At 34.5% G+C, this 71,808-nt stretch overlaps 7 protein-coding genes and 1 long non-coding RNA gene across 25 annotated transcripts; 3 read left to right on the top strand and 5 right to left on the bottom strand.

Annotated features, from left to right (window-relative positions):
* Positions 1-23,459: 23,459 nt before the first annotated feature.
* Positions 23,460-26,910, bottom strand: LOC141678994 (uncharacterized). Its single transcript, XM_074485466.1, has 4 exons — positions 25,602-26,910; positions 25,301-25,519; positions 24,791-24,882; positions 23,460-24,277 (listed from the first exon to the last, which is right to left on the bottom strand). Exons 1-4 carry the CDS (start codon positions 26,697-26,699, stop codon positions 23,614-23,616), a joined length of 2,073 nt encoding a protein of 690 aa, XP_074341567.1. The 5' UTR covers positions 26,700-26,910; the 3' UTR covers positions 23,460-23,613.
* Positions 26,911-33,032: 6,122 nt separating this feature from the next.
* On the top strand, positions 33,033-34,324 carry LOC141677329 (leucine-rich repeat extensin-like protein 1). Its single transcript, XM_074483210.1, has one exon. The coding sequence runs from the start codon at positions 33,308-33,310 to the stop codon at positions 34,166-34,168; it is 861 nt and encodes a 286-aa protein (XP_074339311.1). The 5' UTR covers positions 33,033-33,307; the 3' UTR covers positions 34,169-34,324.
* A 2,931-nt stretch (positions 34,325-37,255) lies between these two features.
* LOC141679162 (leucine-rich repeat extensin-like protein 1) lies at positions 37,256-38,116 on the top strand. The gene has a single exon (XM_074485671.1). It carries the CDS (start codon positions 37,256-37,258, stop codon positions 38,114-38,116), a length of 861 nt encoding a protein of 286 aa, XP_074341772.1.
* Positions 37,377-40,934, bottom strand: LOC141677328 (uncharacterized). The gene is made up of 4 exons (XM_074483209.1): positions 39,743-40,934; positions 39,442-39,660; positions 38,932-39,023; positions 37,377-38,418 (listed from the first exon to the last, which is right to left on the bottom strand). The coding sequence occupies exons 1-4, from the start codon at positions 40,838-40,840 to the stop codon at positions 38,127-38,129; spliced, it is 1,701 nt and encodes a 566-aa protein (XP_074339310.1). The 5' UTR covers positions 40,841-40,934; the 3' UTR covers positions 37,377-38,126.
* A 1,954-nt stretch (positions 40,935-42,888) lies between these two features.
* LOC141678338 (syntaxin-32) lies at positions 42,889-47,965 on the bottom strand. Its single transcript, XM_074484627.1, has 5 exons — positions 47,477-47,965; positions 45,687-45,937; positions 45,375-45,544; positions 44,168-44,368; positions 42,889-43,560 (listed from the first exon to the last, which is right to left on the bottom strand). Exons 1-5 carry the CDS (start codon positions 47,715-47,717, stop codon positions 43,401-43,403), a joined length of 1,023 nt encoding a protein of 340 aa, XP_074340728.1. The 5' UTR covers positions 47,718-47,965; the 3' UTR covers positions 42,889-43,400.
* A 543-nt stretch (positions 47,966-48,508) lies between these two features.
* Positions 48,509-50,518, bottom strand: LOC141676726 (glucan endo-1,3-beta-glucosidase 8-like). Its single transcript, XM_074482430.1, has 2 exons — positions 50,095-50,518; positions 48,509-49,625 (listed from the first exon to the last, which is right to left on the bottom strand). Exons 1-2 carry the CDS (start codon positions 50,424-50,426, stop codon positions 48,509-48,511), a joined length of 1,449 nt encoding a protein of 482 aa, XP_074338531.1. The 5' UTR covers positions 50,427-50,518.
* Positions 50,519-52,512: 1,994 nt separating this feature from the next.
* On the top strand, positions 52,513-65,157 carry LOC141680071 (uncharacterized). Of its 18 annotated transcripts, none has more exons than XR_012558243.1 (10): positions 57,209-58,416; positions 58,508-58,619; positions 58,716-58,838; positions 62,828-63,085; positions 63,191-63,440; positions 63,705-63,747; positions 63,859-63,918; positions 64,097-64,189; positions 64,296-64,810; positions 64,909-65,157. It is a non-coding gene; the product is annotated as an uncharacterized LOC141680071 (long non-coding RNA). The 18 variants fall into 18 exon arrangements; XR_012558239.1 differs by having other exon boundaries at positions 58,505-58,619; XR_012558241.1 differs by having other exon boundaries at positions 58,505-58,619; positions 58,697-58,838.
* LOC141680069 (uncharacterized) lies at positions 53,837-57,414 on the bottom strand. The gene is made up of 3 exons (XM_074486395.1): positions 56,997-57,414; positions 55,551-56,098; positions 53,837-54,688 (listed from the first exon to the last, which is right to left on the bottom strand). The coding sequence occupies exons 1-3, from the start codon at positions 57,412-57,414 to the stop codon at positions 54,503-54,505; spliced, it is 1,152 nt and encodes a 383-aa protein (XP_074342496.1). The 3' UTR covers positions 53,837-54,502.
* Positions 65,158-71,808: the final 6,651 nt, after the last annotated feature.

Genomic DNA, 71,808 nt, shown 5'->3' with positions numbered 1-71,808 from the left:
TGGGCTAGGTGATAGTTCTAGAACTATGCTCGATGTGACATCAGGAGAAGCCTTGTGGGCTAAAAGCTATGAGGAAGCTTATGACTTGATTGAGCTTATGGCTGCTAATGAATACCAGAATCCTAATCAGCGATTAACTCAGGGAAAGGTAGCAGGAATTCTGGAGCTTGATACAGCTACTGCTATAGTTGCGCAACTGAAAGCTTTAACTATGAAGGTGGATTCTTTGGCAAATTTGGGAGTTAATCAAATCACTAGTGTTTGTGAGCTTTGTGCAGGTGCACATGAGAATGAGCAATGTGCTATTTCTAGTGATTCAGCTCAGTATGTGAGTAACTTTTAGAGGTCTAAACAGCCAGTGCCAGCCACTTATCATCCTAACAACCACAATCATCCTAATTTTAGTTGGAGCAACACTCAGAACGCTGTTCAACAGCTATATCAGCAACAGATTGCAGCAAGGCCTGACAACCCTCCTGGGTTCCAGCAACCCCAATATGCACCAAGGCAGCCACTCCAGCTTCAGCAACTACCAGATAAAGCTAATGAAAAATCTGAATTGGAGGAGCTGAGACTTATGTGCAAGAGCCAAGCTGTTTCAATCAAGACCTTGGAGAATCAAATCGGTCAAATTGCCAATGCATTGCTGAATCGTCAACCTGGAACAATTCCAAGTGAAACTGAAGTTCCAGGCAAGAAGGAAGCTAAAGAGCAAGTAAAGGCGGTAACATTGAGGTCTGGAAAGGTTGCAGATACTGAGAAAGCTAAGATGACAGAGTGTGAAGAAGAAACTGAGGAAGAAAACTCTAAGGAAGCTGAGGTGGAACAAAGGAAGAAAGCTGTTGTCATCACTCCTCTTGAGGGTAATACAAGGGAAAAATAGTTCGATCCTCCACCACCCTTTCGGAAAAGATTGCAGAAGGAGAAGCTGGATAAGCAATTCATTAAGTTCTTGAAGTTTTCAAGAAATTTCATATCAATATACCTTTCGCAGAAGCTCTTGAGCAATGCCCAGTTATGCTAAATTCATGAAAGGTATTCTCTCTTGGAAGTTGAAGCTTGATGATTTAGAGACCGTTGCTCTAACGGATGAATGTAGTGTCGTGCTTCAGCAAAAGTTGCCTCCAAAGCTTAAGGATCCAGGAAGCTTCATGATTTCGTGTACCATTGGGAACTTGTCGTTCGACAAGTGTTTGTGTGATTTAGGAGCTAGCATCAATTTGATGCCTCTATCTATCTTCAAGAAGTTGAACTTGCCTGACCCAAAACCTACTTGTATGACCTTGCAGCTAGATGATCGCTCTATCACATACCCAAGAGGTATTGTGGAAGATGTATTGGTCATGGTTGATAAACTCATCTTCCCTGCTGATTTTGTTATTCAGGATTTCGAGGAAGACAAGAAGATTCCCATTATCTTGGGAAGGCCTTTCTTGGCCACTGGTTGCACCTTGATAGATGTGCGGAAGGGTGAACTTACTATGCAGGTGCAAGATCAGAATGTCACGTTCAACATGTTCAATGCTATGAAATTCCCAACTGACGACGACAAATGCTTTAAAGTGGAATTGGTTGATTCTGTGGTTACTTCAGAACTTGATCAGTTGCTAAGGTCTGATGCCTTAGAAAAAGCCTTGTTGGGGGAGTTAGATAATGAAGATGACGAGGGTGAAGAGCAATTGCAGTATTTGAATGCTACTCCTTAGAAGAGAAAGATAGATATGCCATTTGAATCTCTTGGGCTAGAGGAATTAAAGAGTGGTCTGAAGCGCCTCAAACCTTCGATTGAGGAGGCTCCTACTTTGGAACTCAAGCCTCTCCCTGAGCACTTAAGGTATGCATTTTTAGGCGATTCTTCTACATTACCTGTTATTATCTCATCTGACCTTTTAGGGAGCGATAAAGATAAGCTTTTAAGGATCTTGAGAGAGTTCAAATCGACAATTGGTTGGACTATAGCAGACATTAAGGGAATCATCCCTTCATATTGTATGCACAAAATTCTGTTAGAAGAAGGTAGCAAGCCAACGGTGGAACAACAGAGAAGGCTTAATCCCATCATGAAAGAAGTGGTGAAGAAAGAAATTCTGAAATGGCTGGATGCAGGTATCATTTATCCTATCTCTGACAGTTCTTGGGTGAGTCCAGTTCAGTGTGTGCCAAAGAAGGGAGGCATAACTGTGGTGGCTAATGAGAAGAATGAGCTCATCCCTACAAGGACAGTTACTGGATGGAGGGTATGCATGGACTATAGGAAATTGAACAAGGCCACAAGGAAAGATCACTTCCCACTTCCGTTCATTGATCAGATGCTTGATAGATTGGCTGGTCATGAGTACTACTGTCTCCTGGATGGCTATTTAGGGTACAATCAGATTTGCATTGCTCCCGAAGATCAGGAAAAGACTACCTTCACGTGTCCATTTGGCACATTTGCCTTCAGGAGAGTTTCATTTGGCCTATATGGTGCACCCGCTACCTTTCAAAGGTGCATGATGGCTATTTTCTCTGACATGATTGGTCAAAATATGGAGGTCTTTATGGATGATTTCTCTGTATTCGGTGATTCTTTTGATGAGTGCTTACAAAATCTTGGAGATGTTCTCAAAAGGTGTGTTGAGACCAATTTGGTTCTCAACTGGGAGAAATGTCACTTCATGGTGCATCAAGGCATCATTCTCGGGCATAAGGTCTATAGTAAAGGTCTTGAGGTGGATAAATCCAAGATGGGGGTCATTGAGAATCTGCCACCACCAATTTCTGTTAAAGGAGTCCACGTCTTTCTTGGACATACAGGCTTCTATCCGCGATTCATCAAGGATTTCTAAAAAAATTCTAAACCTTTATGCAGTTTGCTCGAGAAAGATGTGCCTTTTAAGTTTGATGAGGAGTGTCTAACTACTTTTGAAATTCTGAAGAAGAGTTTAATCACGGCACCAATCATAACTGCACCTGATTGGGAAAATCCTTTTGAGATGATGTGCGATGTAAGCGACTATGCAGTTGGTGCAGTTCTTGGGCAAAGGAAGAATAATGTGTTTTATGTAGTCTACTATGCTAGTAATACTCTTAATGGTGCTCAGCTGAACTACACTACGACTGAGAATGAACTTTTGGCGATAGTCTATGGGTTCGAGAAGTTCAGATCTTATTTACTTGGGACTAAGGTGACAGTTTTCACTGATCACGTAGTTATACGCTATCTAATCTCGAAGAAGGATGCGAAGTCTAGACTAATCTGTTGGGTTCTTCTATTGCAAGAGTTTGAGTTGGAGATAAAAGACATAAAGGGGACATAAAATCAAGTAGCTGACCATCTTTCTCGCTTGGAAGATCCTGGTGCAGCTTCACAAGATAAAACATTGATAAATGAGTACTTTCCTGATGAGCAGTTATTTGGGGTGCAAAAAGAAGAACCATGGTTTGCTGACATACTGAATTATATTGTGAGTAATGTCATGCCACCTGATCAAACTGCTGCTCAAAGGAAGAAATTTTTACATGAAGTGAAGTGGTACATGTGGGATGAGCCGTTTTTATTTCGACAAGGAGCAGATCAAATTATCAGGAGATATATTCCATACAGCGAGACGGAGGGGATTATGTGAGACTGTCATTCTACTGTCTATGGAGGACACTACGGTTGAGAGAAGACTGCAACTCGTATCCTCCAAGCAGGGTTTTTCTGGCCTACTCTGTTTAAGGATGCGCATCGTTATGTGTCGAAGTGTGATCGTTGTCAAAGAGTTGTCAATATATCCAAAAGAAATGGGATGCATCTTAATGTTTTACTTGAAGTTGAAGTCTTCGATGTTTGGGGAATCGACTTCATGGGGCCATTTGCCTCATCTTGCAACAATCAGTATATCTTATTTGCAGTCGACTACGTGTCAAAGTGGGTGGAAGTGAAGGCTTTGCCGACAAATGATACCAGGGTTGTGCTGAATTTTCTACACAAGCAGATATTCACTAGATTTGGAACTCCCTGAGTTATTATCAGTGATGAGGGATCGCACTTTTGCAATCGCAAGTTCACTGAGATGATGAAAAGGTATAACGTGAATCATCGTGTGGCTAATGCATACCATCCTCAAACTAATGGTCAAGCTGAAGTGTCGAATAGAGAAATCAAGCGCATATTAGAAAAGGTTGTTTGTCCGTCAAGAAAGGATTGGTCTCTGAAGTTAGATGAAGTTGTTTGGGCGTATAGAACCGCATTCAAGACTCCATTGGTAATGTCTCCTTTTTAGTTGGTTTATGGGAAGGGATGTCACTTACCTGCGGAGTTAGAGCATAAAGCATATTGGGCTTTGAAGAAGCTGAATCTTGATTTGACGGCAGCTGAAGATGCTTCAATTAAATGAACTCGATGAGTTTCGACTTCAGGCTTATGAGAACAACAAATTGTACAAGGAGAAAGTCAAGAGACGGCACGATAGGAGTCTAGTGCTCAAATCATTTGTGCCGGGACAACAAGTACTGTTATTCAACTCTCGTCTCCATCTTTTTCCGAAAAAATTGAAGTCGAGATGCTCAGGGCCGTTCGTTGTCAAAACTGTGTTTCCACACGGAGCGGTGGAAATTGTTGAGAATGATTCAGGTCAAACATTTAAAGTTAATGGACAAAGGTTGAAGCATTACTATGGAGACACGGCAACCCGTGAGGTGGCTAGTGCCATTTTGTTGACTATTTGATTCCGCAAGTTCTACGTCAAGCTAAGGACATAAAACAAGCGCTTCTTGGGAGGCAACCCAAGTATGTTGTACAGTAGTAAGTAGTGGAAGAATAAAATAAGAAGAAAAACACAAAAAAAATCGGATAAGAAAAAAATATGGGAGCTTGCTACAGTAGCACGGCGCGCCCGCGCTTCAGCAGCGCGCGCCCGCGCTACATCTACAGGAACACGGCGCGCCCGCGCTACTTTTACATAATTATGGCGCACCCGCGCTACCCCGCTGTTCCAGAAAATTTTAAAAAGTGCAATTTCGGGACTGTATCTTCACAATCAATTCCCAACCGAAATTTACTCTCCCATTTGCCTAAAATCCCTCTCCAAATCAGTTTCAATCACCCCATTAAAACCACTATTCCCATAATCAATCCCCACTCTCCCATTCCTTTTCTAAATCCAATTCTCTCATCTCTCACCTATATATACATATACATGCATAACTCCATCTTCACAAAGCTCACAACTTTTAAACATTATTCTCTTTAAACACTTATATTCTCTAGTTCTCTTTTCCTTCATCAATGGCACCACCAAAGAGACAAAGAACTCAAGGAAGCAGCAACACCAATCCCGCTACTACGGATTCGTCAAGTGTGGGTGGTATTCGACCTAGGTTCTCTACTCTGGTGGCCGAAGCCGAGTATACATGGTTGTTGACTAAGCCGATCGTGAAGGAGCGTGGATTCTTGCCATCAAGGAAAGATGGACGGTTGTTGGAGATGATTCTGGAGATGGGTTGGGTACCTTTTTGTGAGGCCCCAGAAGCGGTGCCTATGAGCGTGGTTCACGAGTTTTACGCGAACGCTAAAACGGACAAAAATGGGTTTACTGTTGTTCGAGGGATGACGGTTGATTACACTACCGCTGCCATTCGTAGGGTGATTGCTCAACCTGAGAGGAAGGAGGGTCAGGATAATTGGAATACTAAGACTCCTGTAGAGTTTGATTTGGACCTCATTGTTGCAACGATGTGTGTGCCGCGTACAGAGTGGAAGTATAAGAGGGGAACTAATGATTATTCCACTTTTCCAGCGTCATGCATGAACAGGTACGCTCGTGCTTGGAATTCTTTCATATGCGCCAATATCATGCCTTCTTCTCATGTGCATGAGGTGACGGTGGAGCGTGCACGCTTGTTGTGGGGTATTTTGAACGGAGGCTATGTGGATTTGGGTATGGTAATTTATCAGGGGATTTTGCGATTTTTGAGAGGGAGTACTACATGGGCGATTCCTTATCCCTCGATTATTCTGAAGCTATTCCATGATGTGGGTGTTCATTGGCCAGAGTTTGAGCAGGTAAAGATACCGGGTGCACCTATTGACACTACTACGCTTGCGAGCATGCAAGAGTGGTATGGTGGGAAACCGGATGAGAAGGGCCTTGGTTACACATATGATCACTTGCCTGATGGTCACCCAGCTGATGCGACTTATGCTGGAGGTTCCACGCATGCTAGGAGGGCAGGTTCTAGGAGGCAAACAGAAGAGTGGCAAGCTTCTCGGCCACAGTCAGAACAACCAGAGGAGGTTGATATGGGCACGTCGATGAGGCGTTTGATGTCCAGAGCAGGTTTGCACAGGATCTCATCCTTGCACTTGGGACTGCTTTTAGAGCTACAGGAGTTGATATCCAGTGGCCAGTCTATGGGGAAGATGTTGCTTACCCTTCGCCTGACACTCCACCTGTAGATGGTGGCGATGACTCTGAGTAGGTGTGCCTGATTTCCTTGCTATCACTTTTACCGAGGACAGTGAAAATTTTAAGTTTGGGGGTGGTAGTTAAGGAATATTATGTTGTGTGAGTCCATATAGGTGCATATTCATGTTAGTATATTTCATATAGTTGCATATATTTGCCATGTTTAGTTATTTTGTTTGATTAGTATGTTCATTTAGCGCATGCATTTTTCTTGATCTCTTGTGATAATTTGTCGATTGATGAGTAATATTGATGCGAGTGTGGTGATGTCGTGTAGAAGGATGTTGAGTTCTATCGATTTGACTTGCATGTTAGAAGCAATGTAATTTCACTAAGTCTTATAGTGTACTCAAATGCTAGATCATAATTATAAGTTGTTGAGTTATTGGGGTTATTTGCATATTTATATTTAGAATGCCTGATAGGTTCTTAATGACAATATGACATTGAGATTTAAAAAAATTGGAGAAAAGCTTAGGGATTTCGTTGCTATGTGGCTAGGCGTCAATTGGCTAGTAGCCGACTCATATTTATATGAGTAGTCTAGGGTTGAATGAGATGGAGCGAAACACACTCATTCAGAAATCATTGAAAAAAAAGAAAAAAAAGAAAAAGAAAAAAAAGAGAAATAAGCTTATTAGTGCATAATTGACCACAAGTGAGCTCTTTGGTATTCGAGTTATTAAGTTCGAGGGGACTTTGTGCCTAGCGACCTAAGGTTTCTATAGTCTGGGATCTGCTAACCTAAAGCTCGTTACATGGATGTCATTGTATAAGTCTTTTGTGGACCTCATTCATTGCACGGTCAAATAAGCATGATGAGTTTTGATAGTTAATAAAAGCATGAATCCTTGTATACTCCGGTTTAATTGAAGTGTTGTCAGTCATTTTGTGCTTAACATTTATTCTGTTTATAAACATGTGAATTCCTCAATGATAGACAATTATGGTTAGTGATCTAGTTACAAGAGTATAGCTTTAAAGTAGTTGCACACACGCACATTTCTGGGTTGTGAGTTGAGTAGGGGCTTGATTGAGGTCTGTACGAATAACTGCATGGGTTGATGTGTTGCTTGGAAATTGATTAAGTGGTCAAGGGGGATCGTTGCATTCATATAGCTGCATTCATGCATGTTTATTTTTCGTTCTTTGACTCTGTTATGCTTGAGGACAAGCATTGATTCAAGTTTGGGGGTGTGTTAAGTGGCATTTATACCATTTATATCACTCTATAAAAGCTCTGAATTGGTGTTTTGGACTCAAGTTAATTGTGTATTTGATGTGTTTTGTAGTGTTTTTGTATTTCAGGCTTAAAGAAAGGGGTTAAGTGGAATTAGCATGGTTTTGATGCTAATTGGGTGTCTAGGAGCAACTTTGGTGCATTAAATAAAGATCGTCTTGGAAATTCATGCAGAAAAGATCATTTTAGGAGTTTTTCCAGAAACACAGCGCGCCCGTGCTGGTCAAGCGCGCGGCGGCGCCGTTGGAGCAGAAATACAGCGCGCCTGCGCTGGGTCCGAGTGCCAGATTCCTGATTTGAGTACGATTCTAATTGTGAAGGCCCATAATCATCTCAGATCGTTCCAGGGGGTATAAAAAGGCAAAATAAAACGTTTTTAAGTACGGAGAGACAAATACGAGAACAAGGAGAAGCAAGGAGAAGACCTAAGAGCACAATACGACGAAGGATAAGAAGAGCTTATTTTTACTTGTGATTCTTTAATCGAGTTGTAATCTTGGATGCTAGTTTCCTTCTTTGCTGAACCTAATACTTTGTATTACGTACTTGGTTATATTTGTTAAGTAAAAAGACTACGTTTATTATACCATGCTTTCATTGGAACCCACATTGGCAATGAGTTCAATTATGGGCTAATCGTTATCGTGGGGTTCTAGCGGATTTATTTATGGATTTCTTTAGTTAATTTGTTTCGATACCTTAGTATGTGGTGGTTGTATAATAACCTAGTTATGGTTGTGCTTATTCGTCTTATGAGCGTCGCGAACTTATAAGATCGTATATTAATCTTTATTGAAGTGAAAGTGAATATAAGGGTTTAGAACTTGCCATGCTAGCATAAGTTTATGTGTTATTTTTATGCATGATTCGTGGGTAATTTTACCCATCTTACTTGCCCTATGTAATCATGATAGATAACTTGCGCATTAAACTATTATGTTGTCAAATTCTATAGACATATAGGGTCTCATCATAATTGGTGTCTATTCAGCTTCTATCTCTTTTGTAGATGTCTGGTAGTATGTTATCCGTGCAACGACAGTTGACGGGTCATCACCATTGCATGCTAAGGTTAAGAACCAGAAGGCTATTGAATGAAGTATTTAATGAAGTTAGAATCTCATGTCCATCTCATATAGTAAATTAATCCATTCTCATATCATAGTTTAATAAGTAGTTAATTTTTAGAATAATCAATCTTATTAGTTAATTATCTTAGCATTGAAGTATAGAAATATCAGTAGTGCATAAGTATTACTTTATCAATTAATCGAGAAATCTCTGTGGGTATGAACTAGAAGATATTCTATATTACTTGCGAACGCATATACTTGCGTGTATTATTAGCGCGTGTTTTCACCCTAACATGTGCAGAGATATGCTAATCAAAAAATGGAAGGTTCACTTTTCTATTTATAGAATGATAAGTGACAGTTTAGAAAAAGGCAAAAACAGTTTCTATTGCATGCTGTGTAAACCAGTAGTTAACTGTCTTATAAAGTGAACCCTGGTCCTTTGTTAGTTTGTAACAATTTAGATCAAGATCTTGTATCCTCTCAAGAAAGAAGCTAAGCTCTTAATCACAAAAGAACCTAGGAATTTTGTAGCAAGATTTTCTTAATTTTAATATAAAATTAAGTGACTTTTGAAAGATCCATGTTAACTGCTTTATATTGTTTAATTTTGCATTAACATAGTTCACTACAAAATTATCTACTTTGTTCACCACCATAAACTGATCAAGAAAAGCCTAGAAACACGAAAACAAATTTACCCCCCTCTGTGAGTAATTCATTACCTAACAAGTGGTATCAGAGTAAAATTTGAAAGAAAACAGATTAAAGATCTTGGAAGAATGAATGCACAAAAGATCAGTAGCATTAAGATCCCAGCCTTTGACAAAACTAACTACACTCTTTGGAAAAAGAAGATGTTGCTGTTTTTAAGAATGACCAATCCTATGTATGTTCAAATTCTACAAAATGGTCCCTTCATTCCTATGAAGATAGTGGAAGAAACTACAGATGGCGATATGCTTATTCCAGCACATTATGATGCAAAAGAGCCTTCAAAATACACAGAGAGTGAGAAAGAGAAAGTTGCCCTTGATAGTGGTCTGCAGTTAATTCTTATAGAGTCACTGGATAATGTCATGTTTATCAACATTGTTAATTGTGACGCTGCTAAGCAGATCTGGGAAAAGATAGAAATTTTATGTGAAGGAACTAAGGAAGTTAGATCAAACCAAAGGAGGATATTGGTTTCACAATATGAGGGTTTTATGGCAAAGCCTAAAGAGGGAATCACTGATGTGTTTGAAAGATTCAATAAGCTGATAAATGACTTGCAACTCCATGAAAACTATTATGAAGCTGAAGAAGTGAATCTGAAGTTCTTGCTCTCTCTCCCTGATCATGTGGAACAGAAGATCTCAGCAATCAGAGAAGGGAGAGACTTGAGTAGAACGACTCTGGAAGTTTTGTATGGAATTTTAAAAACAGATGAACTGGAAATGATCCAAAGGAAATCATTAAGGTCTGGTTAAGGGCATGTGATTGATGGCTCAAGTGCTCTAATTGTCAATTAAAGCCAGACATTTGATGAGGAGCCAAAATTCCAAACTCCAGGAGTCTCAACCAGTGAGCAAAGAAGAAAAGATTCACAAGAACAAGTCATTATGGAATTAGAAGAAGATGAGTTCTACACTCTTGATGAACTAGATGGGCTTGATCAATTAATGGCCTATATGGAAAGAAAGTTCTTTAATATTAGAGTCAAGAAGCCAAGGTTCTTCAAGGGAAAAGGACAATCTTTCAACAAAGATAGCGGCTGGAAGGAAAAAGGGAAGTACACTTCAAATGGCAAAAATGGCTATAGAACTGGGTCTATTGACAGATCAAAGATAAGGTGTTATAATTGTGATAAATTAGGTCATTTTGCTACAGAATGTAGGAAACCCAAGGAAGACAGAGCTTATCTTGAATTGGAAGCAAAGTATGAAGCTCTTCTGAAGAAACAACAAAGCAAAGCTTATATTGCTGAGGGAAAAAGTTGGGATGATTGTGATAGTGATGAAGATGAAGAAGTTGGAAATTATTCACTCATGGCCTTGGAGAAAGGAGAATCATCCTCATCTAAATCACAAGTACCAACACTTACCACCATTGATTTAAATGTGAGTCAATATAAGGAAACTGTTGAAAGAATGAGCACAGATATGTTTCATATCCACACAAATATGGTTACCGCTAATGAAGAGGTTAGCATATTGACAAAGTTAAATGAGAAACTTGAGAATGAGAAGCAATAAACTGAATTGTTGATGGTGGAGCTTGAAGCTTCGAAACAAGAGAATGCCTATCTAAAGAACAAGCTCAAGTGTGCAACTGAGGTTGAAGTTGTGTTGAGGGAGAAGTTAGAAAAGAATGAAGTGAAATTGAAGTCCTTCAAGAATGCATCTGAGTTAGTTGGACAATACCATGAGAAGAACAAGGCATGTGCTAACATAACTATTATCTTGATTATGATGCCTTGAACATTAACAAGAAAGTTGCAAGTGACAAAGGGAAATGTTTAGAAAGTAAGAATGTCCCAGCCATGCTGAGAAAAGTTGAGTCACCAATGTTCAAGGCATGTGAAGTCAATTTCAGTGAAGATGAGCTGATCATCAAGCAAAAGATTGCTGATAAAGATTAGGAAAAGAAGAACGCAGAGGCAACTCCATCTTCCAAAACTGAGAAGAAGCTCATGGTAGAGCAAGATTCCAAAACTCCTGTTAAGCAAGTAAAGATTGAAGATGCAAGAAATAAGAAGAAGAATAGAAATGGGAAAATTGGGATAAACAAAAGCAACAAATTGGCTTATGTTGTAGATGCTCCAAGAAAGAAATGTGAAAAGTGTGGCTCTGTGAATCACCTAACTCACCTTTGCAAAAGGGTGATTAGTAAGCCAGTTGAAGGAGCCTGCAAGTACAATGAAGCCAAGGAAAATGATCCATATTCATTCTGTGACAAGTTTAACTGCATTCCCTGCAATCTCAAAGTAATGAAGAGTTGCCACAAGCCGAGGATAGATCTCAAGGAAGTCGGTATTGGATCTACAGCTATTTGGGACAATGCGCAAACCTCTATGAATGTTATCCTTTATGAGAATTCTAATTCCACTTCTACTAAATCAGTAAATAAGAAGCAATTACCGAACAGTGCTTGGGTTGCTAAACACACCTAAAACTCATTGTGTGCAGGGCAAAATGAAGAAGGTCATATGGATCATAGACAGTGAATGCTCCAGATATATGACATGTGATAAAGCCCTGCTATCACAGTTTGAGGAGGAAGCTGGCCCTTTATTGACCTTTGGAGACAACAACAAAGGATTCACATTGGGATATGACAAGATTATATCTGAAAATTTTGTCATTGATGATGTAGCATTGGTAGTTGGACTCAAAGTAAATCTTCTCAGTGTCAGCCAGTTTGCAGATAAAGGATTTAAAGTTCAATTCGACAAAGAAGAATGTACTTTCATCAGCAAGAAAACCAATGAAGTTATTCTGAAAGGGACGAAAAAAGGAAGCTTGTTTGTGTAGACTTGGACTCAAAAAATGAGAATGGAATTTGTTGCTTCTACACCAAGGCATCTATAGAGCAAAACAAATTGTGGCACAAAAAACTCTCACATCTGAACTACAAGGCAATCAACACTCTAGTCAAGAAAGAGTTAGTGAGAGATATGCCAAAGCTGTAGTTTGCTCAAGAGGAAGTTTGTGATGCTTCTCAAAGAGGGAAAATTAAAAGATCAAGTCACAAAAGCAAGACTGTGAATTCCATAAGTGCACCTCTGTAACTTATTCACGTGGATCTGTTTGGACCAGTAAATGTCTTGTCCATTTCAAGGAACAAATATGCATTTGTGATGGTGGATGATTTTTCAAGGTACACTTGGTTACTATTTATGCATTCTAAGGATGAAACTCCACACATCATAATTGAGCACATAAGGAAGATAGAGAAGCAGGCTGAAGATCAGTATTGTGTAAAAAGATTAAGGAGGAACGGAATTTAGAAATGCCATACTAAGTGAATTCTGCAAAACCAAAGACATTGTTCAAGAGTTCTTATCTGCTAGAACACCTCAGCAAAATGGGGTAGTTGAGAGAAAGAATAGAACACCAATAGAGGCTGCTAGGACAATGCTGCAAGATGCAAATTTGCCAACAAGTTTTTTGGAAAACACTCTACACAATCTTATCTAAGAGAAAGCCTAATGTGAAGCATCTTCATGTGTTTGGAAGCAAGTGCTACATTTTAAAATACAACTCTGAGTATGTGGGAAAACTTGACTCAAAAGTTTTTGAAGCAATTTTTTCTGGGATACTCATTGGAAAGAACTGCATATAAGGTCTATGTCATTGGTCAAAAGAAGATTATGGAAAACATAGATGTAACTTTTGATGAGGAAAGTGTCCAGGCTTGGAATGCCTTAATGAAAATGAAGCTGAAACCCTGGTATTTGAAAATCTACACATTGACAGTGATTCTGATGGTGAGATTGAAGTGGTTGTACAACAGACAGAAAATGGAGAGGGGATTGAACAAGGAAATCATGAAAATGGAAGCTCGTCTCAAACACCTGAATTTGACAACACAAACTCAGGGGGAGAAAGAGATGATGGTTCTACAAGTGATGCCAATAACGAAGGGAATGAAGAAGAAACTAGTCAACAAACTCATACCAGAAAGTGGGATAGAAGTCACACAAGAGATGCTATTATTGGTGATCCTACAAGTGGTGTAAGGACTAGAAGTGCAACTGCAAATGAATGTCTTCATGCTTGCTTTCTGTCAAAAATGGAGCCTAAGAAAGCTGAAGAAGCTCTCATGGATCCTAATTGGATATCTGCCATGCAGGAAGAGCAAAATCAGTTTGAAAGAAATAAAGTCTGGAAATTGGTTCATGCACCAAAGAACATAAGCATAATTGGAACTAAGTGGGTTTTCATGAACAAGATGGATGAGAATGGTGACACCAGAAACAAGGCAAGGCTGGTTGCTAAGGACACTCACAGGAAGAAGAGATTAACTATGATTAAACCTTTGCTCCAATTGTAAGACTTGAAGCAATAAGGATTTTTCTAGAATTTACTGCACATTCAAATTTTAAAGTATATCAAATGGATGTCAAGAGTTCCTTCCTAAATGGTGAGCAAGAAGAAGAAGTTTATGTGCAACATCCACCTAGCTTTGAAGATCCAGAATTTCCAGTTTTTTTGTACAAATTACTCAAGGCTCTATATGGACTAAAGCAGGCACCTAGAGCTTGGTATGATACATTGTCAGAATTTCTACTTAAGCATGGTTTCACCAGAGGTACCATAGACAAGACTCTCTTCTGCAAGAAAAATAGTGATGATATGATCCTAGTTCAGATTTATGTGGATGATATCATTTTTGGTTCTACTAATGAGAAGCTGTGCCAAAGATTCTCTAAGCTTATGCAGAGTGAATATGAAATGAGCATGATGGGAGAACTAAGTTACTTCCTTGGACTTCAAGTTAGCCAAAAAAGTGACGGAATCTTCATCAGCCAAACCAAGTATGTTAATGATCTTTTGAAAAAGTTTGGTATGGTTGATTGTTCACCTGCATCTACACATATGTCTACAGCTACAAAGTTGGATGGAGATAAGAAAGACAAAAGTGTAGACATCTCAATCTATAGAGGAATGATTGGATCACTGCTATACTTGACCGCTAGTAAACCAGGCATTATGTTTGCAACATGTTTGTGTGCAAGATTTCAAGCCAACCCAAAGGAATCATATTTGATGGTTGTGACAAGGATTTTCAAATACTTGAAGGGGACTCCTAACTTGGGATTATGGTATCCTAAAGGAAATGGATTTGAAGCTATTGGATACACACATGTATATTTTGCTGGATGCAGGATTGATAGGAAAAGCACTAGTGGAAGCTGTCAGTTCTTAGGGCAAAGACTTGTTTTTTTGGTATAGCAAGAAGCAACAGTCTGTATCAACATCTACTGCAGAAGCTGAATACGTAGTTGCATGAAGTTGTTGTGATCAAATGCTTTAGATTAAAAATCAGCTAATGGATTATAGCCTAGTGTTACAAAAAATTCCAATTATGTGTGACAATATTAGTGCTATTTCTATTGTGGCTAATTCAGTTAATCATTCTAGAACAAAGCATATTGATGTGAGGTACCATTTTAATAGAGAACATGTTACAAATGGTACCATTGAGCTCATTTTTATTCCAACAAAAAAATAGTTAGCTGACATTTTTACTAAACCTTTAGATGAAGCAACTTTCACTAGATTGGTAGGTTAAATTGGAATGCTTAATTCTTCATCTTAAGGCAAGAACTCAGCCAAACTTTTTTGCAGTAGAGTAATTTCTAATAAATCAAATTAATTGATTTTATTGGAAATTAACTGGAATATGAATTATAAATATTTTAGAATTAACTGCATATTTATTTTTCAAAATTCAAATTTTAACTTGAAAATTTTCAAAATTCTAAGTAAACTGATATTTGTTAATTCACATTCCAAGTATTGTGCAATTAATGAATAACAGACCTCACATGAAGCAAAAGTATAGAGAACTGAGCTCTCGATAAGTATAATTGACTTCTCGATAAGCCATTTTGTAACTTTTTGATTGATTTCGCGATAAGTCAATTCTTGAACTTCTTGAATGAACTCCTTGAGTAGTTGTCTTGACATCTCAAATGAGTTATCGATAAGTCTTTTCTAGACTTCTCGAAGACTTCTCGAGTAAGTCATCATGAATTCTCAAATGAGTTCTCGAGTAAGCCAATAATAAACTTCTCGATGTTCTCCTCGAACAGTTAAATTATGACTTTTCGATAAGTCATTATAGAGTTATCGAATGAGTAATTTGAGTTCTCTATAAGTATAATCTATAGTTATCTATTGATCTGGAATAATTTAATCCATAAATTATTTTCAGCAAGATACTTTTGACATAAAATCTATTCTAATTTTATATTGATTTTATCAATTAAAATTCAGAATTTTTCAGTCCAACATGGACAAACTGAGTATTTATGAGACATATCGATAAGTCTATTTTATTTCTCTTATCAAGAAATTAAAATGACTTCTCGAATATGCTTATATTGTTTAAAATGACCTCTCGAATAAATCCCAAATGTTTATCTCAGATTTTTCGATTAATCATTAGCCTTTTCTATAAATACTCAGATACCCTGACACATTTACGTGCTTATGTGTATATTTTTGTTTAAATGTGGAATATGTTAGTTTAATGTAAATAGACTAACACATTACATGTGCTGTTGTGAGAATACTGTTAATAGTTGAATTTATTTGACTATGTGCTAATTATGTGTTTTGAATTTATTCAAAATAAATCTTTCTCAATATTTGATTTAATCAGTAAGCTAGTGGAATATCTTTTGCTGATAGGAAGGGTTACCTTGTGTGCAAGTGTACTTGAGTACTTGCATGGGGAATAGTTAATCTACAAAGTTAAGTCACTTTTAATTGCCTAGATACGCGTAAAGAGCGTTTGCATGATAAATGTATCGGGCAACTCAATAGTCTTTCGGGTTTCTACTCTCTATATATAATGCCAAACCCCTCCACTTCTAATATCATCACTACCTTCTCTCGCAACAAACTTCATAACACCAAACCCTCCTTGTATTTATATTTCTAATGGTTGCTCCTGAATTTTTCCAAATGAGGAATGGTGCCTGCCAACCAGTCACTCACTTGACTAATGACGAGGTCTTCTATGACCTCGTTGGACTTCAAGTCTGCATCAAAGGGACAGTCTATAGTCCCTCTGATGTTCCCCTGGAAATTTTCAAAGAACTTTCATGGGAAGATCAGATAGACTACATCCATCTTGAGAGTGAAGTAGCCCTCGAACTGGAGAGGCGTAGCTTGGAGGCCGAGCGAGCACGACTTGCTGCCTTGGAACTGTAGGAGAGAATCATCTCTCTTGCACGCTCCATGTTCGAAGCTTATCAGCAGAGGGAAAAAAGGATTGAAGCTGCAAAGAAGAAGGACCTAGAATAAATAGGATTCTAGGCTTTAATTGATAAAAATCAAAAATCATGATGTACTTTATTTCTCAATCAATGAAATAATAATCTTCTTTGTTCCTTCATGTTTTGTAGCTATGTTCTGTTTTCTTTGGTTAATTATGTGCTTAAATGTTTAATTACTTTCAAGTCTTGAATGAACTGCATAATTGAAAATCTTATAATGCATATGATTAACAAATGTTAAGCTCATGTATTCACTGCAGTAAAGATTAAGCTCTAATTTTCCAAGAAAACCACAGAAAACTCAAGTTCAATTCATCGAAGTAGGGATAACACTCTTGGTTACTTGTAACTAACTAACCCTGAAATATTTTTGATGACTCTCTGATATTAGTCAATGTTATTATTGGTTAAATGTCTCAAGTTGATGAATTCTTTGATTAATTTAAAGAATCTATTTTTAATAAGTGTGTTATCAAAAATACAGTGTGTGTGTAAATGGGAAATTGTGCAGATTTCAAAGGATGCATGAAATGTATCAACAGAAAGGTAAAGAAGAGTGGTAAACAAAATCCTCTTGACATTGAGAATTAATCTCTTCACTTTTGTTTTTTTTCATCCTTGAAAATTAAAATTTTGCAAAAATTCTCTAAGATTGCCTGTGAATACAAGAAACTTGTTAAATAACAAGATTTCTGAGATCTATGGATCACTCAACAGGCATGTGTGCTAAGCTGCAGAACAATTCATCTTTCATAATCAAACTGCAGCTCACCCAAGCACTAAAACACAAACACAAACTCAAACACAAACCAACTCAGGTAACTCTCAAAAGGAACCTGTTTTACAAAAGGACAGATACATCACTACATGTTCTTGTTCTTGTTTGAGTAATGATAGATGTAGCAAGCCAAGATCCTCAATCTTATTCTAAACCTTCAGAATTTATAAAAGAGGACACTTGTGCTTACCAAAATCAGATATGATCTGATTTATCTCCAAAGAGAGTACCACAACCTCTGCTAGTGTAGGTACTCAAAGAAACTCATCAAACATACTGTGTTGATCATGAAGAAAGATTGCTAAGGAGTCACAAGCTGAAACCATAAACTTGTCAGCAGCTCATACACCAGCAAAGCCAAGAGAGAGTGAAGGAGATTAATCTTCAACATGTAGATGAGACCATCAAGAGATTTCCAATCCCTGGATCATGCACACAAGAACCTATGTCTTAATGGGGCATAGCAGCACCATCATTTCCTGATCCATGTTCCACAAGCCCTATACTTCACATAATATAGCAGACAATGAGATCTCTTGTTAAACATGTAGCAACTATAAAGCCAACAGTGTTCAAAGAATCTCATAATTCATTCACTTGGAGAAGAGTACACAAGAATCTGAATGTCAATGTCATTCAGCAACTCTTAAATCTCTAGCCACACAAGAACCATTACCTCAACATGGTAATGAAGGCAGACTTCTTCAGAGCACAGTGAGTCACAATTGAAATTGGAAAGAATTACTGATGAACCTTAATGCTAATCCAATCAGCTAATTCTTTAAAAAACCACAAGGTATGAAACACTCACTCACTCTTCTGATAAAATGAGTATGATTAGACCTATATGGATCACCTCTAATCATATGATCACAGACAACCTCTCTCTCAGTCACCTCTTATTTCTGTAGGTCAAACAACATTTGTTCCTTTCATGTGAGAGTGAGAGAAAAGATTTAGAGAAAAAAAGAAAATAAGAGAGGTAGGATCCTTCCTGGAAAAAGTAGAGGTAGATGAGTGGACCGATTTAGTAATCCCTGTGAGGACACTCTGACTCTTAAAAGTCATGAGATGAGTGGAATGAGAAGTAGTGAGACTACTAAAAAGAACAGATAGATTAGGATTTTGGTTACTAAAGTCTTTTCTGCAGGTCTGAGTAACAAACACTTGCATGTCTCCTATTCTATCTGTTGAACTCTCCAATATAGATATTGAATTGAAGCTGGAATACTTATTGTCTCTGCTCAAATGGAAGACAATAATGATGACCAAGCTTGAACAATTTGCACTCAACTGAACCTCTCCACCTTGAGATAATGTCAAAAAGGGGTAGAATAACTTTAAATGCAAAGGCAGCTGATGGATGTTGCAAGAAAATATTACCCTCTTCTTGATAGGGGAGAAAAGAGAGTAAATCTAAATGCAACATGGGTACAAACTTTACAAGGGGAGAATAGAGTAAAAGCAATGTTAATGCAGACAATATTGAAGACACTTCCAGAATCAAAGTTTGTTGAACTCATAGAGGAAGAAATCTTTGAAGCTGAAAAAGTGGGGAGATTAAACTTCTGTATTTAGTTAGAGTTTTGACACCATCAATCAGAACTTGTACATAATTTCATAATGAACAAGTTGGGGGAGACTGTAAGATATAATTGATGATGTTAAGGATTACTGAAGATGACAACATTGGTGCTCCTGATCAAAGTATAAAATAAAGCTAAATGGATATCTGATCTAAGGAGAATAATGAACTATGTACTTCATAATCTGTTAAACTTGGGGTTGGTCCTAATAGCAAGCATAATGCAAGATATGCTTATATTATAAAGGGACTAAGTCAAATTGACAACCCTAAGTAAGTTGAATGGTAATCTTAGTTTGCATTTTGTATTTGTAACATTTAAAGTCTGTAAAAATGTCAAGAGCAGACTGGAACCTTTTTATGTAAACAGTATCAAGCCTAAGAATTTTATCTGGAAGAAGATCAAGAAGATCATGCCTTAGAAGAATTATGAAGAAACTTGGAGTTGAATAAATCTGTTTTGGGAAAAATGTTCTAAGTCAAGATCTCTACAAGTCACAGATTTAGTGTTATAGAGAAGTCATTCAAGAACTCCAAAATGACTCATAGAGAACTCATGAAAGCTACTAGAGAACTCAGAGATATCGACAAGCCAAACTGAAGACATGAAGATTGGAGATATCAACAAGTCATTTCTTCACTAGAGAATTCTGAGTTATCGACGAGTCAAATTGTACTAGAGAACTCAGAGATATCGACAAATCAAATCTCACTAGAAAACTTTAAGTTATCGACAAGCCAAATCTAACTAGAGAACTCAGAGATGTCGATAAGTCAAAGTGAAGGAATGAAGATAGGAGATCTCGGCAAGCCAAACTCTCTTACAGAGAATCCAGAGACCTCTACAAGTCAAACTCATTACGGAGAATGAGAGATCTCAATAAGCCATTATATTTATCGAGATGTCAAGCTCTCTATATCCCAAGCTGGAGATCTCGAGGTACAAATATGAAAGTACAAATCGTAGACCAGTTCAAGATTCAAGATTATTAATCAACAAACAAATCCAATCACCTGGATTGACAAGTCTACAAAAAGCAGCTTGAAGCGTGCAAGATCAACAATGAAGATTAACTGACAAAAGGAGATCAAGATTAACACAGTGTGCAAAGATATGCTAATCCACAAATGGAAGGTTCACTTTTCTATTTATAAATGATAAGTGACAGTTTAGAAAAAGGCAAAAGCAGTTTCTATTGTACGCTGTGTAAACCAGGAGTTAACTGTCATATAAAGTTAACTCTGGTCCTTTGTTAGTTTGTAACAGTTTAGATCAAGATCTTGTATCCTCTCAAGAAAGAAGCTAAGCTCTTAATCACAAAAGAGCCTAGGAATTTTGTAGCAAGATTTTTTAATTTTAATATAAAATTAAGTGAGTTTTGAAAGATCCGTGTTAACTGCTTTACATTATTTATTCTGCATTAACATAGTTCACTACAAAATTATCTACTTTCTTCACCACCATAAACTGATCAAGAAAAGCCTGGAAACACGAAAACACATTCACCCCCCCTCTGTGTGTGATTCATTACCTAAGAGTTTTTGTGTATCAGCTGTATATCATGAAATTGCAATTCAGGATCGATTAAACGCTCCATTACAACAACGAACGAGCACCAATTGTTTGATAAATTTTTGCTTTTACTCAAGTTTTCGTCGATGTTGGTGATGGATTGGATTTCCACATGATTCACTTCTTTGATTTTATGTAGTAGTCAAGAACATGTATCTTTATGTTTTATGCATGTTTTATATATTTAATAGTTGATTGTCATATGTATAGTTGCTTAGTTATTTTCATATGCTATTACATATTGTTTTCTGATGATGCACTCACAAATAAGACAAATTCTAAACACCAAGGAGGAGAAAGTATATGCATGATTAAGAAGGTTAATCTAAAACTCTATTTGTAACGCTACATTGGACACTAATCAATGCACCTTTAAGATTAACTTTCAACCATATAAAAATATATTTGTTTTATTTGATTTACAATTATATGTTGATTTTTTACAGAGAAAAAGAGAAATAATTTCACAAGACTTTATTATCAAGAGTGCATATCTATCTCGCCTATTCTAATGTTTAAGCGTGTTTTTTTACAATTTTTGTATGATCCGTCGATTACATATGGATATTAATTTTTTGTTAAATTGATTATATATGTGTTTATAGATTACACATCTATTTTGATGTGATTTGTGTGTTTAATTTTACGGATTTATAAATTAGGTGATGGTCAATTCATCCGCAAGTCCTAAACTTCTTAATAATGTTTAATACAAATGAGGTTGTTGTTGCTCTTTGTTTGGACTTTTACGGTGTTGATCGTCTTCAAGAATCAATACCATATAATTTTTCTCAAACTATTATATACACATATGTATATACCCTTTTCCTAATTTTTATATGTTTGATTTTTTTAGCAGGTTGTATGAAGATGGTTTTTAATATTTCAGTTGTATACCGTTATGTTTTCTCTTATCACTCTTATATATCTCTTTAAGTTAGATTTTAATATTTTAGTTGTACAACTTTAAATGTTTGAATTAATAGTGTTTAATTTTTTTTTTTGGAATCATGCTGGAAATAAGGTTTATGCATATAATTTATGACGAATGTATATAAGGTGTCTGATTTATATTATCAGTAATTCATTGATTTTAGGATAGTTGAGATATGACCAAAACATGTATTAATCTCCAAAATGATTAGCTTTATAGCCCGTGCGAGGCACGAGTATTTTCTAAACTCACATATTAATTAACAATGTACATATTATATAAATGAAATATAAATTATGTTATAAAATACATTTTTTCTATTTTATATCAGATAATTAATATATAATATTTGTAAAAGTTGTACTTATTTTATATTTTGAACACTATTGCTGAATTGTCGTCATTGAGCACTTGAAAAGATCAAGTTCACCGATTGTTTTATAACTCGTGCAATGCACCGGCATACTCTAGATTGCGCATTTTTAATTGCAGTTGTTTCGTGTTGTTTCTAGGTGAATTGATGAAATTAACCTATTTATATGAGTAGTTTTTGATTTTTTGGGGTGTGGTTATATCGATGCAAAACAAGTTTTTCGACATTTAATATTAAGGTGAAACAATAGAGAAATGTAGTGGTGTTCTATACCCGAAATATGAATAAATAATTTTTTTAAATACCTAATGTATTTGAATGCTAAAAGTGCGATAAATGAGGTTCGTGATTGGGGATCTTGACCGGAAGTATGTGTTGTTAGACTAATGATCCCATCAACTCAAAGTATATGTAATATTAATGATCCTCGAGTTTTTTTAACCATTTTTCTTATATGCATGAAAGTTCAATATTTGTTATATATTAATATGGTTAAAAAAATTATGCATTATATCGTCTATACCTTCAAAATTTCAATATAATCATTGTTTTTGTATAGTTTTAACCATTTTATGAAAATTATGTTTTTTTATAATACTTCCGACATTGTTAGAATAAAAATTAATTTCTAATATTTGTGCTTCGATCCTCGTACACTAATATTATTTTTCTCCTTAAAAATGTATTTAATTTATTCATGTGGTTATAAATTGTTATTATTAAATAATCAAGTAGTAATAAATATACGTAATAATGAGACATAATACTTAATACATACATATAAATTAGTGGTAATTAATGCATGCATATTAAATTAAAATAATTATTAACATACAATTATGAGGGGCAATTCAGTAATTTTAATATGATTAAATTGTCTCATCCAACCCCCTATTTGCTCTATTATATATATAATAGATTAGACTAATATACACACATATACAATTTCAAATGCACGCATAATTAATTAGTTTTATTCTCTCAAATTTCAAAACTCCCGATCTCATTTTTCTCTCCTTCTTTGTGCATGTTACATGCGATTTTTAATCAGGTTTCATTTGTTACATATTCCATGTATTTAGCTTACTAAAAGATTTATATGATTGGTAGAATCATCACAAATCTTCGTGAATATTTGTAATAAATCAATCAATATCTTTTGAAATTTTAGTAAGAAAAAATCTAGGTTAACAATTTTTTTTTATTTACATGCTTTCTTGAAAACATGTGTTTATTTCTAAAGTTAAACTGAATTTCCGGATAGGCAGATTCTAAGCGTAATCCCATTGTCGAAACGACGCTCATATAGTTCTTGTTTGTTAAATGTGAAGACTAATAAATCAAGATGTAATCTTTACATTCTTCTGAAGTATTCTGATTGTTAAGAAAATATAAGAATCTTTTAAAAAAAAGAAAAAAAGAAAATGAGAATATTTGTTCACTATAGTAGGGTATAAATCACACAAGACCTGAAAATAAAACAATTGAACTGAAGCAATCTTTCCATTGTGAGAGAACAGAACATACTGAAATTCAAAGGACATTGATTAAGTTTTACAATTGCAGACATTATAGGATAAAGACTGTCCAGGTTCTTTTCATTCAATGTAAATAATCAAGACATTTGAGATCAAGATGAGGCGATTTGCATGTCAGCGGTTGTTCCAACATGTTGGATCACAAAGCCATAGATCTTCCGCTTAAGTCGCTCAATCTTCTGCGTTAGCAAGTCATCCCTTTTCAACACTACACGATCTAACCATTCATTAACTCGCTTCAGCTGCGATAAGATTGCTGCTATGGGGCTGCCATTGAGACCTCCAGTAGTGTTACCAGACTTTCCAAATACCTGGAAACCAGCATCTATGGACTCCTCAACAAAACGTATGAACCACATCTGCATATCTTTCTGTAATTTTGTTCCAAGTTCTGCAGTTTCTTTCATCCCATATCCCCTTATCCATGCATCAGCAGTTGTTGGAGATTGGTTCTTGTTAGGTGCATTAAGAGATTGGTTCTTTGAGGAACTTCTCTGCAATGTTGTTGGAGCCTCGATATTCTGGTTAGTTAGGAGGGAAACAACCTCAAGATCAGTGGCTAGTGCAGCTTCTACCCAAAGGGAGAATTTTGATTGGCTTGATGAGATGTTAGCAGTTGAGCTCGACTTGTGGCTTGTAAACACAGATTCAGCAACTCCTGCAGATTTTGCAACATCACTGTATATAGACATGAATCCGTCGATTGTGGGTAAAGGATTTCCAGCTTTAGATGTTGAACAAAGATGTGAAAACATGCTGCATAACATCATCCAAAATCAGTCAACATCAGAAGCTTCACATTGAAGTCAAAATTAGACATTGCATTTCCACAATTATCAATAAACCAGATCAGCTGAAATCCATTAATTGCATTTCAACACTCATTTCATATCGCTCGCAGAAATTATTAACTTTAATCTATATAACTGCAGAATATTAATCAACAACATAGCATCATCTGAACACTAATAACAATAACTATCGAATACAACTACTCGAGAACACTTGTAGAAGTATTACTTTCAATTTTCACAACTACATAAATTCAATCAACATCATTTTTTGGTTGCACTATCAAGAATTACTGTTGAATACAATTATCTAAGATCACTTGCAAAAATTACTATCTTCGGTATTCATGATTACAAGTTACAACAATAAATCGTCATCATCATCGCACGAATAAGAATTACCATTGAATATCTAGCTCATAGATTGTAAACACAGAATCCCACTTTTCATTCTACTCAAGAATGGGCATATTGTTACCTTAAACTCCTCAGAATAGACTCCGTAGCAACAGCTTCCTGCAAAGCTTCAGCTGCAGCTGTTGTAGCGACAATCTTCCTTTGCATAGCTTCCTGCAAGTGGTAAGTATTTCAATTCCAATTCCAGGCTTAAAGCGATAGGTCTAGCTTATAAATACTCATATCATTATAATGTACTGATCAATCAGTTTAAACCATGGAGGGTTAAAAATCCAGAACTAACTACATAAAGGAAATATCTTTCTAGTTTTCACAAGTTTGGATCTTGGTTTAACTGTATACTCACATAACAAGATGTATAATTGTTGTACCAACATTTAATATGCAAATTCTATATATGCATTATCATACGCTTATGTTTATTATCTTCTTACTAGAGATAGGAAGAGCAGATACATTTTGTATATCTCAAAAAAATGCACAATTACTAAAGAACTACACAATTCAACTATAGGTATATATTTCGTTTAATCAAGCTCTCATTACTTAAATGTTCACAAATCTACCATACCTTCCCAAGCTTTGCTAGCTCTGACGAGATTGAATCCAGCGGAACACTGCCATCAGTCCATTTCTTTTCATGAACCACAATTACAGGAGCTACATTGCTTGATTTCTCGGTCACAAACGAACCCTCTCCCAGGTTAGGGTTTGAATTTTGTAACCCGGATGACTCATCTTGATTGTGTTGTGTAATACTTACATCACTTAAGCGCCTAGAAATAGCCTCCTGAAACATTATCAAATGCACAAGATTACAACGTAATCCATATCACAAAAGGCCTAAACACAACATTAAACAAACACACTACCTGAGTTCGCAAAATAGCTTGGAAATCCGGCTTACTTCTAAAACCCCCCTTTTCTTTCTGCTCTCCTGAACCCGTCCCTGCTCCTGGAGACTCATCCCAATTCTTCCTATTCCCCTTCGAAGACCCAACAAGCGCCTCAGACACCTTCGAAATCCCCGCAGCAATATTCGCCAATTTCTTCTTCCCACTCGAATCACCCTTAACTCCATTCGACAACCTCCTCCCAGGCGACAACGACATTCTCCTAGTACTCGGAGACGCCTGTTTCCTCCCATTAGGCGAAGGCTGTCTATACCTCGAAGGCACAATTATCGCAGGCTCCTTAGCCGTCTTCCTATTATCATCCTTCGCAGCCACTAAACTCGGAACCACACATTTCGATGGCACAGGCGAAGACGGCCTCTTCATTTTCCCCGCAGGAGAAGGATCTCGCTTCAATTTCCCCGCAGGAGAAGGATCTCGTACCGGTTCAATCACCGCTCCAATACTCTTCTTCCGAGCAGCAGGAGACGAAAACCTCTGAGGCTGTGGCACCTTATTCACAACCTTCACATTACCCCCCTCAGAATCTTCGCTATCTTTCTTAACTTGTCGATTTCTCAATTCCCTAACATTCTCATCCTTCTTAACAATTTCAGGCCTTTTCGATACCAAACCAGTACTAATCGGATCATGACCTAAATCCGTATCCGAAACAGGCTGAATTACAAATTCTCGAGAATTTATCGACAATTTCACCCTAAGTTGTTCAGGACTTCCGACAAACGGGTGGCGTCCAGCAATAGGCCGGACGCCAGTTGCCCGAGGGACCGGGGAATCGAACTCGAGTCTATCGATATAAACAAACTGACCGATTTGTAAGCGATTAGTGAGGATCAAATCGGTGTCTTTTTCCGATAACGAGACGTAAGTGGAGTTAATTGAGTCGGAGAGAGATAGGAAAAAGCCGTGATTAGGCCAGAGATCGGTCGAGCCAGCGAGTGCTGGCACGATGCCGATGAGTTGGAGGATCGGGGAGCGGTGGTCACCGGTGACTCGAGTAGTTGAGTTCATTGTTTGGAGGAGTTTTAGGAGGATGCCTGGTGTTAGAGTTGCCATTGAGAGAGAGAGGGAGAGAGAGAGAGAGAGAGAGAGAGAGAGAGAGAGAGAGAGAGAGAGAGAGGGAGTGAGAGAGAGAGAGTACTTTGTTGAAGGTAATTTGAGAGAGGGAGAGTGAGAGAGATATGAGAGAGAGAGAGAGATTTGAACGAGAGAGACGAGGCCGTTACAAGTTACATCAAATGAAATTTGTTGTGATCTAGGGGGAATTTGAAATGGACGGTGAAGATGAGATCTAGGTGAGTATTTGAATTTGAAGATGTAACGGCAGGCAGCTCTCATATGATTGACTAATTTTTGCGAGATTTTTTTTGGGGAACTCGGTAAATAGAAGGACACGTGCCTACTAGATTTATGGGCTTTTTTTCTTTCGGGTTTTCTAATGGGTGCCGAGGGCACACAATAACCATGAGTTTGGTGCATTTTAATTGGTTCTCTAGTCATAAATATTGATAAAGCCCATGAAAATGTACCAAACTCATAAAATTTATTGCTCATTAAAAAGACCGTCTTTCTTTTATGTCCGATTTTAAAAACGCATTAATAGAAATATCCCATTTTAACATTATTTATAAATATGTCCCAAATATAAATTTTCTTAGTAATTTTACATTAACTATAATTAATTTTACTATTTCACTTTTTTTATTGACAAATTCAACTTTTTTTTTTGAAAAAACAAATTCAACATTTTGAATCACACCAATTCTTACGCTTAACTTGTTAAGTACTATTAATATACATAAACAATTTCATAAAAAAATTGATATTAACCACACAAAATTTTACTCAAGAATATACAATATTTTCCTAATATAATTGTAAATACATGAACTATCTCCTAATATTTTCCTAATATAATTGACAATCTCCTGAACTAGCATGACAATCGGTATGACTATCTCCTTAACTAGCATGACAATCAGTATGACTATCTCCTGAACTAGCATGACAATCCCATAGCTAGTAGAACTTTCGGTATGACAAACAATTTGAATTAGCATGACTTTCGGTATGACAATCTGATTGTCATACCAGTTCAATTGATTGTCATGCTGAATTAATATTGAATATAAATTCAAAATCAATTCTGAAAATTCATAATATTAATTCAGAATTAATTAATCAATTAATTCAATTAATAAATAAATTAATCTTTGCAGATATAATTTATTTTCTTAATTAAACTATACGACTTAATTAATTAATAGAGAATTAATACTACTCTATCAACCACTCTTTTGAATATCTTCTGAAAATCACTGAAAATTATGAATCAATTCCACCACTTCAATGTTGACACTCGATGTATTGTCTGGTTCATGAGTGACTAACTTCCGTGATGTTTCTTCATATCTTGACTATGATAACTTGATTTTCTTCAGATTAAATCCCTATAACTATTTGATACCCTGACAAAATCTCTGTTACTTGATTAAATCCACAATCTTGATTTATATCACTGAGGCTTGATCAATTTCTTGAACTTCTTCCAGTGAAGTAATTCCTCAAGACTGTAGATGAACCTTGTTTTTGAATCCTTTGACAGATGTTACTTTGATAGATCTCTTTGACGATAGAACCACAATTTACTTGTTACATTGTTATTTGAGTTGAGTTAAATCCTCGAATAAACAAATAGGTTATGACATATGCCTTTCAAATACTTGTATTGAAGGCGTGTTACGTCGCGACTGCCCTATCTGCTTTGAGGTACATATAGTTGTTTTGTCTTTTCATAAAATTCAAATTTGTATACAGTCATTGCTTTCGATATTGTTGGATAAATTAAATTTGAACCTAAATTTTGCAGCATCTATATGAGACACCAGGACATTTTTCAGGTCTGCCGTGTGGCCATATCATTCACCATCTTTGTTTTTAGAAGCTGAAACAGTAAGTTCATATCCTGTACCTTTAAATGTACATCTATAGTGTGACTTGGAACTGGTATCCTGGTACTAATTTGGACTATATACCAGAAATACTTGCCCTATTTGCTACAAGACATTTGCTGACATGTCTGGGATAAATACAACTTGGAGATTGCAGCTACACCGATTTCTCGGCATCTTCAAAACAAATTGGTAATTCCATTATCCCTTTGTAGCTTTGCATTCCCGGATGGTAATTTCACATATGTAATAGATGTATTAGAAAATTTTATAGCAATCATTTATCATAAGACTGTTACAGGGTTTAGATCTTTATCAATCAATAGTGAGTTTAAACAACTATGTGGTAGACTGATTCTTAAATTTCCAAAAACAAATTTTTTATGGCTTCTGTGTCAAGATGGATGATTTACATGTTCCTGAGAACAGTGTCTCTCCGCGACTAGCTCCATATATCACACGCACACGCATATATATATACATATACACATATATATATATATATATATGTCATAATTATAAATAAGTTGCAGGTTTATACTATAGGCATAATACAAACTGTGACTTAAGCTCTTTATAGATAAGCAGCTACTTTTCGTCTTTTTTGGCTGGAAATTGAAGATAACTTATTTTTGCAGATTGAGATCATTTGCAATGATTGGAGCTCCATCTCAGTAGTTAAGTTCCATGCAGCTGGTCATTATTGTCCCCATTGCCACTCTTACAAACCTTTCACAGAACACTTGTGAGGAGAAGTCCATTCTTTTCGTCGGATTATCAAAAAAATTATTATGACAACTGTGGACGAATTGCTCTATGTTGTTGTATCTGAAAGTGATATTGTTACTACCCAACACAGCGTAAGTGGGGCAATAATCTCTTTAAGAATAGTCTAGACTTCTCGAAGTTTAGGCGCCTCATTTGTTCATAGTTTTTCAGATTTGTTAAAATTTCTGCTAGAGCTAATTATTCTATCCACTGTTTGTCAATTCAGTTACCGATTTATCTTATTATTTGCCTTCGTGTTTTGTTTCGTTATTTGATTATTTGTCTGTTTTTGTTAATCCTGATTATATAAATGTCTTATTATTGCGCGTAGTGTTAAATAGTTACCCAACACGTACTTGGAGATGGGTATTCACCTTTTTTAAAATATAATAAAGGATACACATTTAATTAATGTGTATTGACTTTTATCTTTTAGTACTGTTTGAAAAGGAGCAGGTATAAAATGCGTATATTTTATTTTTTTGAATTGAAGACACATGTCTGAAATATGTATTCATTGTGTATTTTGGGCGGAATGTACGGTTAATTAACATTTTGGGCAGTTAAAATTGTAAAGTTGTGTATTTGAGTATTTTTTCGAAAAACTCGTACCATTAAGCAAAATAAATTTCCATAAAACTGAAATGTGAAATGCCAAATATGGAACCACTTTGAAATCGTGAGAATGACGGGCAAGAAATTTTAAGTATTGCCTAGTACTACTGCGTGATTTTCATGAGAGATTTAACGGTCAAATACTCATTTGACCGGATTTTTCATGAAAATATCTTGTACCATCAACGTATATTTTTACATTAAATATATTTCACAATTTTAGACTCCGTTCATTTGCCGAAAAATAATTTAACTTTGAAAAATATTTTTTCAAGAATATTTTTTCAGAAGAAACTGCGCACAACTCTTTTCTTCACATTTCAGATGTGCGACCGACTATTTAAAATCAAAATTCGTCCATCAGAAAAATGTAATGTAATTCGAGGTCTGTATTCCTGATGGTGCTCTGTAAAAATTTTGGGCCAATGTTTTTTAAACTGTTTTGGGCCTTTGGACCAATTTTGTACTCATACTATGGGCCTGAAACTTCTAGTTATTCTATGACCTATGTTTCAAACTTTCAGTAATGCTATTTGTCTTTCCTTTTCAAGAATAAAAGAAGCCCTGTCACATAGTGTGCAATAATTATTAAAATTGGATAGCTTGTTTACGTGATTATCCTGTATCGATGTTACAATTTTATGTATCAGAACATGGTGTGCTGACAGCATAATTTGGGGGCCCCGCATGAATTTAGAAGCAAAATTTTTAATTCAATCGTATCGATTCTTTTTGAAATTTCGAAAGGAGGCAGTACATATACAACCTATTATAAATATAGGTCGTTTTTTCAAAAAAAATATTGTTAAATCGATTAAAAATATTTGATAGTTTTGTTAAATCTTTGATAAATTGTTTTTTTTATCAAAAATCGTTCAATAAATTATTAATTAATACCTTAATCAAATAATTTTGATTTCTGAATTATGTAACCATATCAAGTACATAGGTAAGAATCGAAAGTAAAAATGTTTAAACTTTTTGTATTCCCTATTTTTTTCTTTTCAGCATGTCTACTAAATTTGTATGCAAGAGGGGGGAGGGGGAGGGGGGGGGGGGTTCATCCTATCTGTAAACGAGTTGCTTAGAATTGAATTGAGCTGTACACACAATGTGCTGTTATAAATATCTGAGTTTTTTTATTATGTATTATGTATCTGTGGCTCTGTGCATTGAACAATATCAGATGGTGTTATTTAGCTTGTCCGGGTGCCATACGTGTATGACAAAATAGAATAAACCAATAATAACTACTTCCTTCGTCTCTCTCAATTGTCAATTCTTATCATTTTTACGAAAATATTTGACACGCATATTAAGATGAATAGAAAATATACTTTAATAATTTAAAAAAAAAATCTTTTTCTGAATAAAAATTTAAACATTCTATTTTTTATTTAGAAAAAGAAATTTTTAGAAAAAAATTATAGAATTATATTTTATATTCATCTTAAAATGTGTGTTGGACACTTTCCAATAACGATAATAATTAGTTGATAATGGATGAAACTTCTTCTATATAGAGGTGTGAAGTGTGAAGTGTGAAGTGTGAAGGTGTAACTACATAAACAGAAGCCATCATAATAGTAGCAAAATTACAGAGGCAAACAGAGGATGGTATGTGTACGTATTTGTACCAAAAAGGTAGTAGTAGAAAACAAGGAAAGTTAAGTGGACACGACCACGCCTTGTAACAATTACGCGTCTCCATACTCTTACCTTTTTTCTCCAACCTCATCTTTCAATAATCTTTTTACTTAATAAACTTAAACAAACAGAGCTGTGCGCAGCTAAGTACCTAACGACCAGTACTTTCATTTTAGGTCACTATTAAGTATTACTAACTTTCTCTGAGACCCGGAGAACAATAAAACAGCCAACGGAAGAAGATACTAAAGCATGACAAGCATATGATATTTGCAGCAAGAATAATGATGCAAATAAATAGCAAGTATGTAACACAAGTGCAATTTGTTATATTTTTCTCTCACTTTAGTTGGAGTGGGCTAGATAGATAGACAATACTTGCAAGAAGAATAGATTCTTGAATAGAAAAGGTCTTCATGTATCGTGCAGACAGTATAATTGTGGGACACTTAGTTTATTTATGTGGGAAGCATGCAGCCTAAACTACAAAAACATCTTACCCCTCCATCCCATGTCTTTTTATCAATTTCACATTTCCCCTTTCTCACTTGCAACTACTAACCACAAAGATCTACTCCCCCCTCTCATCATTTTTTGGTCCTTCAATAATGTCATCTCATGACCTACCTGGAAATTACACTATTATAATAATTATAATAATAATAATAATATCTCCGTTTTCGGTTCAACTCTTAGCGGGTGCATGTATAATTAATTAACAAAAAATCACCGTTTTCAATACTTTCATAATATACGGAAGTTTTGTGTACTGATACCTAATTACACGACGATTTTGGACCGGGTATACAGATAAGAATACTACTACTAAGCACTAGTGTTATGCTATGCATGTTGTTCTTTACAAGATAATAGTGAATCACAAGAAAAAATGGGTGCCACGAAAAATGAGAAACAGAGACTTGAGCTCACGTCTATTTTTAGGTAAAGTTAGCAACAAGTCAAATTAAGTTTCTTTTTTCCATATAAAAACATATGTATGTTTACATCGTAGGTGGGTTAATTCATGTAATTATATTATCACCAAATTAATCCTTGTTATTTGTATCAACTCCATTTCCATCTCTCTTGCAACGTGCTGGCTTGTCTAACAACTAGTATTTTAAACATAAAAAAACACAGTATACATACACATTTTATAATCATTTGTAATGACGGTGCCTCATGATTAATCTAAATTAATCAAGTGACAAGCAGAATCAGTTGTCCCAACATTACTATATCATACGATACAAGTTTAATATTACATTATTACAGTAACACCGAGTAACACCAAGATCATGCGTACGATAAATCACATGTTCGATTATGTTCTCGAGCTACAATTTAAGACGCCTAACGGTGTGTTGTATGTTTAGGATATAACTATAAATATATAAGCTAGAATGAGTTGAAGGGAGAGAGACATTGATGTGAGGACAGTTGTGCACTGATACCCATTCTCCTCATTCAAAAAACCAGCACATCATCAGGGGTAAAGCAAAGCAAAGCATAAACTGTAGACACCCCCCACCCACATTATTAGGCATTAGCAGTGCTGCTGCTGCTGCACAGCTATTACTATATACTTTATAACTACTGCCATTTTTCAGATTCAATTATTTTATATTACTATTCATCTTTCAATGTTGTAATATATTTCTTCTTCTTTCTTCTTCCCCAGAAATGCCTCCACCTCCTTGGCTTAGATCTTTGTTTCTTACCCTCATACTTTCCACCTTACTGTTTCAGATCTGTTCTGTCACAGCCCAAGAAAATAATAATGATGTTGATGATACTGATGGTGCTAAAGATCTTGTAAACAAGCTCCAGTTTGAAAATCCCAGAATCAGGCAAGCCTACATTGCCCTTCAAGCTTGGAAATCAGCTATTTTTTCCGACCCTTTTAATTTCACAGCAAACTGGAATGGTCCTAATGTTTGTTCTTATGGCGGTGTGTTCTGCACTGCCTCCTTATCGAATCCTTCTATTAGAGTGGTAGCCGGCATTGATCTCAACCATGCAGATATTGCCGGCTACCTGCCCAGTGAGCTCGGTCTTCTCACCGAGCTTGCGGTTTTCCACATTAACTCTAACAGGTTTTGTGGTACTGTCCCCAAGTCTTTCAAGAAGTTGAAGCTTCTTTTTGAGCTTGATCTCAGTAATAATCGGTTTGTTGGAGGCTTCCCGAAGGTTGTGTTGTCGTTGCCTTCGCTTAAGTTTCTGGACCTTCGGTTCAATGAGTTTGAAGGGTCTGTTCCTACAAAGCTTTTTGATAAGCCTCTGGATGCTATTTTCCTGAATGACAACAGGTTCCAGTTTGGAATACCGGAAAATCTTGGTAATTCTCCGGTTTCTGTTTTGGTTTTTGCAAACAATAATTTGGGAGGTTGTATTCCGGGCAGCATTGGCAAGATGGGAAAAACTTTGAATGAGATTATATTGTTGAATGACAATCTTACAGGGTGTTTGCCTAATGAGATTGGAATGTTGAAGAAGTTTGATGTTGAAGAAGTTGACAGTGTTGAAGAAGTTGACAGTGTTTGATACACATATTCTAAAGTGGATGTCCAAACTGAATATGCTCAACATGGCATTCATTAAATTGGGTCATCACAGCTCTTACTAGGCGGACATACTTAGCCATTGTATCATCCCTTGCCTCAAATTCTCCCTTTACCTGGGATATGATCAGCTTCAAGTCTCCACGAACCCTTAAGTTTTTTACTCTAAGTGTTCCAGCTAGGCCGAGACAAGCTATCAGAGCTTCATATTCTGCCTCATTGTTTGTGGTTGGGAAGTCTAGCTTCATGTCATACTTAATCAAGAACCCGCCAGGGCTTTGTAAAACCAATTCTGCTCCACTGGAGTTTGTTTTTGATGCTCCATCAAAATAGAGAACCCAATATTCTTTCTCCTTATCATCCTTCTCTTTGTCCCCATTATCAATTCCCTTGTCTTGAGGTATGGTATCTTCCTGCCCCCCGACTTCTTGGTTGGGTATGGTACATTCCACCACGAAGTCAGCTAGTGTCTGGGCTTATACTTACGATCGAACTCTCCCAGCTCTATTACCCACTTAATCAATCTCCCACTTGTCTTGGGACTGTAAATGATATTTCTCAGGGGCTGATTTGTTAGCACCTCAATCTGATGAGCCTGAAAATAAGGACGCAGCTTTCTCGAAGCCATTACCAAGGCTAAAGCGAATTTCTCAATAGTTGAATAATTTAACTCAGCACCATGCAGAATTTTGCTGACATAGTATACGGGTTTCTGGACTTTCAGTTCCTCCTTAATCAACACCGCGCTCAAGGCACTTTCTAAAACAGCCAAGTACAAGAATAAAACTTCACTCAGAACTGGCTTGGCCAACAACGGGGCCTGGGCCATATACTTCTTTAACTCTTCAAATGCCTTCTGGTTTTCCTCATTCCATACAAAGTCCTTGATGTTCTTTAGTGACTTGAAGAACGATAAACACTTGTCTCCTGACTTGGAGATGAACCGTCCTAGCGCAGCAACCCTTCCTGTGAGCTTCTGAACATCCTTGACGGTTTTTGGTGGTTCCATGTCTAGGATTGCCTTTATTTTGTCGGGGTTAGCCTCTATCCCTCTCTTGGAGACCATCAATCCCAAAAATTTTCCAGATCCTACTCCGAAAGCACATTTTGTAGGATTTAACATCATCTTGTGGTACCTCAGGACCTCAAAAGCTTCCCTCAAATGGGTTATATGATCAGTCTTTCCTAGACTCTTGACTAACATGTCATCAACATAGACTTCCATAGTCTTACCAATAAGATCCTTAAAAAAATTTATTTACCTGCCTTTGATAGGTGGCTCCTGCATTCTTAAGGCCAAATGTCATAACAAGATAACAATAAACACCAAAGTCAGTGACGAATGATACCTTTGGAATGTCATCTTTATGCATCTTGATCTGATTGTATCCGCTAATACCATCCATGAAACTCAATATCTCATGCCCAACAGTGGCATCAATCAAAGTATCAATCCTTGGTAACGGAAAACAGTCTTTAGGGCATGCATCATTCAGATCAGTAAAGTCTATACACATCCTTCACTTTCCATTAGCCTTCTTCACCATTACAGGGTTTGCTAACCATTCCGGAAATTGAATCTCCTCAATGAAACCAGCCTCTAAGAGCTTCTCTACTTCCTGCTTAATAGCTTCTTGTCTTTCTGGGGCAAAGTTTCTTTTCTTTTGTTTCACTGTCTTCCTACTTGGATCCACGTTTAACTTGTGAGTAATCAGCTCTGGGTCTATGCCTGGCATATTAGCTGCTGACCATGCGAACACATCACTATTTTCTTGCAAAACTTTCACCAACTTCCCTCTAAGGGGCTCCTCTAATGTGTCTCCAATGAAAGTCATCCTCTCAGGATTCTTGGGGTCTAAAGGAATCGAAACCAAGTCTTCTGCTGGTTTTCCTATCTTCTCATCATTTTCTCGGACATCCATATCTTCAATAGGAAGAACCTGCCCCCCGACTCCGTCTGCCCTCAAAGAGGCCACGTAACAGCTTCTAGCCATTTTTTGATCTCCTCTCTCCTCTCCAATCCCATTCCGGGTGGGAAACTTCATAACTGAATGGTAGGAAGAGGGGACTGCCTTGAAGGCATGTATCCCTGTTCTCCCCATGATAGCATTATAAGTTGAACTAGCCTTTACCACCATGAAATCCAACATCTGCGTTGCTTGTCTTGGTTCCGTACCTATGGTGGTTGACAATTTGATTATTCCTTCCACATGACATTCTACTCCAGCAAATCCATATATCGGCATGTCGGTTGGTGTCAACTGGGAGTCGTTATACCCCGTCCTTAGAAAGGCGTCGTGGAGCAAGATATCCACAAAAGCACCATTATCCACAAGGACCCTCTTAACCGGGCTATTTCCTATTACTGGTGTTATGACCAGCGGGTCGTCATGAGGAAACTTCACACCCTCTAGGTCAGAATCATCAAAAGCCAATGTTACCTCTGTCCTGGCCCTCTTCGGGGCTTCTCCAACAATATGCATAACCTCTCTAGTATATGCCTTTCTGGAATTTTTGGACAATCCAGTATACATACACATTTTATAATCATTTGTAATGACGGTGCCTCATGATTAATCTAAATTAATCAAGTGACAAGCAGAATCAGTTGTCCCAACATTACTATATCATACGATACAAGTTTAATATTACATTATTACAGTAACACCGAGTAACACCAAGATCATGCGTACGATAAATCACATGTTCGATTATGTTCTCGAGCTACAATTTAAGACGCCTAACGGTGTGTTGTATGTTTAGGATATAACTATAAATATATAAGCTAGAATGAGTTGAAGGGAGAGAGACATTGATGTGAGGACAGTTGTGCACTGATACCCATTCTCCTCATTCAAAAAACCAGCACATCATCAGGGGTAAAGCAAAGCAAAGCATAAACTGTAGACACCCCCCACCCACATTATTAGGCATTAGCAGTGCTGCTGCTGCTGCACAGCTATTACTATATACTTTATAACTACTGCCATTTTTCAGATTCAATTATTTTATATTACTATTCATCTTTCAATGTTGTAATATATTTCTTCTTCTTTCTTCTTCCCCAGAAATGCCTCCACCTCCTTGGCTTAGATCTTTGTTTCTTACCCTCATACTTTCCACCTTACTGTTTCAGATCTGTTCTGTCACAGCCCAAGAAAATAATAATGATGTTGATGATACTGATGGTGCTAAAGATCTTGTAAACAAGCTCCAGTTTGAAAATCCCAGAATCAGGCAAGCCTACATTGCCCTTCAAGCTTGGAAATCAGCTATTTTTTCCGACCCTTTTAATTTCACAGCAAACTGGAATGGTCCTAATGTTTGTTCTTATGGCGGTGTGTTCTGCACTGCCTCCTTATCGAATCCTTCTATTAGAGTGGTAGCCGGCATTGATCTCAACCATGCAGATATTGCCGGCTACCTGCCCAGTGAGCTCGGTCTTCTCACCGAGCTTGCGGTTTTCCACATTAACTCTAACAGGTTTTGTGGTACTGTCCCCAAGTCTTTCAAGAAGTTGAAGCTTCTTTTTGAGCTTGATCTCAGTAATAATCGGTTTGTTGGAGGCTTCCCGAAGGTTGTGTTGTCGTTGCCTTCGCTTAAGTTTCTGGACCTTCGGTTCAATGAGTTTGAAGGGTCTGTTCCTACAAAGCTTTTTGATAAGCCTCTGGATGCTATTTTCCTGAATGACAACAGGTTCCAGTTTGGAATACCGGAAAATCTTGGTAATTCTCCGGTTTCTGTTTTGGTTTTTGCAAACAATAATTTGGGAGGTTGTATTCCGGGCAGCATTGGCAAGATGGGAAAAACTTTGAATGAGATTATATTGTTGAATGACAATCTTACAGGGTGTTTGCCTAATGAGATTGGAATGTTGAAGAAGTTTGATGTTGAAGAAGTTGACAGTGTTGAAGAAGTTGACAGTGTTTGATACACATATTCTAAAGTGGATGTCCAAACTGAATATTATTAAAGTGTGTTGTTGGAGCCTCGATATTCTGGTTAGTTAGGAGGGAAACAACCTCAAGATCAGTGGCTAGTGCAGCTTCTACCCAAAGGGAGAATTTTGATTGGCTTGATGAGATGTTAGCAGTTGAGCTCGACTTGTGGCTTGTAAACACAGATTCAGCAACTCCTGCAGATTTTGCAACATCACTGTATATAGACATGAATCCGTCGATTGTGGGTAAAGGATTTCCAGCTTTAGATGTTGAACAAAGATGTGAAAACATGCTGCATAACATCATCCAAAATCAGTCAACATCAGAAGCTTCACATTGAAGTCAAAATTAGACATTGCATTTCCACAATTATCAATAAACCAGATCAGCTGAAATCCATTAATTGCATTTCAACACTCATTTCATATCGCTCGCAGAAATTATTAACTTTAATCTATATAACTGCAGAATATTAATCAACAACATAGCATCATCTGAACACTAATAACAATAACTATCGAATACAACTACTCGAGAACACTTGTAGAAGTATTACTTTCAATTTTCACAACTACATAAATTCAATCAACATCATTTTTTGGTTGCACTATCAAGAATTACTGTTGAATACAATTATCTAAGATCACTTGCAAAAATTACTATCTTCGGTATTCATGATTACAAGTTACAACAATAAATCGTCATCATCATCGCACGAATAAGAATTACCATTGAATATCTAGCTCATAGATTGTAAACACAGAATCCCACTTTTCATTCTACTCAAGAATGGGCATATTGTTACCTTAAACTCCTCAGAATAGACTCCGTAGCAACAGCTTCCTGCAAAGCTTCAGCTGCAGCTGTTGTAGCGACAATCTTCCTTTGCATAGCTTCCTGCAAGTGGTAAGTATTTCAATTCCAATTCCAGGCTTAAAGCGATAGGTCTAGCTTATAAATACTCATATCATTATAATGTACTGATCAATCAGTTTAAACCATGGAGGGTTAAAAATCCAGAACTAACTACATAAAGGAAATATCTTTCTAGTTTTCACAAGTTTGGATCTTGGTTTAACTGTATACTCACATAACAAGATGTATAATTGTTGTACCAACATTTAATATGCAAATTCTATATATGCATTATCATACGCTTATGTTTATTATCTTCTTACTAGAGATAGGAAGAGCAGATACATTTTGTATATCTCAAAAAAATGCACAATTACTAAAGAACTACACAATTCAACTATAGGTATATATTTCGTTTAATCAAGCTCTCATTACTTAAATGTTCACAAATCTACCATACCTTCCCAAGCTTTGCTAGCTCTGACGAGATTGAATCCAGCGGAACACTGCCATCAGTCCATTTCTTTTCATGAACCACAATTACAGGAGCTACATTGCTTGATTTCTCGGTCACAAACGAACCCTCTCCCAGGTTAGGGTTTGAATTTTGTAACCCGGATGACTCATCTTGATTGTGTTGTGTAATACTTACATCACTTAAGCGCCTAGAAATAGCCTCCTGAAACATTATCAAATGCACAAGATTACAACGTAATCCATATCACAAAAGGCCTAAACACAACATTAAACAAACACACTACCTGAGTTCGCAAAATAGCTTGGAAATCCGGCTTACTTCTAAAACCCCCCTTTTCTTTCTGCTCTCCTGAACCCGTCCCTGCTCCTGGAGACTCATCCCAATTCTTCCTATTCCCCTTCGAAGACCCAACAAGCGCCTCAGACACCTTCGAAATCCCCGCAGCAATATTCGCCAATTTCTTCTTCCCACTCGAATCACCCTTAACTCCATTCGACAACCTCCTCCCAGGCGACAACGACATTCTCCTAGTACTCGGAGACGCCTGTTTCCTCCCATTAGGCGAAGGCTGTCTATACCTCGAAGGCACAATTATCGCAGGCTCCTTAGCCGTCTTCCTATTATCATCCTTCGCAGCCACTAAACTCGGAACCACACATTTCGATGGCACAGGCGAAGACGGCCTCTTCATTTTCCCCGCAGGAGAAGGATCTCGCTTCAATTTCCCCGCAGGAGAAGGATCTCGTACCGGTTCAATCACCGCTCCAATACTCTTCTTCCGAGCAGCAGGAGACGAAAACCTCTGAGGCTGTGGCACCTTATTCACAACCTTCACATTACCCCCCTCAGAATCTTCGCTATCTTTCTTAACTTGTCGATTTCTCAATTCCCTAACATTCTCATCCTTCTTAACAATTTCAGGCCTTTTCGATACCAAACCAGTACTAATCGGATCATGACCTAAATCCGTATCCGAAACAGGCTGAATTACAAATTCTCGAGAATTTATCGACAATTTCACCCTAAGTTGTTCAGGACTTCCGACAAACGGGTGGCGTCCAGCAATAGGCCGGACGCCAGTTGCCCGAGGGACCGGGGAATCGAACTCGAGTCTATCGATATAAACAAACTGACCGATTTGTAAGCGATTAGTGAGGATCAAATCGGTGTCTTTTTCCGATAACGAGACGTAAGTGGAGTTAATTGAGTCGGAGAGAGATAGGAAAAAGCCGTGATTAGGCCAGAGATCGGTCGAGCCAGCGAGTGCTGGCACGATGCCGATGAGTTGGAGGATCGGGGAGCGGTGGTCACCGGTGACTCGAGTAGTTGAGTTCATTGTTTGGAGGAGTTTTAGGAGGATGCCTGGTGTTAGAGTTGCCATTGAGAGAGAGAGGGAGAGAGAGAGAGAGAGAGAGAGAGAGAGAGAGAGGGAGTGAGAGAGAGAGAGTACTTTGTTGAAGGTAATTTGAGAGAGGGAGAGTGAGAGAGATATGAGAGAGAGAGAGAGAGAGAGATTTGAACGAGAGAGACGAGGCCGTTACAAGTTACATCAAATGAAATTTGTTGTGATCTAGGGGGAATTTGAAATGGACGGTGAAGATGAGATCTAGGTGAGTATTTGAATTTGAAGATGTAACGGCAGGCAGCTCTCATATGATTGACTAATTTTTGCGAGATTTTTTTTGGGGAACTCGGTAAATAGAAGGACACGTGCCTACTAGATTTATGGGCTTTTTTTCTTTCGGGTTTTCTAATGGGTGCCGAGGGCACGCAATAACCATGAGTTTGGTGCATTTTAATTGGTTCTCTAGTCATAAATATTGATAAAGCCCATGAAAATGTACCAAACTCATAAAATTTATTGCTCATTAAAAAGACCGTCTTTCTTTTATGTCCGATTTTAAAAACGCATTAATAGAAATATCCCATTTTAACATTATTTATAAATATGTCCCAAATATAAATTTTCTTAGTAATTTTACATTAACTATAATTAATTTTACTATTTCACTTTTTTTATTGACAAATTCAACTTTTTTTTTTGAAAAAACAAATTCAACATTTTGAATCACACCAATTCTTACGCTTAACTTGTTAAGTACTATTAATATACATAAACAATTTCATAAAAAAATTGATATTCACCACACAAAATTTTACTCAAGAATATACAATATTTTCCTAATATAATTGTAAATACATAGCACTCAAACAAAATTAAAATATATATTATTTTTTAAGCTAAAATTTTATTAACACTAAAATACGTATTAAAATTTTTTAAAAAATAAAAAATATATTAATACTAAAGTAAATTTTGATTTTTAAAATAGAAAACATCTATCCACAAGTGATCTTTCCAATGTCAGTAATTTTTTTTTCTCTCTTGGCATTCTAATGACCAAACCAATGTATTACATGGCACATTAACAATTTTATAACAAATGTAACTCAGATATACAACTAGTTAATATCCTAACTCAACAATCATAGAAAACTTATATTATAAGATGACTTTTTTTGCTACAAATAATTTTTAGTGACTCTTAAATTTATTGAAAGTCTCTTCTCACTTTTAAGAACTTTTTTCTCACTTTTAAATAATATTATATTATATATTCATCAAAACAATATATTTTTCTCTTCACTATCTTTTGTCCTCTATGAATTTAACTTTCATTTAATAATAAAAAATTATTTAAAAGTTTATATACAGAGTATTGTTGAAAAATAACACACGAGTAAATATTATATATTAAATTTAGAGTATAGATGAAGAGTCTCTCCAACATGCTCTTAGTATTCATATTTACCATACATAATTTTATGTGAAATGTAGATAATTTGGTCCTATTATTAATAATTGGGTGTGTCTATAAATCAGTATGCACATATCAGCTCTCATTATCGATGCTTACAGCTATTAAAAGTAGTAGTAGGACTGACTTTTTAATTTATTTTTATTATTTTTATTATTTTTTATGTCAAATAGTAATTTAAATTTTTTTTATCAAACATTGGTATAACTGTATACCTCACTTCTTTTACAAGATTTTAAGAATTTAAATCTTGTAATTTGTAAAAGATAAACCGGGGTTGTGAGTGTGTTTAACTAGCAAAAAATGATTAAGCCAAATTACTAACCGAAAATCCATTCAACAAAAATAAAATTACAAGTGGATTACAGCCAAAAACCCTTCATAAGAAGTAAATAAAGTAGAGACCGGAAATGACTATCTTGTGTACCATTATGAATAGCAACTGTTTCCGATTAATAACATATCGAAGATTCTACGACTAAGTTTTACGAAATTGTAGCCCAGGAATTATAATCCCTTGGAACAACTAACTGCAAAAAATTGCTAAAGATTATTTTGAGTCCCAAAAGAATGTGCAAGGGACAAAGGTTTCCTGCCATTTACAGTCATACACAAAAGAAAAAAAGGCGTAAACTTTCATGATGAAAATCTTGCCTCAACCAATACTTGATAGACATTAAACATGAAATTTCTCATAATTTTACAGTGATATATTAAACATCAAAACCAAAAAGGAAAAATATCACCACTTGCATCTTATCTCTGTCTGTATATCAAATTCAAGGAATCCCGTCACCTAGATCGCAAAGCTGAATATACTTGCATTATATTGAAACTGGTCTAGGTGGGGGTGAAAAATGAAGAGATGCGGAGAGGGTAGGAGGGACTAGGGAAGGAGAGGAGCGAATAGCTGTGAAGCTGGTGCAAGGATGAGGACCTTGCAACTACAAAATCCCGTCTGAATGAAAGAAATCTTACTAATTGATTGATGGGTGTCAAGCCTGTCCCCGAGAGCACATTATCGTATGAATGTAAATACAGGGCATCCTCTGCCTCTAAAGTTCCAGAAACAAGGGTCAAGTGATGCTCTTACGTTTATATTTAAAAAATTTGAAGGCACTATCAAGCAACAAAGAATAGGAAAATCATGAGGAATACAATCAGTACAAAGAAAATCTTGATCATCAGCCATCTGTTGGATGAAATGCTGTTCAGGTATCTGACCAATTGCCCCTGTGCACCCTCTACATTTGCCAAAGTATCCTCCATGTTCTCGTCAATCCTGTCAGCAACAAAAAGTTTTAAGAGAAATTAGCAGTTGCAACTTCTTTGATTTTAAATGTATAGAGGGGGTCATTATAGGTCTTGCTGGCTACCCACGTACATTTTTAGATTAAAACTTGTTCCAAAATTACACAACTCAACTGACATTAACAGGATTTTACCCGGGCTCGGGTATGGGTGTCGGACACAGGTTCGTATCCAAGTGTCGGACTCTGCAATATTCTGAAAAATTTACATGTTTTTGGCCTAAAATAAGTGTCCAAGTGTCCATACCCATGTCCTAGTGTCGAGTGTCCGACACGGGTACTCGAAGCAAAATGAAGAGTCTGGGTAAGTGGTAACTAAGAACAGGAAAGCCAAGCCTTCCCCTAGTGAAGTAAAAACTGATAGATTATCAGTATTTATTATAATTAGCGTCAAATCATGTAAACTGTTTCTGAACTAAACCTACTACAAATACAAAATCAAAATGATTCCATAGATATCTTCTGTCACAATACACAACTCCAATTAAGAAATGAATAGACTAATTCCATACCATTCATGTATATTCCAATGTATTTTACAACAAAAAAAAACTTAAAAATTTGCAGTAGCAAACCAACCTGATTGCAAGCTCTCCTTGTTGTGAAACCATTGTTGCTAATTGAGTAAAGATGTTGCTCAACTCATGAATAGTTGACTCGACATTCTGAAGAGCTTCAGCCCTGCTGTTCATGTAAGTGTCTTGTAAGGGAACCAATTGCTGTTGCTGTTGATCTTGTTGCTGGTGCAGCAAAGGTTGAGATTCCCCATCTGCCTGCTTCCTGTGGAAGATATTGTAGAAATGCTACGTTTTAGTTAACTAGGTAATTTATTTTATAAATATCATCTCCAATATATAATAAATAGAAGCATGTTTAGACTCTAGATTGGACTCGGAAATTTTGTATGCATATTAAAATAACACAAAGACTTTGTGTTCTGTGTCATGTTTTGGTACATGCAATAATTGTGTCGTGTGCTGTTCATGCAAATGAACAACTAATCCTATAGTACACAATCATAAATATAAATTTTATAATTTAACTGATTAATATTCTATTTACATTATTCTATTAAAAGTTCATTGATTTTATCTACATTTCCCCGGTCATGTTTGGGTTTTAAAAACTCGAAAGAACAGGACACAATTGATAGATTAATGTCGATCTAGGAATAATCTGGGGGAAATAGGTTGCTACAAAAGTGGCAGCACTTCATCAGAGTATCTCAATCATGCCAGGAGCAACACGCATCAATGATCAAATTTTAATGAGTTAGTAAAGTAAAATCTTGTAAAAAAGCAGGAGCACAACTATGCAAAGGTCTATAACTTTCACCCGAGGGACAGCCCCTTTCCTCATACCTCTAATGCAAAACAGATATATTGATCTGCAAGGCTTTTAGCCTAGTGGATAAGCTCTCATCTCAGTAAGAAGAGGTATAGGGAACAGGGTTCAAGCCTCGGCGGAGGAATGTGTGCATGAGCAAATAAATTTCTGTACTTGACAATAACAAAAATAAAAGTACAATATACATGAACGTTGAGTGACATTGCTATGACAGTGACCAGCACATTAAAAAGATCCCAATAATTCCTGATTATGGACCAACTGCTTGTTCTATAATCTAAAATTGACATATTTCTAACAAGATTCGGCTTTAAGATGATTACGAAAAATCTAAGAGTCATGTTGTAATAGACAAAAACACCGAAAATTTATCATCACAAACTATAAACCAGGATCAACAAATCAACCATCAATGTTAATACTACCATATAATTTTTACCTTGGAAATAACTGAGATGATGCAGATCCATTGGCCCAAGGAGGAGGAGAATTTGATGTACCTGCAACTGCTTTGGAAGCCAAGGGCCGCTGGCGAACGAAAGGATTAGCAGCCTCTTTCGAATTAGTTGAAGTAAACAACTGCCTTCTGTTTTCATGAACTTTCAAGTTCTGTGTAAACAAAATTATTGAAGCAATAAATTAGCAAAAAGAAATGACCAAAAGGTAAATATAACACTCTGATGCTTCCTAAGTTAATTTACAACATACACAAAACTAGATCTGTGCTACAGTGCAGTAACAACTGACAAACCTCTGTTCGCATAGTCAGGACTTCTTTGAACTCTTTTGTAGTACTCATCAAGCGATTTTTTAGATTATCAACAACCGTGGTTGAATGTGTTGTTGTGTCAGTTGATATGTTTCCACTATTATTCTGTGAGTTGCAAACGAGTTGCAAGTCAACTACAGCTGAATTCAGAGCAGTAATATCCTGCTTAATGACAGCTGTTAACTCTTGGATCTCCATTGTTGGATCATCAAAAACTGAAGTTCTCTTTGCCACTGCAACGGAAAAGAGAACACCCACAAAAATTACTCCAACATTATATATGTGTAGTGTGTACATAATGTAAAAGCAATTGCCACAATACGTACATGTTTGGCACAGTAAAATAAACACAAGGTAATAATCATGTTTTCCAACTGAGCACAAACACACTAAAAAGTAAATCTTAAGATCACATACATTATAATTGACAAACAGAAAAACACGTCTTTACACAAAGACCTTGTAACAAAACCAAGCACATCCAAGAAAATTCAGTAGGACAGTCCTAATAATGAGCTAAAACCACTATCACTTAGGACTCAATTAGATACAATTAGGATGCTCTGGAGTCATACTATCCTTGTTTTTTTTTGGGGGGGGGAGGCAGGGGGGTTGTGTGGGAGCAAGGACTGTTAGCACTTAGAGATGCACCAAGTGCTTTCAAGCGGCCACCAAGAAATGAATTTTTTGAGTTTGTAGTCATTTTTACATTTCCAACCATCAAGCCTCTGTCACTCTTCCCCAATACCCTTTGTCAAAACACAGATATGTTACTAAACACTTTAATACAACATATTGGCTAAAATTTAAAAGAGACAGACCAACATTTCACGAAATAATGCTTTCAAGAGAGAACTCATTTTTTTCGTCATAAGACTATTAAATATTAAATAGACATATGCTACAACAATCTTCAGATTATAATATTATCCTGTGATTTAAAGCAATTGAAATCTTAAATATACAAGTCATGTCAAAAAAAAATCTTACAAGTTAGATGAATGAATTTCAGTACTAAAACATTTATCAACTCTTCTCTCCTTTTACCTCGATTTCTATTCTCACCAGTAATATAAGCCAGTAATTAGACTACATTTATAGGCAGTGCAGCTACTTTTCAAAGACATCACGTAAAATCACAGTTTCTGAGGTAGGCGCAAATTCTATATTCCTCCCCGCATTAGGCCCGAAGCTTACCAATAGACTAATGTGTCAGGAAAAAAAAATCTTAAACTAAAAAATGTTAAGCACCATCACATACAGCTTTCAAATTCAACCAACAATGAAAAAATAGGCCTAACGCAATCAACCTAACATTTAACATTTCATCTAGTCCAACCATAACGTATTAAAACCAAGATACCAAAATTACGTAAGCATATCACAGATCCACAAACTCAAACTTCTTTAAAATTGCAATCATCCATTTCGATTACTAATAAACAATCAGCTCGATAATTCATCGACTCCTGACAATTTAACAACTAAATATCGAGACCACAAATCCACAAACTCAAGTTCCTAGCAAATATACAATCATTCATTCCAACTTCTAATAAATGATCGCCTCAATAATTCTCCAACTTATCGTAATTCAACAGCTCAATAACAAAACCACGTATCCGCAAACTCAAATTCCGAACAAAAACACGTAAAAAAACCATTAAATTCATCACAATCCACCACAAAACCATCCAAAACCAAACAAATCATCATCATACACAAAAAATTCTACAAAACTACGAAAACACGAAATTTTCGACAAATCTCACATTTAGCCAACTTGGAGAGCTTCTGCGAGGTCTGATGGATCCCAAACCCAATCTTCGAAGCCCGTTTATTAAACTCCGACTGATTCGAAACCGCGGACCGGGTCGGATCCGGGTAAACCCGACCCGATGACGTCGAAGCAACATTAGACGAAGAAGAAACCGATTTCTTCAACCTCTCAGCTATGTTCTCGAACTCTAGAGTCCGATCTCTATACGACGATTGCGCTGTTTTCACAGGCATTATATACAAATATATATAGAGAGAGATAGAGAGAGATAGAGAGAGAGAGAGAGAGAGATGTTTGTGTGTATAATTGTAATTGAATTGTATGTATAGATCCCCAAATTGCTAAAACCCTAGATCTTGTTGATGCAGAAACGTAGATCTGTAAAATTGGTTGTATGTATAGGTGTATGTAATGGTGGAGAGAGAGATAACCGACAAGAGGATTCTAGGTAAATGGCGCATCAAATTGAAATGTTTTGATTAGCTAATTTAGCTGGCACTTCATTTTTATATTCTCAGGCGTTCATGATTTAGAGATTTCGGAGATCGAAATTAATTTATTTAGATATTTATTTATAATTTATCGATTATTTTTATAATTTCAATAATTTATCAATAATTTATAAAATGATCAAATACTTTTGATTAATTTATGGATAATATTTATATAATTTAAAAATTTGTTGTTACAAATTATTGAATATGCTACCCTTCATATTGGCAATATTTTCTATACAGTTTTTTCTTAATGTTACACTAAAATTTCTATATAGTTTTTTTTAACGTCAGACTATACCAGACTAATGTATAGTGCATATTTTACATCATCAAAGGAAATGTGCAGACTGGGAAAAAAATATCATTTCGGTTTTTGGTTAATTCGGTTCGGTTCAGTTTCGGATCGAACCTACCGAATGCTCAGCCCTATTTTACATCATCAAAGGAAATGTGCAGAGTGCAGTGGCTACAGTCTTGAACAAATGCAAAACCATGCCTACACAGACAAAACCTTAAGAGCAAGCTCTCTAAGAGTAAATGAGAAAAATCAGAAGAAATCCCTGAAGCATAGCAAGCAAAACATAGAAAACTGTCCTTAAAACTGAATGATCTTCAACAATCATAATCAGAAATCGACACTTATCATCAGATGGATCCTCATCTGTCAACATAGCCAATCCTGAGAAGTTGCAGGCTGTAATGTACTGGTTCTGAAACTGGTAGTACATGTTGAAAGCATAAGAAGCATTCCCTTTGACACTTAAATGGTTGCAAGAAGATCCATAGCTCAAAGCACTGCAATCTGAGTGACTACAAGCATAGTCAATACTGCTTCCCAAGTTCTTCAATCTCTTCAAATGTGGGTTCAGAATGCACCATCTTGTGTCCTTGTATCGGACGCCTTTAACTGCAGTGAGGCTTTTGTTTTCACTCCAACCAGACAAATCCAGATTGTATTTAGGCTTGCCATCAAACTCAAATATGCCCCAGTGTCTCTCAAAGAAACCTGGATCAATGCTTTTACCATTTTCGTCGATGAGGCTGAAAAGATAAACATCTATTAGTCCTTTTCGAGCAGGAGTTCCTTTACCACTCAAAGCATGCTGAATGAGTCCTTGATTAAATCTTCTTGCATTTTCTTTGTTAGCATTCTTGTTTCCGTCAGTTGGCCAGCCAACTTCTCCCACTATGATCCTCATATCAGGATATCCAGCTTTCGTCAATGACCAAACAAGAGTATCAAAATTTGCATCAAACACATTAGTGTACACATGGTCACCATCTCTGATAGGCAGACTAGTAGATCCATCAAAAAAGGCATTGTCTATTGGGAAATGATCATCATCGTAAAGGCTGAAAAAGGGGTAAATATTGACAGTAAAAGGGGCATTACTAGAGTGCAGATAGCGGATGATATCAATCATGAGCTCACGGATGTTAGGTCGAAAATCTCCAGCAGAAGGGACAGGATTTGAAGCTGGAGCATAGTAAATGTCAGCACTGAAAGGAATTGTAGCTTTAATCTGTGATCCAATTCCAGCATTATTCAGAGCTTCCTGCACATTCTTGAGGGCTGGTAAAATATACGGATGATACGTGCCATTGTAAGTCATAAGCAAAGGGTCAGTCCCAACAGCAACATACCTGCAAACATTTGCATCAAGTAAACTATAACATGAACCAAATATCCCCTTTAGCTAGACCAGCTCAAGAACTCATCTAGCCAAAACAACCACTTCTACTAAATCTCGAAAAACCACAAGTTCACCCAACATTTCCAAAACATCAATCACATATACAAACATACATGTCACACAATAGATCAATACAAACAAGTTCATATACAATGCATAAACACACCACCAGATAATGACCAATGTCTGGCATTACAGGAACCTAATTCGGTTATTCACACAATATATCAATAAAAACACCCAAAAACAACACAGATATGGCTCGATTAATCCAAGAATGACTCGTTTATCAAAAATTTATTCTTGAATTATGCATTCATTTTTACATCCCAAACATATATCCAAAATCAACACAAAAACGCGCGCGCTCACACACACACACAAAATGTCTAAAGAACATAAAAGAATAATGCACTCACTTAAAATTGACACCACCTCTGTAGAAATAAGCAGCAACATTAGACTCAACCCAAGAAACAGCATTACCAGGGTCTTGACTCATCTCCATCAACATGCAATTGGGAAGGCCTAACATGACTTCGATATTCGTCCCGATGAAGGCCTCAAGAATGCCGTGATCAGCCTCAAACAACTTGACTTTCTTGAAACCATTTCTTGACAACATTTCAACTACTTTGTATGGTGGTAACTTGTGGCTTGTCATTGTACCCCAGTTCACTCCTACACTTGAACCATGCACAAATAAACCCATGTAAACTATCACAAGCAACATTGTTATTGTCTCTGCCATTTTTTTCACTTCTTTGATAGTTTCTTGATGTTTTTTTTTTGTTTTTTTAACTTTCTTGATCCAAGACTAATATGTTGGATATGTAAAGTGGTTTTACTGGGGTTGATAGTTGAATGAATTTTTCACTGATGAGTTTTGTGGGAGAAGAAAAGTTGGCTTTTTAAAGAAAAGGAAAGGAAAAATGTTATAGCCCAGATATTGTTACAAAATTTAATATCAAATATTAGGATCAAATTAAATTTCCATACTTATAGTTATTTTATAATTATTTTGGTATAAGTTTTGGATTAATTAGTATTACCTAAAAGAAAAATAAATGAAATGTCTGATAATAAAATAGCGATCGTGATCTTATGTAAAAATTGTTTTTTTGAACCAATCTTATGTAAATATTAGAGATTTTTTTTGATCTATTAACTCATTTCTATAATTTTAACATGTTTCCAATAACTATTATCCCCTATTTTTCTTTATTTATATTTTGACTTTAACTGTATAGGTAAAATTAAAATTTTTAAAATTGCAAATATATCAAAATTTTAATTTACAAAAACTTAATAAAAAATATAATTTTCTAGTAGAGTCAAAACACACATGTCAAAAGTAAAAAAAACTGGATAATAGGAAAAATTCTAGAGTTCCCAATTATTATTATATTTTTTTAAATATTTTATAAATAATAATTTACCTCAAAACAATATAAAACACTCATATATTAATATACGCCCATAAATTAAATTGAAACACATGTTATGTCATGCCAATTTATAATTTTTTATAAGATAAGTATACACGTTAAGTTGTCTAAAATCCCAAATCCGAGCGGTACATTTGCAATTTTAAAGAACACAAGGGTTTTCTGGAATAAAGGCCCACACGGTCGGTCACTATTTGAGTTAATAATGTCCAAATTGGGGAAAAAATGTCCAAAATATCACTTCATAACTAACATCGTCTTCCGTTTTTTTAATACATGTAAAACGGAATATCGTCTTCCGTTTTTAGTTTTTAAATTTAAAAAAAATATATAAACACTACATCATGTAACGTTTTGCCTCTTATTTTTTTTTATAATGTAGCAACGTGACTTCAACTCACGTTTTGTGTTTTCTGTTTTTTCTGTTTTATTTTTTTATTTTAAGCTTTTTTTGGTGTATTATATAGGGATCCGGAAACATAATTTAATGTTACGTTTTTCAATATTTATTTTTATTTAATATTTTTAGAATTTATAAATCATACCATAATTTAACAATTTTTAACATTTAAGGTTCACCAATTCCCTTTTGGATTTTATAAACATTTTAAAAAAATTTAATAAATGTTACAGGGTTTAGGGTTTAGGTGCCCTAAACCCTACCTAAACCCTAGAGCCTAAACCCTAGTTTAATTAGAAACCCTAGGAACCAAAAATATTAATTTTAAATTAAATAATTTTAAAATTTAAGGATGTAAAATAATTTAATAATTTCAATATTTATTTTTATTTAATATTTTTAGAATTTATAAATGATACCATAATTTAACAATTTTTAACATTTAGGGTTGACCAATCCCCTTTTTGGGTTTTAGAAACATTTTAAAAGAAATTAATAAATGTTACACCGATTTAGTGTTTAGGGTCTGCCTAAACCCTAATTTAATTTAGTTAGGCCCTAAATCCTAGGAATCAGAAATATTAATTTTAAATTAAATAATTATAAAATTTAAGAATGTAACTTAATTTAATAATTTTTAACATTTTAGGTTTTAACAATCCTCTTTTGGGTTTTAGAAAATAATCTAAAATATTTTTTTATTAATTTATGATTTAATAATTTACAAGATATAGTGTTTTGTTTAAATTTTTTTTAAAAAATAAAGGTAAAAACATTACTTTTTATGACGTACTACATTTGTACCAAAACGCTGCTTCATCTAACGTTTTGCTTATATAAAAAAAATTCAAAGTGCTAAAATGGTACACGAAGTTCCGTTTGCCCATATATAAAAAAAATTAAAATACTAAAATAGTTCACGGAGTTCCGTTTTACTTTTAAGAAAAAAAAATAAAAAAACTAGACAATGTGACAGATAGATTCTTAATTTTCAAAGATGACAATTTGTACCATTATTTACACAAAAGTGACCTGCAAGGCCGCGACTCTCTGTTGGATTAAAAAGTTGAATTCAAGCTCGATTGGCTCATAATAAAGTTTACTTGGTTTTGAATGTATACCAAGTGTTTGTCAAAAGCTCTGAGAGAACCGACATACCCAAAAGATAGACACCAAGCAACCCAGAAACAATTCATCACGTCTCACCAGGTCACTCTCTAACCCTATTAATTTAATATATTTAATCTGATTTAGCTTATAATTTTAATTGCCAAATTGTTAATCTCGTGTTTTGTTATGTGCTGAACTACTGCTTTGTTCAATTGTTTTGTGATATGATATCCTGTGTATTGTTCAATCAGTGCAAATTCAGTGATTAACAAATCTGGTATAATTGTATTTGATTGTGTTATTCTTTACTAGCTAGTTTCTCGAAATCAGTCTTGTTGATCATTGAAGTTTTTCATAACAATGTAATCATGTTCCTTAAGAAAAGAACATTATCAGATAATTTAAAAACCTGAACTCCAGAAGGAATATCCAAGGGTCATCGTATAAGGGACCAATTCTTCCACTTTAAGAACCTTCTTCAGACCATCAATTTTTTTCACTCGGAATATCAGATAATATTTATAGTGTACGGGTGTGAGGCGCTTGCGGTTATTTATGCACATCATCGTGTTTTACCCTTTCTTTGGCAACTCGTGCGTCTTTGATTTTTTAATTTGCCAGTGTGTTTGTTTTCGAAAGTTTGTCCAACTAATTCATCCATCAGTGGACTCATGATTTATAATAAATTTCTAAATCCAACAGCTGTAGTGATCTAGTACTCTTAACTAATAAAACAGTCCCTCCAGAATTGTTACATCTTCCCATTACATTACATCATTCCTTGTACCAGTAACTTCATGTACAACACATCATGGAAACTTAAAATACACAAAATAATTGAAAATAGCAACCTACATGCTCAATCTTCATTCTTTTTTACTTGACGATCATAAACCATCTTTATCAATAAAACAAGGACGAAAACAAAGAAAAAGGACCCGATGATGATAACAGCAATTGCGAGGGCTAGTGAGTGAGATAGCACCACATACGTTCCCGTAATAAAAGTCAACATCATTGCCACCACAGAAACAATGTTGAGCCCAGTTGACGCGACATTGAGGTTTGAAACTTGGCGGGGATCTTCATACAAGGACCCAAGAAAGTAAAGAAACAAAGAACATGTTGACAGTAGCAGAGCTATTGAATCGGATACCATAAATGCCTTGAATGCTTTCTTTTTGGAAAGAACCACCAATCCTTGATTCGTTTCTTCACTTTGATAGAGACCACCGGGCATAGTAAACCCTACGGTGAAAGTTACGGTAGTTATAAGGGCGGTAACTACTATTTGGGTGCTGGCTCTTTGTCTGTACCTTTCTAGATCTTTATTCATCTGTCTAGGGCTGTCAAACGGATAATTCGGATACGGATATGCCTATATCCGTATCCGCATCCGCAATCATCGGATTCGAATACGGATAATATCCGTTTTATTTCGGATACGGATATTATCCGTTTTTTCTCGGATACGAATGCGGATATTTCGGACGAATGTCGGATTTTTTGAATTTTTTTGTTGCCCCTACCATTTTAACGATGATTATAAAACATTTTCTACTATTAAATACACATAATATATTTATATATGTATAAAGTAAGTGTACAATTATAAAAAATTTGTATAATCGTATTATTTAATACATTTACAAACACTATAAACTAAAAAAATAAATTTTAAATTATATATAATTTTATATTTATATAATTTAAATATCATATATTTATTTAGTTTCAGATTCGAATATCCCGAATTCGGATACGGATAATATCCGTTTTTTCTCGGATACGGATAATATCCGCTTTTTCTCGGATGCGGATGCGGATTTTTCGGACGAATATCGGATTTTTCGAATTTTTTTGACAGCCCTACATCTGTCCATGCTTGTCATCTCTAAGCTTCTTATTAGCAATCTCAAATAGCACATCTTTCTTCTCCCTTCTACTTGGGAGCACTACACTATCCAAGTAATTTGATTTCCTTTCAATATTTTTATGCCAAAACTTCCAGCGTTGACCAGTCTGGATACTGTCCATTGAAATTTTAATTTGTACCTACAAATGAACATAGAACCAACGATATCATGTATAATTGTGTGTGCTCAAAAATAATTTTTTCCCTAACGCAATAAAATAACATATTAAATCAGTAAATGTCATTTAAAAGGAGTACGCTTGGAGTCCGTTTGACTTGGTAAGATTAGCTTTTAGAAATCGGCTTAATTATAAATTAACCCTTAAAGTATGACACAATATACACATAAATCCCTGAACAAAAAAAATGTACATTTTAACCCTTCAACTAGTAGATTTGTTCATTTTAACCCTTTTCAATTTTTTTTACCAAAATTACCCTCAAGGGTTATAATGTTTGCAATCATAACATTGGCCGTAAATCATTTTCTTGCCATTTTTTATTTTTAAATAATATTAAATATTTAAAGAAAGGGTTGAATTGCATATTAAAAAGTAATAAATATATACAAAATAGTATTATTATATTTATTTTACTTTCTATGAATCTTATTAGAAATATAAATTTCTATTTATAAGAAAAAAATTCAAAATTATATATATTATTTAAATTATTTTCATTGAAAAAACTAATTAATATGATAAACAATATTATAATAAACCATTTATATGAAAAATTAATACAAATATATAAAAATTACCAAAGGGTTCAAGTGTACAAAACTCGTAGTTAAGGGTTACAAATGTACAACTATAAGGGTAATTTTGGATAATATTTTAGCAAAAGGGTTGAAGTGTACAAAACTTATAGTTCAGGGGTAAAAATATACAAATTTTTTGTTTAAGGGTACATGTGTACGACGTGTTATACTTTAGGGGCAAGATTATAATTAAGCCTTTAGAAATCAGTAAAAAAAAGAGGAAAATTAGCTTCTTTGCATACCTGATCTTCAATGATTTCGTCTTCTAAATAGAAATAGTCGAAGGGGGTCTCGTCTTTGTTGTTTCTTATCATTGTATCTAGTCCCTTATATTTGACAAATTCTGGAACGAAACAGCCAGCCTTAATAAGCAGATGAAGAGGTGTATTGCCATCGTTATCCTTCTCATTCACAATTTGTTTCTTATATTTTTTTGGACACTGTTTTAAAATGCCTTCTATCATCTTCTTTTTACTTTGAGAGGCCGCCAAATGAAGTATATTTTGACCGTCATTATTGACATCGATATATGCTGAAGACAATGTTGGCCATAACTCCATAAGTCGTATCACAGTCAAAGTATATTGTTTTTTAGCTGCTACATGAAAAGGAGTAGATACGTCCTTGTTTTTGTACACAAACTGGTGTCCAACTTGTATTTGTGCTTCTATAATAGCATCCAGTATTGAATCGAATTGGTAATATGCGGCATGATGAAGTGCTGTCCAGCCATCGTCGTCAGCAAAGGTTACAAGTTTCTTGTTACCTTCTAACAACCGTTTCACGGTTACTGTAAAAAAATGCATATATGATGGAAACATCATCTAAAAAACACAAGCAAAGAGAAGGTCTCTGTTACTTATAACAACATGTGTACTTTACTAAATTACTTATTCAATTAATCCATCCATCCCAGTTTTGACTTTTAGAGTAATCAAATTGAACCAACTTTGATTCAAAAGATGAATTATAATTTGTAGTCAAATTTTTTACTGCCAAAAAGTGAATTTGACCGTGACTTGAATGGAGGGAGAATCAGATGTTTCATATTTTTATGTCTGAGCAAAATAAATTATATTTTTTTTGTAACTTAAGATCATAAAAATGAAAATAATTTTGAGGAATGACTAAACAAACTGAAAAATAATTACTTAAATTGTACATCCAGCTAATCATAAGAGGTATATAATTATTGTATCACGATTTATCACTTACATACTTAAAATATTAAGGGTTGAATTATGCTAGATATATATATATATCTGTGTGTGTGTATTATTTGGAATTAAATATATTAAAATTTAGAAGAAAGTTTATGAATACCACCTTTTCATTCATATATGTTCTGTAATCAAAACATTACAAAAGTTATAATTTTTAAATATCACTATTACATGAAAATGTTGAAAATTATTTATGTTCAACAAGCTAAACATAAATGTTTTGCAAACTGAACATTTTTTGTAAAAAATAACGTTTTGCAATGTTCAACTTGCAGAATGTATAGAATTTTTGATATTTTAATAAAACAATGATATTTGTAAAACATGATACGTATAATAAAATATTTTTATGCAATATTTGCAGAACTTAACTCTTAAAATTTAAGTATAATAAAAAATTAAAAATATTACTATGTGAAAATATAGTACATAAATATTTCATATATGGGAATATATATTTCGTACCTCTGTGGCGCCTTCTAATAGCAACAATTAAATTGATCACGCCTTTATGATCAACAGAAATCTCAGCTTCGTAAGTATCTCTTAGTAATTTGAGAATATCCTCGTAGTTGTTATCAATGGTTGTGTAGATTAAATGCATGAAAGCATTATTTTTACTTCCGCGCCGACCATGTTGATAAGCTGGATCTTCTAGCAAAATATGTGCAACCACATGTACATTATTTCTGTCTACCGCCAATTTCAAGACAGTGCTTCCAGACTCGTCAATTTTAAGAAATAAATCTTTGAAACGTGAGCCCTCGTGACTCCAACGCTTCTCTGCCTCCATCATCATCCTAATCACATTATCTTCTTCTTCTTCCTCTACAGGTGTTAATGATATAGGTATTGATATAATAAAAGTAAAATAAAGATCCATATACACATATACTCCCTCCTTCCGTCCTTTTTTTAGTTGTCACATTTGATAAAAACACACATATTAAGAAAAATTGAATGATATATTTTGTTTCATGTATACCCTAATTATTGCATTTAATGGTGATTTAGGTGTGTTTATATTAGGTGTGAAATATTGGAAATAAAAATGAGAAATGCTAGGTACCCAAAATTGAATCCAAAAACGGTTTCAAAATGCCAAGTGGCATTTTCTGATTGGTCATTGTACAATTAACAAGATTGAGACCATATGCATTCACATTAATCTCACCAATTAACATAGCACAAAGCGACACATCACCCATGCCACATCATTTTGGAACTATTTTTTGTACCCAATTTTGCGTCCCTAGCACGACTCAATAGAAATATAGGGGTAGACATATAAAGACTTGTACAAAAATGCATTGAAATTGATAATTGATCTTTCATTTGGCTAGAGTGAGACAACTATTTAGGGACAAGTTTTTTTTTTTCAAAAGTGACAAATAAAGAGGGACAGAGGGAGTATACTCCCTCGGTTCTATTTATTTTGACCACATTTCCAATTTTGACCGGTTCACCCGAAATTTTTGTTCACTTTCCATAAAAAGGTAAATAAAATTTTTAATGTGTTAAAATTATACTAATATGGTAATATCAAAACTTGGTTATGGACACGAAAAAATAAACATAGTAAATCGGTGAAAACATGGATTTTGATTGATGGACAAGTTTGGTGGGACGGAGGGAGTACATACCTTGATGGATGTTCACAATAGCTGCATGCAAAGCAGTCCCACTACCGCCGCTACCAGGACCATCTAAAGAAAGAGCTGTGCAAATCGTACAGATCTCTTTTATTATATCTATGAACCCTTTTTCAGCTGCTATATAGATTGGAGTTTTGCCTTCAAAGTTTCGAACATGCTTATCATCTTGATCGGCCTGCAATAAGAGCTTAACAATTGCCACGTTTCCATTAAGCACTGCTAAGTGTAAGGCAGTGTTCCCCATTTCACTATTTTGTTGCCTAATAAAATCCTGAAAAGGACTAACTGGATTATGAGTCTCCATATCATTTACTGAAGAAGAAGCTGACAAGTGTCTGGATGCATTAATGAGGACTTCAACAACTTCAGAGTGCCCACTATGTGCTGCATAGTGAAGTGCAGTTTGGTTTAATGTATCCAGCTTGAGCAAAAGGTTTTTGTTTGCAAACTCCCTCGCAATATATTTTACATGTTCTGTAACTCCTCTCTTTGATTCTACGTGAATGATAGTTTTTCCCTCTTCCTGCAGTGTATCTGCTTCATTCTTCAATGCAACTTTGGAAATAGAATCTCCGTAAATGGCATCGGCAAAACAATGGGCAATAGCATCAGTGTCTACTTTCATCCTTGCACACATTTCATGTTTCATCTGGTTTGCTTTTGCACTCATAAACCCATCTTTCTGCTGTCTTTTACTCTCTGAGAGACCTTCCTCAAAAGGTCTCTCACTTTTCTGATCAATTTTGATATAGCCAAGGGCAAGTACGATTTTTACCTATAAATAAGGAAGAACTATAATTAATGATCTTAATTTTGTAGAAATACACTGTCAGTTTATAACCCGATGCACGGTTTTTCAAATTTTATTTATATTTGTTATATCGCATATTAATATAATAGAATCCTATAATCAAATTATCTTTGATTGTATTACTAATATTTTCGAATCATATTCTCTATGTTGTATAACGATTTTTTCTTTTAGAGGTATTATTTTTTTGTTTATATAAATTAATAAAATCGTTTCCTATCTATAATTGCATTAGGAAGGTATTGTTCTGAATTTAAACATTAAGTAATTATATCTAATTTATAATACAGTTAGCATAGAAATGCAATTATTACGAGTAAATTTTTTAATAGTTAAAATTTTTTCATCATCAAGTTTTCGATTATATGAGCAAGATGTTAAAAGACTAAGGGCCTGTTTACTTCACATGTTTTCTAGAAAAAATTTCTAAGAATATTGAAAAAGTAGAAAATTTGTTCAAGTTACACATTTTCTAAAAAGAAAACTGAAAAACTGGAAAACAAGGTTTTCTAATTTATAACTACGTTTCAGAAAACTGTGGAAAACATCATTTTAGTGTTTTCTAAATCTCAAAAAATGAAAAATACTGCAAACTTGTTAAGGACACCACGTTCCAACCACGTTCTATCCTTCTTACCTACATCAACTAATAAATTGAATTGCTTGTATATGTAACTACATTAGGTGTACGGTAGTAAATTACATATCTTTTAGTCTTAATCTATTTAATTAATAAATTAATATATACTTGTAAATTAATAAATTTATAATAATGTATCATTCATATCTTATTATTTAAAAAATTTTAAACATGATATATCAGTTACAATACAAATATGATAATTATTATTTTAATTTTTAATATTTTAAAATATTTGTGAATTTAATTGAATTTTTTTTTAATTTTTTTTATGTAAATTAGACTTGTAATCAAAAGTGTACTGAATTTACTAAAAACTTAAGTAAAAATTTGTAAAATTTGATACATATTCAAAAATAATATTATTCCTATAACATTAGTTCATGAATTTTAGAAAGCAAAAAAAAGAGTTTTCACTAAAATAAGTGTTTGAAACATATTTTCTCATTTTTCAATAGTTTTCTTAGAAATGGAAAAGTTAGAAAATTTTAGAAAACTTGAAAACAGAAAAATGGAAAATTTTTCTTGAAGTAAACAGGCCCTAAAAGTATTGGGCAAAGTTAACCGATAAATAGTTACCTCATCACGCATTCTTGATATTATAAATATGACTAACTTTATACCCATACAATATGCTTAAAAGTATTCATGTATTTAATTTTGAAAAAATTACTTATCTTTAAAAAAATTACAAATATTTTTGTAAACCTTCATTTAATTGATGACACTTATTTTATTAATATTAATATTGATATTTATTAATTTAGTTATCATTGTATTTTTTTTCTTTAAAATTTTATGTTTATTTTAAAATCCTAAAGTTTTATATTTGTTATTTTTCTCACACAATAATTTTATTATACTATATATTATTAACTTTTGATGTCTTAGTAAACTTACAAAATAATATTAACAAACCACATTCACAATTTTTGCAATAAGGCGTAAAATTTAATAATCTTTTTAATTTTTATTTAATATAACTTAAAATTTTTAATTACTAATAAAGTTGAAAAAATGTGAAATGAAATTTGTATGGTTTTCAGTTTAGTTTATTTATTACTTATTATAACAATTTATTTATTTTTTAATTGGAATTTATTTATGATAAATATATAATTTGATTGCTTAAATTTTAAATTTATTAATTGGTTAAATTTTAGATTCTTGTATATGAAAAAAATATTATTAGAAATGAATATAATAACTTTTATTGGGAAAATATTAATTTCAATATCTTGTGTTGTTGTGCGTATGTGGTTATGGTTGCTTCCTATGTGCCTCCAATATCTCCTCATTGTTTTACCCTTTCTCAAATTATAATATTAGCCCGACAACCAAATCACTTACCACATAAACTCTTTTAGGGGTCGTTGGGTTCAGAAGTCGGTATTGATTTCGAATCATGAATCAAGTTAAGTAGGTAAGAGGTTGAGTTATGATTACTCGTGTGATTGGTTCAGTGCTCGAATAAATCTATTTAATTCAAAATATATTTGACAGCTCTATTTTTGTTTAAATATTATGCGTAATTATACATTATTAATTGAAATTAAGTTCGTATATAATCTATAAACAGAAAATTAATAGAAAGGGATATGATTGGTAAAATTATTTTACAAATTAAATAGTTATTTAATATTTTTAAGAAAATTAAATATTACTAATTTTTATTAAATGAAATAAAAATAATAAAAATAATTTATAAATTAGATTTTAAATAAGTTTATTGAAATTGTATTTAATTATATAAACAAAGATCAACTAATGGAATTACATCCGATACCTCGTACCCCTTCATTAAACCCACCTCCCCGCTAAGGTATCAAATCTAATTCCTGTAGAGGGTTTGAGGTATGAGTATCATAATTGAAAATTTATCAACCAAACAAACACCAATTATGGGTTTGGAATAGAGAAAACTCATATAATCTTAAAATTATATTGGATTCGTATTAGATAAATTTTAATGTTTTAATGTTTTAATGTTTTACTATAAATAAAGAAGAAGAATGAGAAGAAGAAAGAATTCATTTATTTGAAAGAGTCAAAGAAAAAGAATCAAATTAAAGTTACAATTAACAACAAAATTAATTTTTAGATATCAATCGTTCAATTTTATTGTTTTGGCTCTGTCTTAAGTTCTAGATTGGCGATTTTACAACACACAGGAAACTCACGAAATAATATTTAATTTAGTGATGTTTTGAAAGTGTTATCAAACTAAAACTATCTATAAATGGAAGGAAAACACAACTACGCATTTTACATTAAAAATCGTGTTCAATTTAGGTTACATGCTTATAGTTGGGTTTAGTCATTAAAATATTGAATATTCTTTTATATTAGATCCAAATTTTCTCAGGTGTTGTACCAAAATACTTACTCCCCCCAAACATAAAATGCCCAGAAGTGTTGACAGCCGCCCTTAATGCCCATTGGCTAAGCATTTCAGAGATGCGTATTTTGAATATGCATTTCATGTGTATCCTTTATTTTTTTCAATTCTTCTGAACAATACGCACTTGAGAAATGGGAATACAGGGGCCTATACGTATTAGAATAATGCGTTGTCAAGTTTTGTTTAAAAAAGACCACGCATGAACTTTGTGCGTATGCTTTACAAAAATTAAAAAATTAGTAATCGCATATGGGTCATGCATAGTCAGTGGGTATTTTGGGCGGAACTTCATGAGAAAATGTATTTTGGGCAGTTTGGACCCCAAAAGTGAGGTATTTTGGGCATTTTCTCAATTTCTCATCTATTTATTTTATTTTAAGATCTAACAGTTTTTCTATTCATTTTAGGTTACGTAGTCATACTTGGTTTATATCATTAAAATATATGATATTCAAATATATTAAATCTAACGGTTCTCATTTATTTATTTTTAAGATTTAATAATTCTTATTTATTTTTTTCGCACCGTATAACGACTATCAAGGGATAAGATTTCCTTATACATATTATATATAAGGATATAAAATTAAAGGTTTGTAATTAAATTTTGACGCTAAATATAAACAAATTTAGAGTAAAAAACTTTAAATTTTAATATATTTCCTTTTACGGTCAAATTAAGCAAAGCTTTATTAAGGAAAATATTTTTAGCAAATTGATATAATATGAAAAGATATTTTAATACCTGATCTTCAATGATTTCATCATCAACATACAACATATCCACAGGAGTCCATTTGTTGTTGTTTTTCACCTATATATCAAGTTCTTGGTAGCTTAAAAGTTCCATAACGAAGCAACCACGTCTCATAAGTGTAGGAAATCTTGCAGGAAAGTTTATAAGTGTATTTCCAAAAGTACAGTGTTCTCCTTTATCTTTTCCTTCTTCCTAGTTCTTGCTAAAAAATTCAATTTTGAGGGTAGGGCTGATCAGGCTGGATTGTTACTCACTGAAGAAGTTCTGCTGAAGGGACTGCATGGAAAGAGGTAAACATGCCAATCAAAATATAGGAACATAATTGTTGATAAACTTGGAATTCATGTTTAGTTGTTTAAAAGTTAATATATAATTGGTGTCCAAATATATTTCAGGCCGGTGCCACTAGTAGGGTTTTCACTTGGAGCATGAGTAATATTCAAGTGTCTTGGAACCCTGGCTAAAGCTGACTGTGATGGTATTTTCAGGGACAGAAACTCTTTTTTCCTTTTTGTTAGTGCTCGTCTGAACTGCTCTAATGCAGTTATAAATATTTACTTGCAAGTTGCATCTCATCATGCTGAAAGATTTGTTCTCCTTGGTTCACCTCTTTCTGTTAAAGTTAACCGGAAAGAAGCAAGGAAGGTAATATCCTCTTTTTTTATTTATAAATGATTCGTCTTAGTTATATATATATATCGAGTCCCAATCCATGGAGAACTTTTTAAATAGAGTTCAAGAGAGAACTCTAATCCTGACCGTCCATCTCATCTAATGGTGGGGATCTGTTTAAACAAATCTATAGCGGTTATAATCACGCCTTTTTCAGCAACTATACATATACAAAACTCACACATCTGGTATTCAGCTATTAAATTCTCAAATTTAAGATTCTCTGGTAATTTTCAGTCAAGAATCACGGATAAAAATAGCGATCTCGATCTAAAACTCAGTAAGATACCGCATGCTTTTGTTTTGTTTGATTTTATCACGATTTTGAACTATATTTCACTGCTTTAGCTTTATTTTGAGCAATCAATTAAGATTTTGTATCGTTTTTCAGTTTTTCAGGTTAATTACAGCTCAAACAGATATTTTTGGAATGCTTCCTCCAGTAGATAGTGTAAATTTTCATTTTTACATATTATTTGTTATTTTTTGAAGTGTAGTTTTATGATTCTGTAGTAGAATTAAAACTTGTTTCGTGTATTTCAAATATCTTGTGTTGTTATATAATAGAAGCATAATAAATATTTATTTATTTTTCAATTTTTGTAAGGGAATATGCTGCTATTATGCAGAATACAGAGAATTTGGGTTCTAGCAAGTGAATACTGATAAAGAAACATGCAAGAATGATGGGAAGGTCAAAGATGCAAAACAGGGTCAGACATGTAATGGTTTACAGCAAAACCTTGGGCAATTCAATTCCAGCCATATGTTGGTTTTAAAGTCTGATGATGGACAGCAGAATCAACTCGACAATCTTGGTTATTGCAGGTACAGGACAGAGAGAGAGTATCTCAAACGGGGTTGAAGAAGTTTCATTTGCAACTGCTCAAGAATCAAAAGATCCGGTAGAAAAAATGGTTCCTGTGAATACACAAAGACAGAGAAAATGAAACTTTATAAAAGAAGATATGGGAAGTGTTGGAAGCTGTTTATACTCTCAGACTATGGTGACCAGTATCAGTATCCTTTATAAAGATGCTGCTTCGATAGTAAAATCAGTGTCATGGTTCTGTTTTCTGGTCTGTATTAATCTGCATTGTTGTTTCGTTTCCTTGATTAAATTCTTGGATGATGAGGTAGAGCATGAAGATTCTCCTATAGAGTCTCAGTTTGATTTCAAAACGTATACACCTGGAATGAACTCTGCCACATAAACCTGTTTTGATGTCTCCTCGCCAATTAATGACCATGGAAATTAGGAGTTTGTATGCAGGCCTATGGTTCAGGAACTTGTTTGCTTCAAAGCCAGATGTGACAAGAATAACTAAAGAAGAGAGATATATGTATCCTTTCTATAGAATCTATACTATAGATGTTACGTTTTGATTTCCAGGCTCTTTTAGTCTTTATATCTTTTGGTTTTCTCTAATTTGAACCATAGGATGAAAGTAATGAACGCAACAAACGTTCTATCTACACCATCGTTGAAGAAGATGGTTAGGAAAGCTCTGATGAAGGTTCGCCTTATCACCTACATTATCTGTTGACACCAATGTGCCAAATTTGTATGTGCTGACATTGAACGTAACACCCTTTGAAGAACATATCTTTCAGTTTACTGAACCTTTGTATCTGCTTTACAGTCCTATCATATTTCATCATATTTCTATATATTTGAAATATTTCTTAATCTCACGTGTCCAGTTTTCATTCCGATGTAATTATAGATGAGCAAAGCTTGTACATTTCCATGTAGTTATAGATGAGCGAAGCTTGTAATATGAACATTTGGTCATTCGTTGTATTTTTTCTTCCTCACCATTGAATGACGGTGCATGTGCTACACAGAACCTGCCCTTAGCTTTGGGAATTGGGACTAGGCGAGTGAACAACTACCTTAGCAGTCTTGTGGCTCATTAGCACAGAGGAGATTGCTTCCTGTAAAAACATGGCCACTATTATGTCTATTTGAATAATAATGCATCAGATCCACACGGCTGTAGTTTGTGACTTTACTAAATAGCTACCTTATTGAACTAATTGACATCCATCCACGTTAGAGAATCATATTTACAGCACTTGAGCTTGTACTTTAGATATTTTGACATCTTGTTAATATTTATGATCAGTGAACTCAAACTTTATTTAAATTCCTTTCTTTGTTGAAGAGGTAAAAATTATCACAAGTAATCTATACGTTATAATTTTAACATAAATTCTTTCAAGTTCTATTGTTCATTACAAAGGTTATTAGCTTTACCCGCGGTTCAGCTGAAAGCATGCTGGTTAGTGTAGTGTGTAAAATTTTATAGGATTTATGCCCAGTTTGATAATATTCTGTTCTTCAATTTTATAAAGTTGAAAAAGAAGATAGAAGAAATGGACACAAGGAAAAGAGAAAGCATGACAGAAGAAAAAATTGCAAAGTTGAAAAAGTTGACAGCAGAAAAAGTTAGAAAAGTGGAAAAAGAAGATAGAAGAAAGAAAAAAGGAAACGATGAAAGAAAAAGAAGGAAAGAGAAAGAATATTATGTCGGAAAAGGATATCATGTAATAAAAATCTCTACCTCTATAAAATAGGAGAATTGTAACAAAAAGAAGTATCAGTATTTTTATCAGTTTAAAAAATCCATCACTTGCTTAGTTATTTTCTCTCTAAGTTTTCTTATACAAATTTCTTTTCTGTATACACTAATGGTCAACTAAAAACATCACCTCTGCAATCTATAACAAGATAACATACAGTTTATATATATATTTAAGCTGAATCTCATACAAATCAAGTACCCAATAAATATTTATTATTATAATAATTATAAAGATGAAGAAGTAAGAAACGGTAGATAGTCCGTTGAGACGCCTAAAGTTGCAAATCCCAAGATGACGGGGAAGTCGAAATAGCATTCACCAGGGACTCCGACAGCTCAGCAACCAGAAATTTTATTCCATCCAACTAACAGATGTCGGATTAATGAGGGTGCTGATGCTACCATATAAAACTCAATATCAATTATTGATATTAAAATCAACTTTTTTTTATCAATTTTAAATTCTAATTCATATTTTATTTTATATTAATCTAATTGATAAAATTAGTTGAATTTACTTGATTTAATGTGTTAAGACAAAAGATTAAATACTACTGATCTGGCTAAATAATCATATTATTAAATTAGGATAAACAAAATAATAAATATTAGTAATCCAAAAAAAAAATATTCTACAACTGATCATAACTAACACAAAATTAATATCAAAATGTAATTCAACCAACTAATAAAATCATATATATTAATTATCCGATCTAAAAAAAATTATCTTATTGATCGGAAATAAAAAAATAAAAATAAAATTTAAATAATTAGTTGAATTTGGTCGTAGTAAAGTGCCTCAGGATGAAAGAAAATAATATAAATCACTTATACGGGATAAATCAAATTAATATCAGATTAAGCATAATTCGTATCCTATTGATACTAGCCTATAACCCGTACAAATGCACGGGCTGATAATTTATAAGGTTAAAATATTTACGTATTATTTTGTATTTATTTATATATTTGAAAGATTAAAATTTAGATAGTTAAAATTTTAAAAAGTCATAACATCCTATACGTCGCTTAACATATAGGAAAATGTATTAATTATTTTTTGTTATATAATAATTTGAATTATTAAAATTAATATTGGAAGTGTTTGATTCCCTACAAAAAGATACAAAAGAAGTTGAGTGCAATTAAAATTAAGTTGGATAGTAATTTATAGAGTTTGTAGTTATATTAGATACATGATTTATTTTTTAATTAAATTATATTTGCTTAAAATTTATTTTGAAAAGTATTAACATACTTTTTAGAAAGGTATGAACCGAACAAACAAAAACATGTTTCGGTTATAAGAGTACAGTATAGATAAATCAAAATTAACTTTTAATTAAACATAATAATTATTATTAAAACACAAATAAAATGATTACTAAAATTATATCTTTCAATCAATGCTATTGTTTTTTTCTTCAAATAACTCTTTTAATTTATCGATTAAGTAATACCCTGTCTAAAATAATATTTTTATAAGGTTTAAATATAATGAATAGATCGGATATCCATTTGGATTTGTTTTATACTTTGACCAGGAGCACTAATACTGTAATCTTCAGTAATCCTTGACATCATCAATTATATCTTACAATCTCCGTCAACTTGTTCATTATGCAATTATGTACAAGTTCTGATTGATGATGTCAAAACTCTAACTAAATGCAGAAGTTTAATCTCCCCATTTTTTCAGCTTCCGAGATTTCTTCTTTTATGAGTTCAACAAACTTTGATTCTGGAAGTGTCTTCAATATTTTCTGCACCAACATTGCTTTTACTGTATTCTCCCCTTGAAGTCTTGTAAAGTTTGTACCCACTTTGCATTTAGATTTACTCTCTTTTCTCCCCCTATCAAGAAGAGAGTAATATTTCCTTGCAACATCCATCAGCTACTTTTGTATTTAGAGTTAGTCCCCCCCTTTGTGACATTATCTGAAGGTGAAGAGGTTCAGCTGAGTGCACATTGTTCAAGTCTGGTCATCATTATTGTCTTCCATTGAGTAGAGACGGTAAGTATTCCAGCTTCAATTCAATATCTGTAGTGGTTCAACAAACAGAATATGAGACATGCAAGTGTTTTGTTACTCAGACCCGCAGAAGAGTCTTTAGTAATCAAAATCATAATCTCTTTGTTCTTTCAGTAGTCTCATTACTGCTCATTCCACTCATCTCATGACTTTCAAGAGTCAGAGTCTCCTCACAAGGAATACTAAATACATCCACTCATCTACCTCTCTTTTTTTCAGGAAGGATCCTACCTCTCTTATTTTATCTAAATCTTTTCTCTCACTCTCTCATGAAAGGAACAAAAGTTGTTAGACCTACAGAAATAAGATGTGGCTGAGAGAGAGGTTGTCTGTGATCATATGATTAGAGGTGATCCATATAGGTCTCATTATACTCATTTCATCAGAGGAGTGAGTGAGTGTTTTATACCTTGAGGTTTTCTGAAGAATTAGCTAATTAAAATAACATCAAGGTTCAACAACATTTTTTTCTTCAGTTTCAACTGTTACTCACAGTGCTCTTACGAAGTCTGCGTTCATTACCCGTTTGAGGTAATGGTTCTTGTGTGGTTAGAGACTTAAGAGTTGCTGAATGACATTGACATCCAGGTTCTTGTTTACTCTTCTCCAAGTGTATAATCTTCTGAGCTTTCTTGAACACTGTTGGCTTAGCAGTTGCTTCATGTTTAACAATAGATCTCCTGTTCTACTATACCATGTGAAGTATAGGTTCTTGTGGAACATGGATCAGGAGATGAAGATGCTGCTATGCCCCATTAAGACATAGGTTCTTGTGTGCATGAACCAGGGAATGGAGATCTCTTTATGGTCTCATCTACATGTTGAAGAGTAATCTTCTGCATTCTCTTTTGGATTTGGTGTTGTAGGAGCTGCTGACAAGTTTACAGTTTCAGCTAGTGATTCCTGAGCAATCTGTCTTGATGATCAACATGATATGTTGAATGAGTTTCTTTGAGTACCAACACTGGCAAAGGCTATGGTACTCTCTCTGGAGATAAATCAGATCAGTTCTGTTGGTAAGAACAAGTGTCCTCTTTTATGAATTCTGAAGGTTGGAATAAAAGTGAGGATCTTGGCTTGCTACATCTATCATTTCTCAGACAAGAACAAGAACATGTAGTGGATCTTGGCTTGCTACAACTATCATTTCTCAAACAAGAATCAGAACATTCAGTGATGTATCTGTATTTTAGTAAAACAGGTTTCTTTTGAGAGTCACCTGAGTTAGTTTGTGTTTGAGTTTGTGTTTGTGTTGTTGTGCTTGAATGAGCTGCAGTTGTGTTATGAAGAATGAATTGTTCTGCAGCTTAGCACTCATGTTTGTTGAGTGAGTCATAGATTTCAGAAATTTGTTATTTAACAAAGCTCTTGTATTTACAGGCAATCTCAGATAATTTTTGCAACATTTTACTTTTTAAGGATGTAAGAATACAAAAATGAAGAGATTAAAACTCAATTTCAAGAGAATTTTGTTTACCATTCTTCATTACTTTGTTGTTGATATGTCTGATGCATCCTTTTGAATCTGCAATAATTACCATTTACACACAAACTATATTTTGGATAACATACTGATTAAAAGTAGATTCTTTAAATTTATCAAAGAGTCCATTAACTTGAAACATTTAATCAATAATAACATTGATTAATATCAGATAGTCATCAAAAATATTTCAGGGTTAGTTAGTTACAAGTAACCAAGATTGTTAACCCTGCTTCTTTGATTGAACTTGAGTTTTCTGTGATTTTCATTGAAAATTAGTGCTTAGTCTTTACTGCAGTGAATACATGAGTTTAACATTGATTATTCACATGCATCATGAAATCTTTAATTAAGCAATTTAATCAACACTTGAAAGTAGATAAACATTTAAGCACGTGATTAATCAAAGAAAACAAAGCACAACTACAAAACATGAAAGAGCAAAGAAGATAGATATTTCATTGATTTAGAAAAATAAGATACATCATAGTTTTTGATTTATCAAACAAAGCCTAGAGTCCTTTATATTCTAGGTCCTTCTATTTCATTGATTTAGAAAAATAAGATACATCATAGTTTTTGATTTATCAAACAAAGCCTAGAGTCCTTTATATTCTAGGTCCTTCTTCTTTGCAGCTTCAATTCTCCTCAACTCTCTTCGGTGATAAATCCAAGAGATGTTGCCTGCAAGAGAAATAATGTTCTCTTGCAGCTCCAAACGTTCAAGGCAAAAGGCCTCTCGTTCGGCACCAAATCTGGCTTCTTCAAACTCTGTCTCAAGCTGAAAAATACGTAAGTGAATCATCTCAATTCGAGTGAGTTGATTGAGAATGGCTTGAGGAAGTTGAGTGGGGTAAAAGACTTGCCCATTATAGATAGCCCTTAAGGCAAATGGATTAAAGTATAGTTTTCCTTCCTCAGGATGATTGACGGGAAGGTATACTCCATAAAGATAATTGTGTGGAATAATTGGTTGTTGAGACATTAAGATATTGAAGAGAGACTGAGTCTAGAATATGGATAGTTAATGTGAGAGAGAGCAATGTTAACAATAGAGAATGAGGAGGTGGGCTTTATAGTCTGAGAGTAGAAATTCAAAAGACTCTTGAGTTGCCAAGATAAAAGATATATTTATCATGCAAACTTATCTTACGCATACTTAGGAACTTAAAGGTGACTTAACTTTCTAGATTAACTCTTCCCCATGCAAGTACTCAGGTATAGTTACACACTAGGTAACCCTTCCTATCAGCAAAAGATATTCCACTAGCTTACTGATCTAATCAAATACCGAGCAAGATTTATTTTGAGTAAATTCAAAACACATGATTAGCACATAGTGAAATAAATTTAACTATTAATCAGCATTCTTACAACATCACATATAATCTGTTAGCCTATTTGCATTAAGCTAACATATTTCACATTTAATCAGAAATATACACGTAAGCACGTAAATGTGACAGGGTATCTGAGTATTTATAGAAAAGGCTAATGAGTTATCGAAAAATCTGAGGTAAACATTTGAGATTTATTCGAGAAGTCATTTAGACAATATAAATATATTCGAGAAGTCATTTTAATTTCTTGATTAGAGAAATAAAATAGACTTATCGATATATCTTATAAATACTCAGTTTGTCCATGATGGACTGAGAAATTCTGAATTTAATTGATAAAATCAATATAAAATTAGAATAGATTTTATGTCAAAAGTATTTTGCTGAAATTAATTTATGGATAAAATTATTCCAGATTAATAGATAAGTATAGATTATACTTATAAAGAACTCAAATCACTCATTCGAGAACTCTATAATGACTTATCGAGAAGTCATAAATTGACTGTTCGAGGAGTACGTCGAGAAGTCTATTATTAGCTTACTCGAGAACTCATTTGAGAAGTCATGATGACTTATTCGAGAAGTCTTCGAGAAGTCTAGAAAAGACTTATCGATAACTCATTCGAGATGTCAAGACAACTACTCAAGAAGTTCATTCGAGAAGTTCAATAACTGACTTATTGAGAACTCAATCAAAAAGTTATAAAATGGCTTATCGAGAAGTCAGTTATACTTATCGAGAACTCAGTTCTCTATACTTTTGCTTCTTTTGAGGTCTGTTATTTATCAACTGCACATATTTGAAATGTGAGTTAACAAATATCAGTTTACTTAGAATTTTGAAAAATTCCCAAGTTAAAGTTTGAATTTTGAAAAATAAATATGCAGTTA

Source organism: Apium graveolens, chromosome 8 (assembly GCF_009905375.1).
Source record: "Apium graveolens cultivar Ventura chromosome 8, ASM990537v1, whole genome shotgun sequence".
NCBI lineage: Eukaryota > Viridiplantae > Streptophyta > Magnoliopsida > Apiales > Apiaceae > Apium > Apium graveolens.
This window is presented reverse-complemented; position numbering and strand designations above follow the sequence as displayed.

Coding starts and splice junctions, on each gene's coding strand:
- LOC141678994 (XM_074485466.1), bottom strand. CDS start 26,699: ATGGCAACTCTAACACCAGGCATCCTCCTAAAACTCCTCCAAACAATG. Junction 25,520..25,601: donor AAGCTATTTTGCGAACTCAG/GTAGTGTGTTTG, acceptor ATAATGTTTCAG/GAGGCTATTTCTAGGCGCTT. Junction 24,278..24,790: donor TCTATTCTGAGGAGTTTAAG/GTAACAATATGC, acceptor GATGTTATGCAG/CATGTTTTCACATCTTTGTT.
- LOC141679162 (XM_074485671.1), top strand. CDS start 37,256: ATGCCTCCACCTCCTTGGCTTAGATCTTTGTTTCTTACCCTCATACTT.
- LOC141680069 (XM_074486395.1), bottom strand. CDS start 57,414: ATGGATCTTTATTTTACTTTTATTATATCAATACCTATATCATTAACA. Junction 56,099..56,996: donor TATTAGAAGGCGCCACAGAG/GTACGAAATATA, acceptor ATTTTTTTACAG/TAACCGTGAAACGGTTGTTA. Junction 54,689..55,550: donor ACGAAATCATTGAAGATCAG/GTATGCAAAGAA, acceptor GTTCATTTGTAG/GTACAAATTAAAATTTCAAT.
- LOC141677329 (XM_074483210.1), top strand. CDS start 33,308: ATGCCTCCACCTCCTTGGCTTAGATCTTTGTTTCTTACCCTCATACTT.
- LOC141677328 (XM_074483209.1), bottom strand. CDS start 40,840: ATGGCAACTCTAACACCAGGCATCCTCCTAAAACTCCTCCAAACAATG. Junction 39,024..39,441: donor AGCTAGCAAAGCTTGGGAAG/GTATGGTAGATT, acceptor TACCACTTGCAG/GAAGCTATGCAAAGGAAGAT. Junction 38,419..38,931: donor TCTATTCTGAGGAGTTTAAG/GTAACAATATGC, acceptor GATGTTATGCAG/CATGTTTTCACATCTTTGTT.
- LOC141676726 (XM_074482430.1), bottom strand. CDS start 50,426: ATGGCAGAGACAATAACAATGTTGCTTGTGATAGTTTACATGGGTTTA. Junction 49,626..50,094: donor AGAGGTGGTGTCAATTTTAA/GTGAGTGCATTA, acceptor AAATGTTTGCAG/GTATGTTGCTGTTGGGACTG.
- LOC141678338 (XM_074484627.1), bottom strand. CDS start 47,717: ATGCCTGTGAAAACAGCGCAATCGTCGTATAGAGATCGGACTCTAGAG. Junction 45,545..45,686: donor TCCTGACTATGCGAACAGAG/GTTTGTCAGTTG, acceptor TTGTTTACACAG/AACTTGAAAGTTCATGAAAA. Junction 44,369..45,374: donor TCATCTCAGTTATTTCCAAG/GTAAAAATTATA, acceptor TATCTTCCACAG/GAAGCAGGCAGATGGGGAAT.